Source organism: Bos javanicus, chromosome 9 (assembly GCF_032452875.1).
Source record: "Bos javanicus breed banteng chromosome 9, ARS-OSU_banteng_1.0, whole genome shotgun sequence".
Lineage (NCBI taxonomy): Eukaryota > Metazoa > Chordata > Mammalia > Artiodactyla > Bovidae > Bos > Bos javanicus.
This window is the reverse complement of record NC_083876.1, coordinates 102,849,508-102,921,185: the sequence shown is the minus strand read 5'-3', so window position 1 is coordinate 102,921,185 and position 71,678 is coordinate 102,849,508. Positions and strand designations below refer to the sequence as shown.

Sequence of the window (71,678 nt, the reverse complement as noted above, 5' to 3'; positions counted from 1 at the left end):
TCAATTCTTCGGCGCTCAGCCTTCTTCACAGTCCAACTCTCACATCCATACATGACCACAGGAAAAACCATAGCCTTGACTTGACGAACCTTTGTTGGCAAGTTTCATGGATATCTAATTAATTCTGACAAATTGTATTTAATTTAGTTGACGTTTGGACCATGTCAGTAACAGTGTCTCAAACAATCTATTTCAATTGTTATTTTCTCCAGGGTGGATAATATAAAACACTTTGCGGAGGTTCATCTGATCATCCAGTCTTGTAAACATCTCAGGATCAGTGTGCCTTGTCCCCTGCAGAAGAAGTGAAGATTTTGCAACCAAGTGGGAGGTGGGTTGGAAAGGAAAGCCCAGACTTTGTTAGTCGTGCCCCACGAGGGCAACTGAAGAGCTACTCAGGATTTGTGAAGCTGTGGTTTATAAAGCCAGCTACTTGATGGCACGCACCCGCTTCAGGAAAATCGCCTGTAACGCTGACCCCCCTCCCCGCTACTGCTTTGGAAGAGCTCCTCAGAGTTAGCTGAAATGCTGTCCTCCAGGCTATACTCCTCATTTTGCCCCAAATAAAACTTAAGTCTCAACTCTCACATTGTGCATTGATTTTAGCTGACGATAATATGGCTTCCCCTGGTGGCTCAGATGATAAAGAATTGCCCGCAATTCAGGAGACCCAGGGTCAATCCCTGGGTCAGGAAGATCCCCTGGAGAAGGAATGGGACCAGACTCAAGTATTGCTGCCTGGAGAATCCTGTGTACAGAGGAGTCTGATGGGCTGCAGTCCGTGGGGTCCCAAAGAGCTGGACAAGTTGAGTGACTAACACACACGGAAAGAAATGAGTGTGTATTCGGTCTTCATTCCTGTTCCTGGCGCAGAATTTTTAAACCCTTGGAATTTCCTCTATTAAGAGTTATAAAAGTGTCTTTTGTTATGTTAATAAAGCAACTTTTGGAAAGCCCCTGGGGTGGGGCTTGTTGCCAGCAGAGAGGGCTGGAACTTGCAGCCCCACCTCCCAGGCCCCACCCAACCTCTAGGGAAGGCAGAGGGGCTAGAGGTTGCGCTGGATCGCCAACAGCTAATCTTGATTAACTGTGCCTGCCTGATAAAGCCTCCATAGAAACCCAAAAGGACAGGGTTGGAGAGCTTCCAGGCTGGTGAAACCGGGGAGACTTGCAGAGTGGCCCCCGAGAGTGCACGGACGCTCCACACTCTTTGCTTTCCCACACTTTGTCCTTCGCTCTCTCGGCTGCTCCTGGGTCTCACCCTTTCATAACAGACCAGTCATCTAGTAACCAGCACGTTGGTCTGAGTTCTAGGAGCTGCTCTGGCAAATTAATCCAACCCCCGGAAGACACTGTGTGTGCCCCCTCACCTCTCTGGAACATTTCCTGGGAGCATCTGAGAGGCGGTCTCCTGGGCCACCGTCCTCAGCAAAGTCCCCGAATAAACATGACATAATAGTACTATGACATGTTTCCTTTTTATTCTTATCTCAGTATTACTGAGGGAGCTTTATACACTAAAATGTACCCATTTTAAGTACAAAGTTTGGTGTATTCTGACAAATGTATGTAAACATCATTACAATGAAGATAGAGACATTTTTCATCAACCTCAGAAATCCCTCTCTAGCCAATCGGCACTGCACGCTATTTGCTCCAAGAAACCACGGGCGTCACTTCTACAGGCAGAGGTTAGAACTGGCCTCCCAGGAGCCTCGTGTGAGTGGAATCGTGGTGTGCACTCTTTCCTGTCCCTTCTGTCATCCTTGTGACGTAGAAACGTGTCTGTGTTGCTCCTGTTTCAGTGGGAATCTTTCTGAGTGACAGGGCCCCGTCTGGACGCAGCACACCTGCTCATCCATTTGCCTGTCCACAGGGCTTGCGCTGCTTCCAGATTTAGCTCTTACGAATAATGCTTCTATGGGCCTTTGTATACAGATCTTTGTAGGATGCTGTTTCTTTTTCTCCTGGATAAGTAACTGGGAAGGTAGTTGCTGGATCGCATTTTAAGTGTATTTTTAGGCTGATTTGTAAAGAGGCGTCACTCACTGACATTTCCACCGGGAACAGATGAGAGCCTTCAATACTCAGCATCGTCAGTCTTTTTAATACGAGCCGTTACAGTTGATAACTGATATGAGGTGTTACCCCCTTGTGCTTTTATATTTGCATTTCCCTGGAAACAGTGATGCCCAGTACTGCCTCACATGCTTGTATCCCATCCACGTATCTTCTCATGTAGCGTTTGCCTGAAGTTTTCCTTCTTTATGTTGGCTTGTCTGCCTTACTCTTGTGTGATTTCTTCGTCTCTTTGGATATAAGTCTTTCATACTGATGTGGGGTAAGACAGAGCCGTGACAGTTCAAAGCAAGGAGCAAGCAGTTAGAGTTTTCCTTAAAACAGGAAAAGGGCATCAATGTTATTTCAGAATAGTCGAGAGGAACAATGACATGGCATACTTCCAAGTCCCTGTAGCTTCTCTGAGACAGTGGTCTAATGGGAAAGCCAGGAAACCAAGACTCCAGCGTCTGAGCTTGGAGAACCCAATGGCAACCCACTCCAATGTTCCTGTCTGGAGAATCCCACAGACGGGGGAGCCTGGTGGGCTGCCATCTATGGGGTCGCAGAGTCCGACGTGACTGAAGCAACTTAGCAGCAGCAGCAGCAGCAGCAGCAGCAGCCTGGAAACTGAAGAGACAGCTGGGAGCTGTGGCCACGAGGGTTTGGGGGCGAGGAGTAAGAACTGGAGCTGCAGTCGCCTTGCTGGAATGGAGTCCGTGTCGCCAGTTTCTGCCCAGGCAGACAGCTCTCCTGCACCTCAGTGTCTTCCTTTATACGATTGGAAGAGTGTCTTTTTGGGTTCAGTTCAGTTCAGTCACTCAGTCGTGTCTGACTCTTTGCGACCCCATGAATCGCAGCACGCCAGGCCTCCCTGTCCATCACCAACTCCCAGAGCTTGCTCAGACTCATGTCCATCGGGTCAGTGATGCCATCCAGCCATCTCATCCTCTGTCGTCCCCTTCTCCTCCTGCCCCCAATCCCTCCCAGCATCAGAATCTTTTCCAATGAGTCAACTCTTCGCATGAGGTGGCCAAAGTACTGGAGTTTCAGCTTTAGCATCATTCCTTCCAATGAACACCTAGGACTCATCTCCTTTAGGATGGACTAGTTAGATCTCCTTGCAATCAAAGGGACTCTCAAGAGTCTTCTCCAACACCACAGTTCAAAAGCATCAATTCTTCGGTGCTCAGCCTTCTTCACAGTCCAACTCTCACATCCATACATGACCACAGGAAAAACCATAGCCTTGACTAGACGGACCTTTGTTGGCAAAGTAATGTCTCTGCTTTTCAATATGCTATCTAGGTTGGTCATAACTTTCCTTCCAAGGAGTAAGCGTCTTTTAATTTCATGGCTTTTGGGTTAGTGTAAGAAATAATTCATGCAAAACACTGAGCACTTAGTGAGTCTTTAATAAACAGCACTCTTGACTAGCCTGCTGGTGCTGTCAAACAATCTGTGGAGACTAAACAGATTTAGGATCAAGGTCCTTAGCCCTCTGAGGTTTCACCTTCTACAGCTGGGACTTACTGAGATGCGTCCCTTGTGGCTCAGTTGGTAAAGAATCTGCCTGCAATGCAGGAGACCCCTGGTTCAATTCCCGTGTCAGGAAGGTCCCCTGGAGAAGGGATAGGCTACCCACTCCAGTGTTCTTGGGCTTCCCTGGTGGCTCAGCTGGTAAGGAATCCGCCTGCAATGCAGGAGACCTGGGTTCAATCCCTGGGTTGTGAAGATCCCCTGGAGAAGGGAAAGGCTACCTACTGCAGTGTCCTGGCCTGGAGAACTCCATGGGGGGTCACAAAGAGTCGGACACAACTGAGCGACTTTCACTTTAGACTTTTTCACTAAACAGAACAGGGTAATAAGTGATGTTTAGTCCCATGAGATAAAATTTCCCTGAGGCTCAATACGAGAGAATAGCTTGAGGAAACGGAAAACATGGTTTCATTCACCATGTTCTTAAATTTCTCAGATACTTAAATAACATATTTGTACATTCACCTAGTATTTTGTCCATGCAAAAAGGAGAACAAATCAAGTTATGCTTGTCACTAAAAAATAAGTTAAAAAACAGGCCTAAAACATGTTTCATCTAAGGATGCTCATCTTGATGCCATTAAGCTTATTTTCTGTGGTACTTCTTTTGTGATTCATTTACAATCTTTGCTGTCTCTGATTTCTTACTGTTAATTTGCTGATGGTTTTGAGGCATGTTTTTGTGCTTTGCGCATGAATAACTATTAAACCAGCAAAGCAAAATGTAAACTATAGTTTTTCTTATAGGGAAATACTAAACCCTAAAACAAACCCCAAAATAGCTAGAAAGAAATCCATTTTAAGAGTTGTCCTAAATTGTTTACTAATCAAAAAATGAAGCATATTTAGGTAAGACAAAAGATTAATAATTTGATTTTAGCATTTGAATTCACACATGTCTTTGTTATTTCAATTCAATTACATCCTGAAATGTGATAGGGCAAGTTTTTGAAACGGACCCCACCTCTACCCAAAACCCTGAATGATCTTAGTCATGATTCTTAAGTAAAACAGCCATTTTGAGCTTTCATAGAGTTAACTTTAACTTTTTTCTTTTCTTCTCCCAACCTTCAGGGATGCCAGATTAACATTATTATTTTTGAGAAGATGATATTGTTTTGAAAGTCTCATCAGTTCAGTTCTGTTTAGTCGTCCAGTCATGTCTGACTCTTTGTGACCCCACGGACTGCAGCACGCCAGGCCTCCCTGTCCATCACCAACTCCCGGAGCTTACTCAAACTCATGTCCATGGAGTTGGTGATGCCATCCAGCCATCTCATCCTCTGTCATCCCCTTCTCCTCCCGCCTTCAGTCTTTCCCAGCATCAAGGTCTTTTCCAATGAGTCATTTCTCATCAGGTGGCCAAAGTATTGGAGTTTCTGCTTCAGCATCAGCCCTTTCAATGAATATTCAGGACTGATTTCTTTTACGATTGACTGGGTGGATCTTTTTGTAGTCCAAGGGACTCTCAAGAGTCTTATCCAAACCACAGTTCAAAAGCATCAATTCTTCAGTGCTCAGCTTTCTTTATAGTCCGACTTGAGAGTTGGACTATAAAGTCATCCACAAATGACTACTGGAAAAAACCATAGCCTTAACTAGATGGACCTTTGTTGGCAAAGTAATGTCTCTGCTTTTTAATATGCTAAGTTGGTCATAACTTTTCTTCCAAGGAGCAAGGGTCTTTTGATTTCATGGCTGCAGTCACCATCTGCAGTGATTCTGGAGCCCAAGAAAATAAAGTCTGTCACTGTTTCCATTGTTTCCCCATCTATTTGCCATGAAGTGATGGGACTAGACGCCCTGACCTTCATTTCTGAACGCTGAATTTTAAGCCAGGAAGCTGGAAGGCCAGAATGGAAGGCCAATCTTATCCTTTATACAATATTTAAGCTATTTTTTCAGGGTAAGATTTGTGTTTGTTTCTTTGTCCTTAAGGTATTCACACTGAAGTTAGTGCAGAAACATATGAGAGGCTGCACAGCAGTGAGACCTCCCAGTGCACATCCAGGCTCGGTGCTGATCTGGTCTGTAGGTTCTGCTCTGATCCCATCTGGTTCTCCTCTTCACGGTTCATCACTGGAGTCTATGGATTCTTCCACAAAACGTTGTCAAGGTCAAGGTAAAAAATAGCAGAATCCAGAGCACCTGAACATGTGAGTTAAATGACAGGAGATGTTTTTAGGATTTTGTTCATTTGTATCAACAAATATTACTTCAGTGTGGTCCATGCAGCTTAAACCTACTTCTAATATTTTAAAAATTGTTGCTAAAATACTTGGAGGAAAAATTACTTTGTGATTGCCTATCATACATTCTCTGAATCTAGCTCCTTTTATCTCATTAAACTATGCTTTTGATGAATTAAGCCTTGTTAGAAATCCAGCCATCCCTGTAGAGCAGAACAGATCATTTGCCTTTTCCTCAGGATACCACACGTTTATTCTTATTGATTGAAATAAAACTCTGAACTTTCTCCGATTATCAAAATCCCATCGCAGGAGAGACGCCGGTTCTTCCGGGAAGGCTTCTGTAATCCAGCCTCGCCCTTCTCTGTGGCCATCTCTGGGGTCATCTGCCCTTCTCGTCTAACCATTTGCTCACTCTTCTCAAAGCCGTCGTGAGCTCCAGTGTTTGAGCATTCTTAGTGCTGTCATCGTGCGTTAGGGTCCCATTTACTAGTCCACTAACTGGTTACAGCAGATGAACCACATGTGTTCATTGCGTACATCAACTGTTGCAGAGAAGTAAAAGAACGATGTATTATCTCTGATACCAAGAGGTCTGCAATCTAACCGAGAGTTAAGATTCAGCTTCCAGGACACACTGTTAAAACGTCAAGCCATGAGTGCCACGCGTGGAATAAAGGCAGTGTGACCGGGGTGTCAGAGGGAGAGAGGTCCTCAGGGTCGGAGAGAGGCAGGGCCAGCCCCAGCCGGGTGTCCATCTGCAGGGGCCCCTCCCGTCTGTGTTTGCCTTCACCCTCATCGAAAGCCTGAGCAGGCTGTCATGATAAAATCCCCCTCTTTAAGAGGTATCTGTGTGTGCATACAGGAGGGCTGGGCCAAGTGAGAGACAGGAGGAATCACTAGGAATCTGTTAGAACAGCCTCATCTTGAGGGGTCGATTGATTGACATAGGTGGCTCAGATTGTAAAGAATCTGCCTGCTATGTGCGAGACCCGGGTTCGATCTCTGGGTTGGGAAGATCCTCTGGAGAAGGGAAGGGCAACCTACTCCAGTGTTCTTGCCTGGAGAATTCCATGGACAGAGGAGCCTGGCAGGCCGTAGTCCATGGGGTCACAAAGAGTCGGACAGGACTGAACAACTTTTACTTTCACTTCTTGGGTGATTTGTAAAAAACAAATTTAAACATGCCAATCTGTTGTTTTGTTGCTCAGTCGTGTCCAACTCCTTGCGACCCCACGGGCTGCAGCACGCCAGGCTGCAGTCCATGTGGGCTGCAGGTCTATACCTGCATCATAAAGGCATTAGTAAACGCTGCGCATTGAAAGCATTTTAGAAATCAATGGATTTTAGTTAGCACCAAATCCAAAAATGAGCTCATCAACTGTATGTTTATTGTTTTAAAGTTGAGGAATATTTTATAGAGAGCAGCCGGAGTTTAGTACAAAGATGTACACACAGGTTCTTAGAACCTATCTCTACCCACCTGTCAATTTATCTACCATCTTCCTATCATCTTCCGATTATCTGTCTACCTATCTATGTATCTGCCCTGATGGCTCAGTGGGTAAAGAATCTCCCTGCAATTCAGGAGACCCAGGCTTGATCCCTGGGTCAGGAAGACCCCTTGCAGGAGGAAATGACGACCGACTCCAGTACTTTTGCCTGGGAAATCCCACGGGCAGAGGAGCCTGGTGGGTTACAGTCCATGGGGTCACAAAACATTGAACACAGCTGAGAGAGTGAACACACACACTACCTGTGTATCTATCCATCTGTCTGTCATGCCTGCATTTGTATCTTCGGAACACCATCAATCATACACATCGTAAACTCCCTAAAAGAAGTTCCTCCATTTGAGAAAGACCCTCAACCTCTGAACACCAGCTCAAGTGCGCTCATGCTAAGCCACCTGCCATCACCTTTTCCAGAAGGCGAGTGAGAAGTCGGGTGTCAGAGCCCAAAGCGCCAGCTGGCACTGATCAGGTGGTTGCCTTGGAGAAGCTCGTTGGTTTGCTGCTCACTTCACCTGCTCAAGGCCACAGCATCAGGGCCAATCAAAGGATTTCTGGGATGTGCTACAAGATAATCCAGGGGTGGGTGGGGCGGTGGGCGGGATGTTGGAATAACCAGCCTCCCGTGAGCATTCTTCGTAGCCACCTGCTGGGTCTGCGGGGGTTACTGGGGTGCCGTGTTCCCCGGTCCCCGTGTTTGGAAGTTTGGATGATGGGGTGAGGGAGGGGGAGAAAGGGCGAGGGGGTGAACTGCCAGACGCTGCCCCGCGGCGGTGACTCACGCCTTCAGGGAGGGTCAGAGCCACGGAGACAAGCTCCATCCCTCAAGCCACAGTGGACTGGCTGTGTGCTGTCCCTGGCTCCTGGAAAGGACTCCAGCGGCTCATGGCCCCACACGTTGCCCTGGGGAGGCCCTTCTTCCCCACAGGCCGCATTTCAGGGCCGTCACCTCGCGGCCGGAGATTTCTGGCGGCAGCTGCCCCGTTGCCTGCCCGCAGGTCTCCCCTCTGTGTTCCCGGTGCGACGCCTTCAGGGCCTGTTCTTTCTGCAGCCGGGTGTGTGTTTCCCCCTTTACCAAGAGTGAAAGCAAATACTCCATGGATGTCAGTCTGGTGCTTGCGATTCATCCCTTTGGCCGTTCCACACTGTTTCTCCAGCCCAGAACGGTGAAAATTAATATCCACGTTCAACATTGTTAGCCTCACACGCATGTGTCAACTTACACAGTTTTATTCAAGAGACCACCCCCCTAAAAGAGGAATGCCTTCCAGACAGTGGTCAGGTGATGCTGTTGATGTCAGAAGCATCTGCCCACGGAGGTCGCCGTTCCAGAAATGTAACCCGGGTGTCATGACAGACACCTCACACCATGGGCTTCACCAGCACACGTTTCTCACTCAGAGTCGGAGGCTGGACGGCCACGATCTGGGGGTCAGCAGGTCAGCTCCCCGAGACCTCTCTCCTGGGCGTGCACATGGCCATCTCCCCGCCTTGTCCTCATGCGGGCATCCGTGTGTGTGTCCTGAGATCCTCCACCTATGAGGACACCGGTCCTGCTGGAACAAGGCCCTCTCTGATGGCGCTGTTTTAACCTAATCACCACCCTAAAGACCCAGTCTCTAACCTGGCCAGATTCTGGGGTGTGGCAGGGACATCACCCAGCCCACGACGGTCACTAAGACATTTGTAGAAAAGGCGCAGAGGAGGACGTGGGGGGCCCCTCAGAGCCCCACCCTCAGGGACATAGACTCACTGCTTTCTAATTATGGATATTAAACAGCTTTTCTGAGTAAAATCATAACAAGTGCTCTTCATAGGAAACCAAACAGAAATGAAGAAGAAAACAAGGATTGCTTGTCAGTTCCACGACTCTGCTAGGATGGCTGTGAACATCTGGTGAGGTTCAACATTGTAAGTGAAGTGATACTGCTGTTCTCTATCTAAACTTTCACTTGCTAATATATTCACAAGGATGTTTCTACAATGTTAGAGTTTCTTTGTACACATCAGCTTTAATATTTACACTCTTCTATAATATGGCTATAGTAAAGTTTATATAATAGTCTTCCAATTTAGGCATTCATATTCTTTCAAAATTAGCTCTATGAGAAATTATGTTGTAACATACATCTGAGTGAATCAACATATTTTTCTTCATTTATTGGTATTTCATTTCGATAGCTTCCTAGAAGCCATTAGATCAAAGCACATGGCTTTTTTAATGAAAATGGACACATATTGCAAAATTATTTTCCAGAAAGAGTATGTTAATAAGTTTTCTGCTGAAAAAATGAAGTACCTGTCTCACCACACACATCCATACACACACACACACACACACATGTACTCACACTAGCCAGGAGGAATATAATTTTCAATTATTTGCTAACTTCATAAGTATACACAGTATTAGGTTACATTTTTCTGCACATTTTGCTATGAATTTTGGGTTTTTTTTAGCCATTTTAACTTCAGTTTTTGTGAATATTTTATGATGATTATTCTCCCACTTTTGTGTCCAGTTCTTTAAAGGTTTTTGGTCTTGGGCTGGGATTTATCTTGAAGAATGGCATTAAAAACAGATTTTATTTTTGCATAAATAGCCATATTTTCTCAGTACAATTTCTCGAGTGATTCCTTCCTGTTCTTCCAAGTGAAATATAATAATTCCTTCATATATGAAAAGCATGTCTGTATATATGAAGAGCTGTCCACTTTTTTGGTTTGTGCTCTGAAGGTATTACCATAAATGTCACTGTCTTGGGATCCTGAGTGCGTCGAGCCACGTTTAGACGAGTCAGTAGCCTCGTCACTAACACTTTGTCGTTCCTCGATTATCAGTGTGCTGAGCGACTGTGTTGAGGCCAAGGTGACGCTGCGGGTTCTCCTTCATTGATGGGTGTTGCCTTCACGGGTGGAACAGCCACAGAGCAGGCGTTTTCTCCTGCACCCTCTTCCAGACTTCACAGAAACGTGGACCGAGTCACTGCCTCGGGGCCAAGACAAGCGGCAGGCCTTCCCACACGGCTCAGCCGCCGGTGTTTGTCAGGCGCCCGTTTCACAAAGGCTGTGTCGTGGACCCGGGGGACCCAGGACACAAAGCAGCCCCAGAGACCCGCCCCACGGACCTATGAGCTCAGAGAGACGTGTCAGGGCGATGGGCAGCTGCGGCTGGTGTCCCCGCACAGGGCGGCAGACCAGCGAGGTTCTCCCCACGCGGGCATTGGTGACGGCGCAGCAAAGGGTGGAACAAGCATGCCTTCCAGGGACAGCGTTTGTGGAAGGAAATGCCAGTGCCACAAGCCAAGGGTGTTTGTTTAGTGTTTGGACAGGGAGAGCGGAATTAGCAGCACAGCGCTGGTGATCAGGACAGAAGAGACACTGAGGCCAAGAAGGGCGGCAGGGCCCTGGGGCAGGGCTGGCATCTCAGGGTGAGCACGAGGCCCGGGAGGCCGCATGCGGGTGAGCAGCAGGAGCGGGCACCCACGAGGAGTGTGCAGATGGTCGTGCAGCTGTCCTTGGGGAGACGACCTGGGGCCGGAAGGCCGCTTGCAAAGGCCCCGGCAGGCGTGTCTGGTGTGCACATGGTGACAGCACAGCTGGGAGAAGGTCAGAGAGGAGGAGGAGCTGGGGTCCCCACGTCCTTGGGCGTCTGCCTGCACGAATGTGGGAGCCAAGGGAGCTCACACGGTCATCAGCACCCAAGCAGCCCCGAGATCCCGAGTGGGCCCCTCTGCTTGGTTCCACCTTGTGGAACCGGAGCTGGTCTGAGCCGCCAGAGCAGTGGCGTGTGCATTGTGAGAGAGCTTAGTAACAGGGAATCTTGTATAAACCGAGTCATCATTTTTTTGAGTGTGTGATTTTGAATAAACTGACACACTCATGCCATAAGCATGGAGACGTTGTCCAAACCCAGAGCCCCTCCATCATCACACACATACATGCAGGCACACACACACACACGCCCCTCCCCGCAGGTCTCCCTGGCAGCGCCCTGCCATCCCTGGGAAGATCCCTGGTTGTGTCTGCAGGGCTCTCTCTGTCCAACCTCCACTTCCCCCGGGAAGTCTCAGCTGACAGCGCCCGGCCATGAGGAAGCCTGGGGACCGTGGGAAGCGCTGCCTCCCATCACCCCCGTTACTGGAGACCCTGAAACTCCTGACAAGTGGGGTGAGGCCCTCTCCCCAGGGTTCCACTCCCTGCCATCCTCACCGTGGCTGAACCCACTTCCGACACCAACGTCCCCATCAGGCAGGACCACAGGGCGTGGGCGCTGCTTCCTCTCAGCTGCAGTGCTCTCCACAGCCCCCAAGGGCTGGTCCAGCAGGACCAGGGCACCTCAGAGCAGGAGGGGGACGAGGGAAAGGAGACTCCGAGGAGGAAAATGGAGTTAGAGCATCACTGATGTGCCTGAGGCCTCGAGGAGAGGGTGTTGAAGAATCTGTTGCAACACTGGAAGGACCGGTCATGAGAAAAGCAGAGAAATGGAGACATGAAGAAACCACACTCGCTTCACGTGTTGTGTTGTGTGGACAAGTCTGTGGCCTCATCAGATCCATCTTCACTCGTGTGCTTTGCAAAATGTACACGTCTGAAAGTGACACATCTGAATACTTTGTTGAATTAGACATGCTGGCGGTGCTCAGTCGCTCAGTCACGTCCAACTTTTTGTGATCCCATTGACTGTAGCCTGCCAGGCTCCTCAGTCCATGGGATTTCCCCGGCAAGAATACTGGAGTGGGTTGCCATCTGCTACTCAAGGGGATATTCCTGATCCAGGGATTGAACCCACGTCTCTTGCATCTCTTGCATTGGCAGGGGGATTCTTTACCAGCGGGCCACCTGGGAAGCCCCTAAATTACACATAACACAGTTTACATGTGAATTACCATTGCCATAATTAATCTCGTCTTCCCCTGTACTTTTTGACGACTGCTCTGTAGTCCTACGGGGAAGGCAATGGCAGCCCACTCCAGGGTTCTTGCCTGGAAAATCCCATGGACGGAGGAGCCTGCTGGGCTGCAGTCCATGGGGTCTCGAAGAGTCAGACACGACTGAGCGACTTCACTTTCCCTTTTCACTTTCAAGCATTGGAGAAGGAAATGGCAACCCACTCCAGTGTTCTTGCCTGGAGAATCCCAGGGACGGGGGAGCCTGGTGGGCTGCCGTCTGTGGGGTCGCACAGAGTCGGACACGACTGAAGTGACTTAGCAGCAGCCGCAGCTATAGCCCTAGTTACTTTCTAATTGACTTCTCTCTAAATCCAGTGTGCATTTTCATATTGTCTGCCAACACCATTTCTAGATGCTGGAGATGCTGTTTATGAGCATAAACCTTTCATGCTAGAAAGAGCACGTATATCTGTCTGCTGTGCCTGTTCTCTGTGGTGGTGGCCAGTCATGTGAGATCAGGGGATGTTTCCCCAGCAATGTGAATGCAGGGGGGTGAGGGGTTTCCCTGGAAGAGGCCTGTGGGGGCACGGAGTGGCAGAGGCATGCTAGACTTTGGTTTGGAACTGCAGACCATTCTGGGAGGAGCTGCCCATCAGCAGCGAGAGCCTCTTGCACCGGTTGCTGATGTTCAGTTGCTAAGTTGTGTCTGACTGTTTGTGACCCCAGGGACTGCAGCACGCCAGGCTCCCCTGTCCTCCACTATCTCCAGGAGTTTGCTCAAATGCACATCCATCGAGTCACTGACACCATCCCACCATCTCATCCTCTGTCACCCCCTTCTCCTCCTGCCCTCAATCTTTCCCAGCGTCCGGGTCTTTTCCAATGATTTGGCTCTTCGCATCAGATGACCAAAGTATTGGAGCTTCAGCTTTAGCATCAGTCCTTCCAGTGAATGTTCAGAGTTGATATCCTTGAGGACTGACTGGCTTGATCTCCAAGGGACTCTTACAAAGGGGTTGGAATTAATTTCAGGAAAACTTGCTTTGGAGGCATGTGAGTCATGACATCCTAGAATCGGAGTAGAAAGTCTGTCTTTGAAGACGTCCTTCTCCCTTTCTGCTTTCTTCTCCGAGGTGCCTTTCCTCCGCGGGCCCTCGCCTTGCCGTGTGATGAGGCTGCCCTGTTACTGACTCATGTCCAGGGAGGTCAAGGTGAGCAGGCTTGTCTGACCGCTGAGCTCCTGGTTCTTTGCAGTGGCTGGCTCAGAACAACATTGCCTCAGAGGTTTACTCTCACAACTAAGCATGTATCGGGGGCAACATATCCGAATCTATGTTTCTTGAAAGTTCTGATCCATTTTGTAAATAGAAATGTACTTATGAGTTCCAATCTTGAAGTAGAGTAGAAAAGTAGAGCTTGAATTGTAGGGAAAAAACAGAACCCTAAGACTTGTCATGCAGTGACATCAGAAAAAAAAACTGGCTTTCCTTGGTCACAACCATATCATAAACCAAAAGACGATACAAGCCTTGTTTTGGAAAGCCTAGTACTAAGAGCAGACATGAGTCGTCCTGTGAGTCTGGACATGACTGTGACACCCTCCTGCTTTCCCTGCCCCCTTGAAGACACAGCATCAGACCCTGTCCGCATCGTACACTCCATCTGTGGAATTAGGCTGCTGACTTTGCTCAGCACAACAGAAGGTTTGAAGCTGAAATCCGGGTGTACAACTCACACACTCGGCTTCCCTTGTTTTATATTATTTATATTATTAATAGAAAGTAAATGTTGTCAGTCTCAACTTGTACATAATTTCACAACTTGCTGACTTCTGGATGTTGATAAAGAATAAATATTGATTTTCGTTTTTAAAAATGCAGGACAAAAAAAATAACTAGCTTTCTATTTTGATACACACACGCATCAAAGTCGCTGGGAGTTGGTATTCTTCATAAAATACACTTCACCGTTTTTTCCCTTCTCCAAGGAGAATTGGTGTATAAACTGGAAACCTATCTTAAAATCTATCTACAAATAAAGCTGAAGTGGAAAATTGAGTCATTTGGCCGATTATATGTTCCAAAGCAACTGCTGTATCAGGGAAGGCTAAGCACAGTAGGGGTTTGCGTGATTATCTCAATTTGTCGCGGAACAAGGGGACTCCCACCTTTCTGCACTTGCCCCTGGGCTGAACGGGGTCAGTTCTTCTCTGTGAGGCCTGGCTTCACCCAGCGGGTCGTGCCGACCCCAGGGGAGCAGAGCTGACGAGCTGCTTGTGGCCTCCCCGGAGTTGCTGCTGTCCCAGGGCCTGGCTCCCTGGGTTTCCTGCCTCGCTGTTGGTCTCAGAGGCTCTGCTCACACGAGAGTCGTAAATGAGGCTCTTTGTCCTCGCAGCGTGCGTGTAACTGTTACTCACATCTATCCCAGACGTGCATCTGTGAACCCAGGTGTGGGGCCCCCTGGTAAATCCATCTCGATGCATCCTCTTCTGCACCCCACCTCCTCTCAGCCCCCCAACACACGTTCCTTTCTTGAAGCAAGCCTAACAAGGAAATGTGCCAAGTCCTGACATTTGAATGTCAAATCTGTATCCTGAAAGCAAGGCTCAAAAGATAAAGAAGAGTCAGAACAGTTGTGTCTGCGCCTAGACTTGCTAAGGTTTCCTGCGAAAGGGACGGAAAGAAGGGAAACCCAGAACTGCGTGCTGACGCATGTCCCTAAGCGGGGCTCTGGGACCCTGGCCCGGCCTCTCCGAGTGCCAGTGTTCTGATGAAGGAACTGGAGTCCTGAGCGGACTGAAGAGTCTGGAGACGGAACCGGAGCAGGCTTGCTGGGCCCAAGGCTGAGCAGGAGCGAGGCCATCTTTGCGGACATGGCATGCCCACGGTGACACCCCGGCCAGGTGGGCACGGCCCCCTCCTGACACCTCGTGAGCAGGCCCGTCCTGTGGAGATCACAGGTGAACTCCCTGAACTCAGATCTCATTTCACCCATCCTGAAACCAGGGTTCAAAATTAAGTTATGAAGATTAACGAGACGAGGTGTCTTTTGTAACAAATCTGTGGCCTGAGCATCCTAGCCACTAGGCTGTTCCTGCAATGAGGGTCATGCCCTCACGAGCTGACCCCAAACTTCCCTAAACACCCTCCTCCCGGACACCGGTGAGGGCCGCCAACTGCCACCAAGTCCCCGTTTGTGGGAGAACCCGGTTTTGTGAGAACGTTGTGTATGGATCTGTCTGAATCACCACATGCTGATTAAACTGAAGATACTGCAGGTTTGCAGATCCGGTGCCTGCCCCTCCCCCCAGACCCAGAAGGCCAGCAGCAGCTGGGATTGACCCTTGTGCCAGTGGTGGGGTTGACCCTTGGGCAAGCGGTTCTACAAAAGGGAGGCCCAGGGGAGCCAAGTCAGATCGCTGATTCTGCCAGCCGGCCGTGGGCCTGGCCCTGGAAGCAGGAGGAGGCCAGACCAGCCAGCCTGGCGCCCGTGAGAGGTGACACAGCAGAGGGATCTATCAGTTTTGGCCACCAGGTTAGGAGGAAAAATGAGTCGTCCCTCTCAGATAGCAAGGTGTCTTAACCCACATGCACTCTGCACAGGGCTTCCCTGGTGGCTCAGCTGGTAAAGAATCTGCCTGCAGTGCGGGAGACCTGGGTTCAATCCCTGGGTTGGGAAGATCCCCTGGAGAAGGGAAAGGCTACCCCCAACAGTATCCTGGCCTGGAGAATTCCATGGATGAGTCCATGGGTTTGCAAAGAGTCGGACACGACTGAGTGACTTTCAGCACCCTACAGGAAGAGTCTGAAATGGCAGAGCTCACTCCACGGACAACACAGAGCTGAATCAGGGTGATGCTCTTCCTTAGGGCCGTGTCCACGCTCTGGGGATGGTGCCACGCAATGGACCAGCCCACCCGTGCCCACCTCTCTGGCCGCCTATGCAGCAGAGCAGGGTGAGGGTGCTGGCCCTTGGCACAGCCTGGCTTCCAGACGCTGGCCCTGCATTCGGCAGTCAGTATATATTTTTTTAGGAAGAGTTCCAGCCTCTCATTATTGACATACTTAAGACTGTTTGATTCTTAAACCACAGCCCAAATATTTTCTTTTAAAATCTCTGTAAGTATCAAGACCCAGTCCACAAAAAGCACAGTGTGTTCTGCCCGAAAACAGTTGCATTGAAAAATGCTGGCCTTGTTTTTGAGAAAAACATTTAAATCATTTCTTGAGGTCCAGCCATCAGTGCATTTAGATAGAAAATGCTTTCTGAAGAAGCAGTCCTTGTTAAACGGTTTTAAAAACAAAAAAGCATGGTGCCTCTGCTAGGCATTTAGAAATTCCTCCTGCAGTGAAGGTATAGGAGCCCTTCCAGAAACCATCTCGGGCGAGAATGATTAATTATCCCTAATAGACTCTTTCGGGGCCATGTTTATCCTGCCATGTGCAACACAGTAGGAGCCCAGACGCTGCTTCCAAATCCCCGCGGCTTCTTCCAAGAAAACGGACACGGCCGGCACCCCGGTCCGCGCTCCACCAGTCTCCCCCGGCCGCCGTTTGCTCCAGGAGCCCGGAGAATCCGCGGGGCCGCCGTCCACGCGACGCCGCGCCCCTGCTGCTGCACTCGTGCCTGAGACAGAAGTCGGATCCCGACGGAACCTCAGGGCTCTCGGGGCCGTCGGCGGCTGCCCTGCCAGGGTGCCTGGGGTCAGAGAAGGGCGGCGCCCAGCCCCACCGCAGGTGTGCTGCCAACGGAGACACAGAGCGGCTCTGTCTGCTGACCGCTGCCCGGCCGGCCGCAGGGCTCTGCACAGACTTTGGCTTGGCAGCTCGGTCTCCAGCCCCTAAATCCTTCGATTCAGCCGCGGCTCTCGCTCTGTGCTCTCGGCTGGGGTGAGATTCTTTCCTTCAGGTAATTTAAGACCCTGGAGGTTCGCGTGGTGTTACTTCTCTCGCCCTGTCACCACATCCAATTTTCTGGGAAAGGCTCATAAACTGAGCTGACGACTAATCCACACAGAGGCTTTAATTCTTCAGTGTTGCTTTCTGGAGATGCTCTCATTTATTTCACTTTATTTTAAAACCGCAAGCCTGTGTAAGATAGAACTTGGGCTGGAAGACCCTCTCAGACAGACAAGGCTTTCCAGGCAAAACCTAACCATTAAAGGCAGAAATCTCTAGAAATCTCTCATTGCGTCAATAATCAGTAAGAACGAGGAAAGCAGAAACTTTTCTTGGTACCATATTTTAGTTTTAAGAAGGAGAAATAGAAGTGTTGAGGAAAACCAAAAAATGAAAAGAATTCTTACTGCATGAGAAACAAAGTCCTAGCTGCTGCTGATTTAGTACCAAAAACTCTACCAAATTTTCATGTGTACCGTTTTAGCGATTTTCCAGGTTAACGGATGGAGAGTTCAGTGTTGATCATAACAAAGTGGGTGTCTGTTGGAAAATGAGGGTTTTGTCGGATGATACTGAGCTGTGAACCTGAGGCCTCTTGGTGCAGGAAGACGTTGGAGCTCTCACCAGACCTATCTCGCGGGATGTCTGTGATCCTGCTCGGTGGGAAATCTTAACCCTCCCTGCCTGGGTTGTCAACCAACTCCATTCCTCCTCAGTTCAATTCAGTCACTCAGTCTTGTCCGACTCTTTGCAACCCCATGAACCACAGCACGCCAGGCCTCCCTGTCCATCACCAACTCCCAGAGTTCACTCAGACTCATGTCCGTTGAGTCAGTGATGCCATCCAGCCATCTCATCCTCTGTCGTCCCCTTCTCCTCCCACCGTCAATCTTTCCCAGCATCAGGGTCTTTTCCAGTGAGTCCGCTCTTCCCATCAGGTGGCCCAAGCGCTGCAGTTTCAGCTTCAGCTCCTGCTGTGGTCCAAAAATAGAATTTCCTCTCAATCCCAAGTTTGTAGAAGAGCAACGCAAAGTGGACTCTGAAATGACGTTCAGAATAAGAATCACCTAAAGCAGGATGGCTGGTTCAGGCTCTCCAGGGTCCCCCGTGTGACTCTAAAGTCTGCCTCCTGCTTAGACCTGCGCGTCTCGACGGAAGGGCTCCGAAGTTGCCGGGAGGAACCGGAACACGTACACGCACGCGTGTTTCTCACGTACACGCACGCGTGCTTCTCACGTACATGCACGCGTGCTTCTCACGTTGTCACTTGTCATGCGGCTCCTGACAAGTCACGAAACCGTCTGACAACGGAAGTAAGTCGAGAGGAAAGAATGAGCTGTCCTGCCCTGGTCCCCTGTGTCTGCAGGAACGCACAGGTATGGAAGGACTCCAGCCGCGTGTGACAAACACCAGCCTTTGGGGGGTGGTTGCGGCCAGCCCCCAGCTCTGAACTGCCTCGGGGCTGCCCCGTCGTCACTCCCAACACTGGCCTCCTGGCTGAAGCCTCTCCTGTAATCCAGGCTCCTCTGAATCATAATTCTGACTAAACGTCCACCCTTTCACAAGATCTAACTTTGTAAGACGGTGAGTTTGCGAGTCTTCTGCCCGTTCATTCACTTGTGCATTTAGTATTTACTGAACCTGTACAGTAGCCAGACACTGATGGCACAGTAACAAATCAGATGAAAACAGACAAGAGTGAGTCAAGGCATGCGTAAGGAAAACAACAGCATGTTGATAAAAGCCAGCTGAAGCGTTAAGAAAGGATGTGAGAAGGGCCTGCCTTGGAGAAGCAGAGAGGTGAAGTCTTGGGGAGCAGGGGGAGGACCTCCTGGAAGCTGAGGCCTGGAAACCACTCCAAAGCACAGCAGCCTGAAGCTCCATTTATGCTCTTACAGCTTCCGTGGGTGTGGACACTTCATGTGGGTTTCTCAGTTTAGTTCAGTCGCTCAGTCATGTCTGACTCTTTGCGACCTCATGAGCTGCAGCACGCCAGGCCTCCCTGTCCATCACCAATTCCCGGAGTCCACCCAAACTGATGTCCATTGAGTCGGTGATGCCATCCAACCATCTCATCCTCTGTCATCCCCTTCTCCTCCTGCCCTCAATCTTTCCCAGCATCAGAGTCTTTTCGAATGAGTTAGCTCTTCACGTCAGGTGGCCAAAGTATTGGTTTCAGCTTCAACATCAGTCCTTCCAATGAACACCCAGGCCTGATCTCCTTTAGGATGGACTGGTTGGATCTCCTTGCAGTCCAAGGGACTCTTACGAGTCTTCTGCAACACCACAGTTCAAAAGCATTAATTATTCAGTACTCAGCTTTCTTTATGTTCCAACTCTCACATCCATACATGACTACTGGAAAAACCACAGCTTTGACTAGATGGACCTTTGTCAGCAAAGTAATGTCTCTGCTTTTCAATATGTTGTCTGGGTTGGTCATAGATTTCTTCCAAGGAGCAAGCGTCTTTAAATTTCATGGTTGTAGTCACCAGCTGCAGTGATTTTGGAGCCCAGGAAAATAAAGTCTGCCACTGTTTCCATTGTTTCACCATCTATTTGCCATGAAGTGATGGGACCGGATGCCATGATTTTCACTCAGTGAACTAACCCTAGAACACACAGAAGACTTACACCACAGGACACTGGACAAAATACAGTGAACTAACCCTAAAACCGGAGAGGGCAATGGCACCCCACTCCAGTACTTTTGCCTGGAGAGTCCCATGGACGGAGGAGCCTGGTGGGCTGCAGTCCATGGGGTCGCTAGAGTCGGATACGACTGAGCGACTTCACTTTCACTTTTCACTTTCATGCATTAGAGAAAGAAATGGCAACCCACCCCAGTGTTCTTGCCTGGAGAGTCCCAGGGACCGGGGAGCCTTGTGGGCCGCCGTCTATGGGGTTGCACAGACTCCGACATGACTGAAGCGACGCAGCAGCAGCAGCAGCAACCCTAAAACACACAAAACAAAGAAATAACAAAGATCAGGGTGGAAATAAACGAAATAGAGAATAGAAAACAATAGAGAAAAATCAATAAAACCAAAAGTTTGAGGTTAAAAAAATTTAACAAAATCAACAAACCTATAGCTACACTAAGAAAAAAAGAAAGATATCTTAAATTACTAAAATCATGAATGAATGAGGTAACATTTCTAGCAATCGTACAGAAATAAAAGGAATAACAAGGGGAGGCTGTGAACATGTGATACATAAAAATCAGATAACTTACATGAAATGGACAAATGTCTATAGAGACAAAAAATTGAGAAAACTTATTCAAGAGGAAATAGAAAATCTGAATAATCTTATAACAAAGAGATTAAATTAATAGTAATAAAAACTAACCAGAAAAAAAAAGCCCAGGCTCAGAGGCCTCACCGCTGGCTTGTACTGAACATTTAAAGAAGAATTGATATAAACTCCTCCAAAATATAGAGGAGAGAGCAGTGGTCTGCTTTTACCTAAGGCCAATATTACCCTGAAATCAAAAGCAGACAAAGACATCACACAAAAGAAAGCTGCTGGTCAATATTCCTTATGAATATGGGTGTAAGAATACACACAAAAAGTACTAGGAAGGTGAATTCAGCAATATATAAGAACCATATACCATGACCAAGTAGGGTCCACTCCAGGAATACAAGGTTAGTTCAACCTCTGAAAGTTAATTAACGTAATACATCATATCAATAGAATAAGAAAAACAACACCCCAAATGGTCATGGCAATAGGCGCAGAAAAAGCCTTAGACAAAAATCCAACACTCTTTCATGACTGAAAAAACAAACCCTCAAAAAACGGAATTGTGTGAAAAAAACCTCAGCTTCATAAGGGCGGCCGTGCAAGCCTCACAGCCAACAGTTTACCTGCTGTGGAAGTCCAGGTGCTTCTCCTGAAGACCAGGACCAGGAGAGGTGTGTCTGCTGCACGGCTGTTTCGTGCTAGAGGGTCTAGCCGGGCAATCACACAAAGGTTTAGTGGTTGTTTTGGCCTGCAGAAAGGGGGAGCAGAGAGGGGGACCGCAGCTACAGAATATGGGGCTTCTTCTGGTAATGATGATGATGGTCTAAAATTGACTAAAACGGTCACACAACTCTTTGCATGTAATGAAGAGCCTTGAATTGTATACTATAATTGGACGATTGTGATGACGTGTGAGTCACACCTGGATAAACTGTATGAAAGTGAGAACGAGTCCTCTGAATAGCTTGGCTAAAGTGAATGAGCTAATGCGATTCCCATGAGGGCTGCGGATCAGAGCCTGGGAGTGAACGGTGGGAGACACAGCCTTGCTCCTTAACCTCGCCTGCGGCCTGGGTCTCTCTCTCCACCTCACTGCCCCTGCTTCTGCATCCGCACTCCCAGGGCCTCATCCCACATACATCAGTGTCCCCGGGGACAGTCCTGGCACAGCACATGGTAGATGTTCAATAAGCACAGGGACTCCAGTGGACAGCGCCTCGGAACCAGACACTTGGCCTCAATCGAGCGTTGCACGTGTGACGGTCCATGCGTGTTTTGTCCCTGTTCTTCTCCTCTGGCCAGCTGTCTCTGATGTCAGCCTGTGCTTCTGATTCCCTCTGGGTCTGTCCCTGAATGGTTTCTGCTCATTGTCTTCCGTACGTCTCTTCTGTGCTGCATTCTCTCACTCAAAAGTCCTGAAAGGAAGGATGAGGGAATCTTCCCTCTGTGCAGACTGAGCACCGCTGTGGGCAGGGCTCTGTCATCAGGTCGCTTAATGGGCCACTGGGAAAGCTGGCCCCCAGGCAAAACAGCTGTGGTCAGCTGTGGCACCAAGCAAGAGGCATGCTGATGGATCGGCTGGGACCGCCTGGAGAAGCGTTTTAGTCCCAGTGGCTGCTCTGAGGCAGAAACCTTGCCTGAAGTTGGCAGGAATCCTGATACACCAGGAAGGGAACAGAATGGATGCAGGGTAGATGACAGACTGCTGGGCGACGCCGCGGCCCCAGCGAGCCTCTCGCACTCCATCCACCAACACAGGGGCGTCTACCGGTCTGCTCGAAGCTGGCTTTTAAGCTTCTAAATGCCTCCGTGAGCCTTCCCGCCCTCCTGGACCCATCAGCGAGTGAACCAGAAGCAGGAGAAGAACATCACGAGACCAGTCCCCTGCCACTCACTTCTTAGCTAGAAACAGAAACTGCTAGAACTCTTATAAAACATCCCAGATTTCCAATTTGCTGCATTTTCGGAGGAGACTTGGATAACGGCCGTATTTGGAATGCTTATATGGGCCAAAGATTTTTTTTTAATGTTCATCCCAAATTTGACATGAAAAGAAAGTATAAGCATCATACCTGAGTTCAAATATCAGTGCTTTAAAAACATTGCCAGATATTCATAAAGCCGTGACTTTAGTGTATAATTTAGATTTGATTTATAATGATATAGCACCTAATCTATATATAATTAATCCTATTAATTTAAGAACTATTTTGACATGTCAGATTGCATTTCTTTCACACTATTCTAACGAGGCCTGAATTTTAAAGTAAATGGCCAACCATGGTGACTTGAGCTTACAGAAATGAAACTTTAATAACTAGATTAGAAGAAAACACGGCACGGACCTCTTCTCGGCTGTTTCTCTAAATGTGAATGCTGAAGATCAGTTTGCCTTCCCCTCTGGGCGTAGGATCCAAACACCTCTCAGAACGAAACGCCCCACTGGGTATCCTGTCTCCCAGTCTTCACAGGATATCGACAGCAGCATCGTGTGTGAAGACGACTCGTGCTTTTAACTTCAGCAAGAGATAAGTTTGAAACCCAGATTCCCATGAAGTAGTCCAGAGCTTGTTTGGATTGCAGGCCCCATACTCACTGTTGACCAGACAATGGAACATTCCAGATCACCGAGTTGTTAGGAAAACTCAAAGTCTTTCCCATAAAGACTGGTTCTCAGAATGATAGTCTACAAGCCAGAGATCAGCTCCTGGCAGGGAGGGAAGGAAAGCACCGAGTTAGTGGGCCTATAGCACGAAGAAGCACCTAGCCAGCAAGAGTGAACGGAGATCAGGTGCTGCTAAGACGGAAAGCCGAGGGCAGGCGTTCTGCTCATGGCAGGGTCAGATCTCCCGCTGGCATCGCCTCCGTCAGCCTCAAAACCAACGACGACGCTACCGTGCTTTTCAACGCTGTGGAGGTAAGTCCTTTTGCTGTCCTATGTGAGACTGGCTGGCTTTAAAGAACTCTTACAGTCCTACAGAGTCACGTTTATCTGATTAAGCCTGGCCGTGCACATCGAAACACGTATGACAGGTTCTCAGAACCCGTGCTAACCACTTGTCTACAAGGTGATGCTGCTAAGGTGGAATTTCTGGAGACACTAGGGCCGTGCTCAAATCCCTTTTGAAACAGGTGAAAGGATACGCATATTCATGAAGTCGAGGTAACTAGCTTTCACCATAAAGTGCTTTTTCTCTGCCTACATTTTAAAGATTTCATCGGTTTCAAAAACTCAAAGGGAACCAGTCATTTAGGGTAGAATCTGTCCATTTTTGATTAAGGGGTTATCTCTCTCTGTAATTTACATCAAAGAGTCTACTGGAGGAGAGCATGGCAACCCACTCCAGCAGTCTTGCCTAGAGAATCCCATGGACTGAGGAGCCTAGTGGGCTACAGTCCACGGGATCTCAAAGAGTCAGACGTGACGAAGCGACTAATACTTTTTTCTTATTCTCTTACAAGTCAGGTCCTAAATTTGCTCAAGCTTTCCTTATATGTAATCACTTTGCATTGTTCCAACAACTGACCCTTTCCCAGGGAAGTCAGGTAAGTGCTTGCAGAGAGAGGCCTTAGTGTTATACCTCAGCTCAGCAAATCTGGGCCAGTCACATATCATTAAGTCTCCCAGCCCTTCAGACGTTTTCTGCTCAGGCCCTGGCCGAGTGTTTCCCCCTGATGAGGGAGCCCCTGTGTATTGTACAGAAAATGCAATCCATGTGTTTCCCACGCATTTACACTTGGCTCATCAAATTGTTTTATTAGGGCTCTTCAACATCTAAGAAGTCATTTCAGCCTTTTCTCTCAGCCCCCACCCCCAACAACAGCAGTAACAAAAGACTGAGTCTGATTTTCATCTTAGAAACCACATGGTCTTAAGTAGATTCAAATCCAAAAGAAAAACAAAAATTTCCCATTAATATTGAAAATTCTTGTATCCAGTTTTAAGAAAGGGTGTGGAAACCATGTGTGAAAAATGTTGTATATTAAAGTATTTTGTTTGATCAAGTACTCACATGCGGTAGTTTATTCAAACTAAATATTAAACAGTATTAAGTAATTTTAAAGTGTAAACACACAAAATATCAAAAGTTTTCAGAAATGAAATGACCATGAGTGGTGTCTTGGTGGATATTAAGAGAGATGAAATCGTGAAAACATGCACAAAAGAAAGCGTCGGCTCCGAGTCATGTAACCAGAGCGAGTCTTGCTGTGTCCTCTCCTCCGGGCCAGCCCTGACTTTTGCGTCCACCCGCGCGTGTTAGGTGTGAAGCGCTTTCCAAACCTACAAAGAAAACACCGACGTTCATCCAAGGCCAAGCGCGTGACGAATTCTGCCGAGTTCAACCTCACTTCTGTGCCCAGAGTTTGTTTAATCGTCATGCTCAGGATGTCTTGGTTGTTTCCAGCATCCTTCTGGACGTGGAGCACAGAACTGGGTGATGGAGAAGGTCTCTGAGCCCTGCGAAAGGCATCCTAGCCGTTCCCCAGGCCCTGCCGTGGGCGTCGGGGGGCGTGGCCCTGCCGTGGGCGTCGGGGGGCGTGGCCCTGCTGTGGGCGTCAGGGAGGGTGTGGCCCTGCCGTGGGCGTTGGGGGGCGTGGCCCTGTCGGGGCGTCAGAGGGCGAGGCCCTGCACCCTCCTCCCTGGAGCACTCCAGACACAGCTCACGGACAGAGGGATGCTTCCCATTGCACTTCCCCACGCGGCCTCAGTACCACGCGGGCCTAGCGTGGCCTCCCCGGGCCAGAGGACTCATTCTGACTGCTGCCACCCGGCTGGGCTTTCAGCTTTAACCGGGGGAAAGGGCGTGGCAGCTTATCAAAACCGCACTTCACTCTTTCCCTGAAAGACAGTCTTCTCTCATGAAGGGATTTAAGTTTAACCCATCGCAAGAGATATGTGGCGGCAAGAAAAGAAGACTATTTTCTTCTTTCAATGCTAATTTTTCCCCTAAAATGGGTCTCTATAGCTGCTACATTTCCTCTGAATTTTGATAATCGAGAGAAATGACCTTCATCTTGAAAAACTGTTTTCTCATTAGTGAATCACACCACGTCCTGCAAAATCCTGTGAAACACTTCGAAAAGAAGTCTGGAGTAAAAATTCTGACATCCCCGTGTTCTGGCGACTGGGAGCTTTTCAAAAGTGAGGCTAGCTGCATTCAGTTGGAACTCTGCATTTATTTAAAGCATCAGACTCTGCACTTCTTGTTAAAAGGTTTTATAATTTTTCCCAGACGTGTCATCTGTGTAAATTGTGCTTCTGGTGAGGTCAGAGTCCTTAAGATCAGGATGATGGCCTGTGAGACGCAAGTGGGTCTCCTGCAAGTGGACTTTCCCCAGAAGCCTTCCTCCCCCCAGAGGTCTCCAGCCTGTCCAGCCACTGGCCTGTCACCCCGGCGTCTTGTGTCACCTGTCCCAGACTGCTGGCCGTTGGGTCCCACGGTCCCTGCACTTGCACCAAGGCCCCCAGCATTTCCACGGGGCAGAGGCAGCCGGCAAGCGTGGTCCCAAGACCAGCCCGTGGCCCCCGCTCAGGTGGCGTGCATGTGCTGGACTCTTCCCCTGGGAGCGTTCGTAGCTCAACAGAGGAATCATCGTTTGTTTTTTCTGAGCATGAAATAGATACATAGTGATCCTATGAATTAGTCCATCAAGAAAAGTATGAGGAGACCATTTAAATTACCTTTCATCTCAGCTCCCTGCAGCTCCGGCTGTTGGTATGTGTGTGTGCGTGTATGTTACATATGCGCTTACACAAACACTGCAGCACTTACGTGTCACACGCCTTCTTTCTGCAGCTCACAGGTACTAGAGCTGAAGGGGCTCCTAGCCAGGGCCCTGTGTGCTCAGCTGGTCTTGCCGTCATCCCTTCTGCTGTCACCTTGACATCCAAGCTGGAATCAGGAAGGGAGGCCCAGGACTTTCCTTCCCACACCAAGCTCAGCGGGTGCCCAGGATGAGGGAGTCAGAGAGAAGGACCCCGCCCCCACAACCCACCCCCAGAGGCTGCGGGACAGGGAAGTGGCAGGCTGCCCTCCAGGCTGCAGAGAATCACCGTTATCCTCGAGGAGCTGTGCTGGGGGAGGCCTGGGTTTGTCCATTTGTCTTCTCTTGGGATTTTACCGAGGAGGGAAATCGTTGGTCATATGGTGAATCTATGCTTAATTTCTGAGCAACTGTCCAACTGTTTTAGAAAGTGACTGTATCATTTTACATTCCCATCAGCAATGTATGACTTTTGATTTTTCCACATCCTTGCCAACACTTGTTACTTTCTTTCTTTAATTATAGGCATCCTAGGACGGGGGAGCCTAGTGGGCTGCCATCTATGGGGTCGCACAGAGTCGGACACGACTGAAGCGACTCAGCAGCAGCAGCAGCAGCAGTGGTATATTATCTCATAGTTGTGATGTGCATTTAGTGATTAAAGATGGTGAGTCTCTTTTCATGTGGTCATTGGCCATTTGTGTATCTTTTTTGAAGAAATATCTTTACAAACACTTTGCCCTATTTTCACTGCGTCTCTTTATTTTCATTGTTGAATTGAAGGTTTTTCTCATGTATTCTGGACACTAGCCCCTTATCAGATAAGTGAGCAATATTTTCTCCCACCGTGTGGGGTGTCTTCTATTTTCTCGCTATTGTCCTTTGACAATAAGGTCTTGATATTGTCCCTGCTTGTTTAGTATATTCAGACTTCCTATTTCTTCTGGAGTAACTCATGGTAGTTTGTTACGCTAATCTTTATTATTTCCTTCTTGAAGCTTGCTTTCAGTTTTCTAGCTTCTTAATGTAGAAAGTGAACGTGAAAGTCATTCAGTCGTGTCTGACTCTTTGCGACCCCTTGGACTGTACAGTCCATGAAATTCTCCAGGCCAGAATACTAGAGTGGGTAGCCTTTCCTTTCTCCAGGGGGTCTTCCCCACCCAGGAATCAAACCCAGGTCTCCCACATTACAGGTGGATTCTTTACCATCTGAGCCACCAGGGAAACCCAAGAATACTGGTGTGGGTAGCCTTTCCTTTCTCCAGCACATCTTCCCGACCCAGGAATCAAACCAGGGTCTCCTGCCTTGCAGGCAGATTCTTTACCAACTGAGCTGTTAGGGAAGCCCTCTTAATGTAGGTGTTGGGTTATTTGGAATCTTTCTTCTAATAAAGTCTGTTTAGCCTCTTCAATGTGTTAATACTTTTAATCAAATTAATTAAGTTTACTTTATCAAATTAATGTTCTCATCAAATGTGGGAGATTTTCAGCCACCGTTTTTTCAGATATTGTTTCTGATGAGAAATTTGTTGTCATCCTTACATTCACTCCTCTGTACATATTCCTGGTCGGCTGTTAAGACTTTCTCCTTTTAACTGGTCTTGAGAAATTTGATTGTCATTGTGGTTTTGATTATCAGTGTGATTTTCTGCATGTATCGTTGTGCTTGGGGTTTGTTGAGCTTCTTGGATCTGTGGGTGTATAGTTGTCACTAAATTTGGAAATTTTTTGACATTATTTACTTAAAAATGTTTCTACCCCCATCCTCTTTTTTGATGACTCCAATTACATGTATGTTAGTGTGCTTCTGTTCAGAGTTCACTTATGTTCTTTACATTTGATTTTCATTCTTTTATTCTGTCTGTGTGTGTGTGCACGCTTTTTTGAGGGGGGGAGGAATAGTTTCTGTTTTTAAGTCTTCAAGTTCTTTATCTTTTTACTGTCGGTGTATAATCTGCCATTATTCCGACTTAGTACATTTTTCACTTCAGACATTGTATTTAGCAATTCTTAAAAATTTGAATTTTGTCTGTTTTATATTTTATGTTTCCTATTAGATTCCTGGATATTTGAATTTTATTACAGTAACTGTTTCAGCGTCCTTCTCTAATAATTCTACCATCTGTGTCCATTGTGGGCTGGTTTTAATGGATTAATAGTGTCGTTCCTCATACATCAGGCCTTTCTGCTTCTCTGCAGGCTTGGTAATTTTTGATTGAATACCAGACAAGGTGTAGTGCATCTTATGGAGAGTTATATATTTTTTAATTCCTGTAAATATTCTTGAGCTTTATCCAGGGTTGCAGTTAATTTTCTTGCAAGCAGTTTGAGCCTTTCTTCTCTTGCTTTTATGATTCATTAAGTGAGTCTAGAGCAGTGTTTATTCTAAGAATAATTATTTCCCACTATTGATGCAAGACATTCCTGACTACCGTAACTAACGCCCCATGAATAACGAGTTTTCCAGTGTGGCTGGTGGGAGGTGTGAGTTCCAGCCACTGTTTTCCTGTAATCTCTTAGAGTGGGTCACTCCCTAGCCTAGTACACACGCACTCACTAGTCCTGTCGAGAGGGACCCCTGCGGATCTCCGGATTCTCTCTGACGTTGTCTTTCTCATCTCCAGCACTGAGTCCTGTGCACTCTGGTTGCCTTAGTCTCACCAAACTGTCAACCCAGTCTCCTCAACTCCAGCGGTCTTGCAGGTTTTGGCTGGTGTTTTGATCCTGTGACACAACTTAGAAACACATCCAAGGCAGAGACCCAAAGCAACCACAGACCTCAGCTCAGTTGCTTTCCATGTCTCCCGTCCAAACACTAACCAGGCGGATCCCGCCTAGCTTCTGAGACCAGTCACCTGCTGCTCATCAATCACCAGCCTTCGCTGTCTGGTCCTAGTGTTTTGAAAATCATTTTTGCATAGTTGGTGTGAATTTTTTATGGCTGGCTCAGGCAAAAGGGTAAATCCAGAATCTGTTACTCAAATTTGGCTGAAATCAGTCTAGTGATACCAATCTTTAAAAAAAAGAAATCAGGAAATAGAGTAGGAGAAAATACTTCTTAACTTGTTTTATGGGGTTAAAATTACTCTGATATCAAAACTTTTGATACTGATGCTTTTGAACAGTGGTGTTGGAGAAGACTCTTAAGAGACTGAAGCTGAAGCGCCAATACTTTGGCCACCTGATGCAAAGAACTGACTCATTAGAAAAGACCCTGATGCTGGGAAAGATTGAAGGCAGGAGGAGAAGGGGATGACAGAGGATGAGATGGTTGGATGGCATCACCAACTCAATGGACAGGCGTTTGAGTAAGTTCTGGGACTTGTTGATGGACAGGGAAGCCTGGCGTGCTGCAGTCCGTGGGGTCACAAAGAGTCTTACATGACAGAGCTACTGAACCGAACTGAACTGCTATCAGAACTAACTGAAGATGATATATATACAGAGAGAGGAAAATACAGACCAATTGTATTCAGGAACATAAGTGCGAAAAATTTTAACAAAATAATAGATTATTAAATCCCATCAGTTCAGTGGAGAGTTCTGACAAAACATGGTCCACTGGAGAAGGGAATGGCAAACCACTTCAGTGTTCTTGCCTTGAGAACTCCATGAACAGTATGAAAGGCTAAAAGATATGACACTGGAAGATGGACTCTCCAGGTCAGTAGGTGCCCAATACGCTACTGGAGATCAGTGGAGAAGTAATTCCAGAAAGAATGACGAGACGGAGCCCAAATGAAAACAACACCCAGTTGTGGATGTGACTGGTGATGGAAGTAAAATCCAATGCTGTAAAGAACAATATTGCATAGGAACCTGGAATGTTAGGCCCACGAATCAAGGTAAATTGGAAATGGTCAAACAGGAGATGGCAAGAGTGAACACTGACATTTTAGGAATCAGCAAACTAAAATGGTCTGGAATGGGCGAATTTAACTCAGATGACCATTATATCTATACTGTGGTCACGAATCCCTTAGAAGAAATGGAGTAGCCCTTATAGTCAACAAAAGAGTCCAAAATGCAGTACTTGGGTGCAATCTCAAAATGATCTCTGTTTGTTTCCAAGGTAAACCATTCAATATCACAGTAATCCAAGACTATGTCCCAGCCACTAATGCCAAAGAAGCTGGAGTTGAATGGTTCTATGAAGACCTACAAGACCTTCTAGAACTAACACCAAAAAAAGATGTCCTTTTCATCATAGGCAACTGGAATGCGAAAGTAGAAAGTCAAGAGATACCTGGGGTAACAGGCTAATTTGGCCTTGGGAGTACAAAACGAAGCAGGGCAAAGGCTAAAAGAGTTTTGCCAAGAGAACGCACTGCTCAGAGCAAACACCCTCTTCCAACAACTCAAGATACAACTCGACACATGGACGTCACCAGATGGTCAACACTGAAGTCAGATTGATTATGTTCTTTGCAGCCAAAGATGGAGAAGCTCTATACAGTCAGCAAAAACAAGACCTGGAGCTGACTGTGGCTCAGATCATGAACTCCTTATTGCAAAATTCAGACTTAAATTGAAGAAAGTAAGGAAATCACTAGACCATTCAGATATGACCTAAATCAAATCCCTTATGATTATACAGTGGAAATGAGAAATAGATTCTAGGGATTAGATCTGATAGAGTGCCTGAAGAACTATGGACAGAGGTTCATGACATTGTACAGGAGGAAGTGATCAAGACCATCCCCAAGAAAAAGAAATGCAAAAAGGCAAAATGGCTGTCTGGGAAGGCCTTACAAATAGCTGTGAAAAGAAGAGAAGTGAAAGGCAAAGGAGAAAAGGAAAGATATGTCCATCTGAATGCATAGTTCCAAAGAATAGCAAGGAGAGATAAGAAAGCCTTCCTCAGTGATCAGTGCAAAGAAATAGAGGAAAACAATAGAATGGCAAAGACTAGAGATCTCTTCAAGAAAATTAAAGATACCAAGGGAACATTTCATGCAAAGATGGGCTCGATAAAGGACAGAAATGGTATGAACCTAACAGAAGCGGAAGATATTAAGAAGAGGTGGCAAGAATACACAGAAGAACTGTACAAAAGAGATCTTCATGACCCAGGTAACCACGACGGTGAGTGCGAAGTCAAGTGGGCCTTAGGAAGCATCACTACAAACAAAGCTAGTGGAGGCGATGGAATTCCAGCTGAGCTATTTCAAGTCCTAAAAGGTGATGCTGGGAAAGTGCTCCACTCAATATGCCAGCAAATTTGGAAAATTCAGCAATGGCCACAGGACTGGAAAATGTTGGTCTTCATTCCAATCCCAAGGAAAGGCAATGCCAAAGAATGCTCAGACTACGGCTCAATTGCACTCATCTCACACACTAGCAAAGTAATGCTCAAAATTAAATCCCCTAATATCTAAAGTAGATGACACTGCATGACCAAGGGTTTCTTCCCAGCGAAATGGACACACATGGACACACGAGAGTGATCGTCCCTGAGATCAGTAGACACGATAATTCTGCTAAACCGCCCAGTTTCCCTGTGCCCATTTCCAGTCAGGTCCACCTCCAATGGAAGCAAATGTCATGACTTCTGTGCCACAGATGAGCTAAGTCTGATATTGAGTTTTGTGTAAGCTCAGTAGATACCCTTTTATGTCTGCTGCTGCGTCGCTTCAGTCGTGTCCGACTCTGTGCGACCCCATAGATGGCAGCCCACCAGGCTTCCCCGTCCCTGGGATTCTAGGTTCTTTTAAATAATTATATGATTGTCTCAATAGATTCAAATAAAGCATTTGACAAAATTCAATCCTTTCGTGATAAAAATCCCTCAACAAAATAAAACCAACTACGAGAAACCTACCATCTAACATCTTTATTATCATTATTGTTAAAAAATAACTTTTATTTAACAGCAAGATTGTGTGTATTGGAACTGACTCATTGGAAAAGACTCTGATTCTGGGAACGATTGAGGGCAGGAGAAGAAGGGGACGACAGAGGATGAGATGGTTGGATGGCATCACCGACTCAATGGAGATGAGTTTGAGTAGACTCTGGGAGTTGGTGATGGACAGGGAGGCCTGGAATGCTGTGGTCCATGGGGTCGCAAAGAGTCGGACACGACTGAGCAACTGAAATGAACTGAACTGAACATTTAGTGAAATACATGCAAATCATTTATACTGAGAATTTTTAAACAACACTGAAAGAAATTAGAAGAGAACTAAATAACAGGACAAACATACAATGTTCATGGATTTTCAGACTCAATATCGTTAAGATTTCGATTGTCTACAAATTGATCTACAGGTTTAACACAATCCCAGGCAAATCCTCATGGACTCAGAAACTGATGAGTTGATTCTCAAACTTATTTAGAAATTTAAAGGACTTAAAATAGCCAAAGCAACTTCAAAAAGAACAAAATTGGAAGACTCACACTAAGTGATCTCAGAACTTACCACAAAGCTCCTGAATTTGAGACAATGAACCTTAAAGACACTGAAAAGAGCAGGGGACTCAGTCAGCAGATTGTATTTCACCATCTGGATGAACATGGAGAAAATTAACCACAGCCCCATCCTTAGACCCCTACAGCAGGAATTCAAGATGAGTCATAAAAGCTAAAACCGTAAAACTTCCAGAAGAAAACAGAAATATATTTTTATCCTTCACACTGGAGAAGGTTTCTTAGAATGGATTCAAAAAGCAGTACATGCAAAAGTCAACAAATTGGACTTCACCCAAACAAACAGCTCCTGACCTGGATGGCATGATTAAGAAAATGAAAAAGCAAGTCGGAGACTGGGAGAAAACGTTTGCAAGGCATGTATCTGACAAAGGTCTCATGTTCAGGACATGCGGTGAGTTTCCACAAACAGATAATAAAAAGGACCCTAATAAAATAAGCAAAAGACTTGGACACTTCTCAAAGGAAGCTGTAGAATTTGCCAATAAACCCGTGAAAGGGGGTTCAGCATTGCTCATCCTCAGAAATATCAATTAAAATCACCACAAGACACCATTCCGCTAACCTCAGTATGGCTAAAATTTAGAATTTGGAGAGACCAAATGCTGGCAAGGTTGTAATTAACAGGAATTCCTATGGACTGCTGATGGAAGTCTAAAACGGTTGCACCACACTTTGGAAAGCTTGCAAAAATTTCACTCGTTATCTTTTTATTTCCCTTAAAAAATATCAGTCCATAAAATATCTTAGACAAAATGTGATTCATAATAACTCCAAACTATAAACAACCCAACATCCATCACATAGATAAGCTTGTGGTATGTTACACAATGGAACATGACTCAGCAGTAAAAAGTATTAACTGGTTCTCGTAACTTTTTGTTTGAGTCTCTAGAACGTTAAACTGAGTGGGAGGAGGCAGAAACAGAGGAGTTTATATCGGATGCTTCCATTTGTGTGAAGTTCAAAAGCAGGGAAACCTACCCTAAGAGGATGGCAGTCAGGACTGTGGGTGATTGTGGAGGATGGGGAGAGCTTCAATTTAAGCATCTGCTGGGGTGATTGACAGGTTCTGTATTGATTGGAATGTCGATTACAAGTCAAGGCATCACTTCCCTGTATGCGAGTTTTATCTCAATAGTTGAAGAATAATACTAATATTGACAGAGCGCTTCTACTTAAATTGGACAAACACTTCCTTTATGATCGGAAGTAAGAAACATTATGGAAAGACACTGGGCAAAGAGACACGACCGAGTACAAAAGGAAGAAAAAAGTTCAAGGTTTTCCACAACAATTTGGGAAACTTATTTTATAGGAAAAAATCACACTGCAGGGACTCCTGACTTCACTTTCAGCACTGCCACATTGAACACCACAGAAAGAGTAACATTTTAACAGAAACGAAATGCTCATCATATACAGCTGACCCCACAGAGTGACCACGAAGCCTTGGGCAGTTTGACCTGTGATGCTTTGCTGCTGCTGCTGCTGCTAAGTCACTTCAGTTGTGTCCGACTCTGTGTGACCCCATAGACCGCAGCTCACCAGGCTCCCCCATCCCTGGGATTCTCCAGGCAAGAACACTGGAGTGAGTTGCCATTTCCTTCTCCAATGCAGGAAAGTGAAAAGTGAAAGTGAAGTCGCTCAGTGGTGTCCGATTCTTCGCGACCCCATGGACTGCAGCTCACCAGGCTCCTCCATCCATGGGATTTTCCAGGCAAGAGTACTGGAGTGGGGTGCCATTGACCTGAAATGCCCACCATGATTTATGGACAAACCCATAGGGCTTGAGGTTTTCCAGCTCCTCTGTCCTGCAATTTAACTGTCCTGTTCAATGGTATCAACCTCTTCCCACACTCTTAAGAGGATTTATGGTGTCTGTCTGCTGATATTTAAGTCCTACTAGTTCCGGAGTCTGTTTTATCTGAACTGAGAGGCATGCTAGCTGCTGCCCCACCTAGTAAATGGGAGAATTTCATCTCGTATGTGCCCACACTGCACAGCATTTTCTTACCGTTCATTTCCATTCAGCTTCAGTTGGCTCAGTCCCCGTGGAGTCTGGAACCTAATGAAGCCTTCGCCCAGTTGTCTGCTGTCTGCTCAGGTAGGCCGCTGAGCTCTGCCTCTTCTACCCCCAGTGACTGACTCCATCCTCAGTGACTAGGTCTCGTCCTCAGCCCCGGCGCCCGGCCTGAGCTGGGGCCCGAACCCCGACTCGGGCATCGTTGGCACCGCGTCCTGCTGCGTCCCCACCTTGCCTCCAGAGTACTGGAGTGGGGTGCCATCGCCTTCTCCGCTTTAAGGGGCTATGCTGGTTAATTGAGACTTTGTTTATTTGGTTTTTTTTTTAAAGATCTCATTTTGTGGTCATCATTCTGTTGTCAATGGCATGGTATTTGTTTTCCTGATAAAAGGAGATTTATTAAGACATCTATTCCTGGGCAACTTAAAAAGTATGTCTGGTAATAAAGAAGCTTTTCAAAATCAGAAGTCAAGAAAAATTCTATGTAATTGAATGTACTTTTGGCTAACAGATTTATTTTAACTAGTGACTTTGTGAACATGTGATAGTACAGACTCATCTTTTCATTTTCTGTTGCATTATTGACTAATATAGGGCTTCCCAGGTGGCTCAGCAATAAACAATCCGCCTGCCAAAGGAGGAAACACAAGAGATGTGGGTCAGGAATGATCCCCTGCAGAAGGAAATGGCAGCCCACCCCAGTATTCTTGCCTGGGAAATCCCATGGACAGAGGAGCCTGGTGGGCTACAGTCCACGGGGCCGCAGAGAGTCAGACACACGTCAGTGACTGAGCACATGGACTGATATACGATGAAGACGCATCGTATAATCATGCCAGTCAACATGCTGCGGTGGCAGAGTTGTGCAGTTCACTGTGAGTGGTGCGTTACTGCAGCCGTCTCGCGGTATTATGCAGGATTTACCTGAGTTTCTAGTGAGGACAAGGCCCCAGATGCATCATTATTGTTACGGAGCAGAATAGTTGTCCATCTTCCAGTTTTTGAGTGCTACTGGAGTAGCAGCACCTTCTTCCAAACAGTACATGTTGGTAATTAAATAATACGAATGCATGCTTTTCTCACACATGTATATATCACTGTCCCCAGAGTCTCAGCTCCCAAGTCCTCTTCAGAGCGTTTCAGGTGGTCCCTGCCGCCTCACTGGAACAGGAAGGCCATTGGCAAGGTCACCAACAAGGTCATCCAGGGCTTGGTCTTCATTTGTCACCCTGCTCAGCTTCTCCTGGCCAAGCGCCTGGGCTGAACGTCCGTGCCTCCACCCTGCTGCGCCCCTAACCTTCCAGTCTTCACCGTTTCTCCCGCTTAACGCTGAGCAGGGCGGGCTCCCTCCTTGGCCCTCGGTGCCGCCTGCACCCCCTCCAGCAGGGACCGAGGCAGCGTGCGTGTGAACAGCGCTGGAGGCCGCTGCCTTCCGAATCACCCCCAGCCTCCCCCATCCCGGTACATCTACCCCACGAGCGATGCCTACGCAACGCTCCACCCACCCCCCGCCCCAGCCCTAGTCTCCACAGCAGCCGGTGGGACCACACATCTTAGTCTTGTGTCCTCAGCCAGGCTGGATCCTTGGACGCCCCTCCTCCTCAGAACCTCCACCTCATGATCAATTCAGTCGTACGTTGTATTGGCCCAGCCTCCAACACGGGGAGCAAACGCCGCCACGGCTCCCCGCTGCCTCCGTCCTGGGTGGCCACATGTCTGAGCAGCTTCCTGACGCCCGCGGGTCCCGTTCCCCTACAGTCAGCTCCTGCCAGTGGCCAAGCGGTCCCTACAAAGCATAAACTAAGCACATCTTTTCTTATTTAGGAAGTCCCAGTGGCTCCTTCCCGTAGTCGAAATCCATCTCAGACCCTCCGCTCCTTCTGCGGCTGTTCGCTGGCCTGCCTTTCCCAGGTGGGCACCTTTGGCCCACGGTTCTCCTCTCACTCTCCTGGCGCAGGTCCTGGCAAAAGCTGGTGCCCCGCTCTCAGCCGGTTCTCAGGGGTTCCTCTGCAGGGAGCCTGCTTCCCCAGGTGTGTGTACACGCACGGACAGTCCTGAGTCCCCTGGCTGTGAAGGGTCCTCCAAGCTCCTCGTCACTCAGTGCCGGGCACCTGACTGGTGCTGTTTCATCACGCGCGTCAGATGGAGACAAAGTCCTTCCTTACGCGGGTGCGGCCTGACCACAGCGGTTCCGGCTGGTCTCGGAAACTTCCGGTGCTCCCTACAGGAGCCCGCACCCTGGTGTGGGGGAGGCTTGCATTAACCCCACATGGAGATCCTTCCTGTCCTTTGTAGCAACAGCCACGGAAGCATTCCCAGGCTGTCCCAAGCGTCCTGTGGGTGCTAAAGGCAGCGTCTCTGGGTTTTCTGGCAACTGAACATGAGCAGCAGCTGATGGCAGACTGGGCCGACGGGAATCTCCTGGGACGCGGGTGCAGGACCGAGGCGACTCCAGCGTCACCAACGCCCGCCGGGAGGAGTGGAAGCTGATCCGAGAGGCTGGCGTGACGTGAGGGTGGATATTGGCGGGTTTTAACCCTCAGTGGCAGGTGTGTACGGCTTTCGCTTGTTTTCATCTTGCTGTCACCAGGGAAAGTAAGAGCTGGGGTGTGGGGGCGGTGGTGTTTAACCGTTGACAAAAGAGAAAACCTTTCAAAAATCCAAGTGCAGGATTTTTTTTTGAAAAATGCAACTTACAAATGGAACCAACAGAGTATTTCATTTAGAGAAATGTCTGGGATCGTGGTTACAAAAACAAATGAGGTGATTAGTGCTCATCTACAGACATCCAGACGTAACTTCATAAACATGAAAAATCGAGTGCCACATGGAGAGTTTTTTTAATTACATAGAATCCGTCTTTCCACTATTTCTATGTTGACTGAATTATTAAGATTAATAAATCTTACATGAAGCTGAAATTCTCAGATAGTAGGCAGTCCAAGACAACAAATATTTGTTAAATTATAGATTCCAATTTTGACTTATAAGGAGGCAATGAATGAGTTTTATATATTTGATTTAGAAAATAAAACGTGGTTTGAATATTCAAACTGTAGAATTTTTTAAGCTGCTTAATAATCTTCGGTAACAATCTTTATCGTTATCTTTTTTATCTCAAGATAATGAGATTTGAACTTGAATTTAAAATAACTGTTATGAACTATCAAATGAGATGTGTATGTTAAACTCTGAGAGATGAAAGGAAAGAGTTACGTTCATCTAGGAGTAAGGATTCAGCATATAACGGTGTTTGAGACGATTCTTTGAGAGGGGGACTGAGGTGAGAGTTGCAGCGCAGAACTCTGCGGGGTGAAGCGCACGCACAGCAGTCAAAGGACGCTTTGAGTGAGGGTGTGCATGCCTGGGCGAAGGAGTGCTGGGTGGATAAGCAAGTGCAGTCTGGCGGTCGTGAGGGATATAGCTTTATGCTGGAAAACTTCGGGTTCCAAGTGTAGAAGTTTAAAGTTCATATGGTAGGTCAGCATCTCAAGAGGCAAGTAAGCCAGCTCCAGACTCTCTTACCTGCCTACTGGCCTCATGCAAAGAACTCAGAAGCTGTGGGGCTAGAGAACAACACAGTGGAAAAAGTCAGGATTCCAAGCACCACATTAAGAAAAGATCCCAACAGGGTAAGAAGGAACACTGAACTTCCAATTCACTATTACCAACTTTTTGTGACAATGAAATTGTATTACTGCAGCTGCTATTACCCAAACCAACACAGCACACTGTTGGCTCACGCTCACCCGCTGGCTGCCTCAGCTCCAGGCTCCTGCACATGGTACCCACAGGGAGACGGAGGACGGGACAAAACGCTGAGACGGACCTGCCCCCTGAGTCTCTCCTGCTTAAACAGATCTCTTCCGGGGAGCAGAGCAGTCATCACTGAGGAAGCTGATTACATGGGCACCACTCACTGCAAGAAATGCTTTAACCTGACACATTATCTCCCCAGATTCGAGGTTTGGTTGGATATAGACTAGAAAACTGACCATGTTTAGCATAGAAGCTAACATATTTAGCACTGTCTTCCCATCACCCCCTCGAGATCCATGGAGGAAATAATGTGAGGAAATCGCAAAGGAGCGTTGAAGTCATTGGCTGAGGTGTAATGAAGACAGGCAGCCAGAGGATGTGTCTTGCCCAGCACAAATTTGGGGAATTGTTGTTTCCCTAATTAGATTAAACGCAACAGAAAGTCGGGGGCTCCGCTTGGCTGTGCTCCTAGCTTTTTCCTACCTCCCAACAGCTAGTAAGTCCGTGACAAATAAAGAGTGAATGTGTAATGAGCAAATAGCTGGTGAAAGGAGAGGAAATACAGACGCAAAAGGCACTGTGAATCACAGCCGTGTGAACGGACTGGGGAACAAGAGGAACAAACGCCCAGCCTGCGTAACGTTCAGGTACTGGAGACGAGGAGCCCAGCCGAGAAGCAGGCCCCCTGCACACAGCACCCCAATGTCACCAGCCCTTCCGCTGCAGTTCTGTCTCGGGTCTGTCTTGTTCTCCGCAGCTCGGCTAAGCAGCCTCTGAGCCCAGCCTAGTCCCAGAGGTGTCTACACCATCGCACTCGGCACTGGGTCAGCACCCAGGCGGGTCTCCAGACTTCCTGCTGGATCAGCCCAGCAGGCAACTGAGGTTCAGACAGGAGGAGTCTAGAGAGGAGACTGAGGTCTTCAGCTGACATCTTTTGCCTCCGCCTGACTGTAGCAATGAGAAGGATGCGAGATTACCGAGGGAAGGATGCGAGATTACCGAGGAAAGAAAGGAATGCAGTTGCAGTCTTGGCCACACGCAGGGCTGTGGATAAGAACCTAGCCCTCTGCCTCAGTGTCCGTTACAGGGGCCATAGTCACCTGTGTATCACAGTTATCTGAAGCCAAAATGAACACAAGTTAAAATCCAGCTTCTCGGCTGCACCGGACGCATCTCAGGCGCTCAGTCTGTCAGCACAGGCGTGAAGCATCTCCACCGTCCCGAAGACCTGCTGTACCGTCCTGGCTTCACAGACACCAGAGGCCAAGCCGTTTCCTGCACGCATGGATAATGTCCGAGGCAAGAAGGATGCGCTCAGGAATGGGCTCTGGGATTTCGGGGGTGTTTTCTAGTTCCTCCAACAGGAGATACATTGAGAATCCCTTTTCTGACCCTATACCCTAAATAAGCACTTGTTGAATGGCCCTTGCAGGGGCATTCAAATATAGGCAGTGCAGAATTCTCATGAGCAACAGATGTGGCCAAGGCAGTATTCCCGTGGGCTACAACCTCAAGCTTGTTTTTTAAAAAGGAATTTTGCTTTCTTTTAAATTTGGGTTTGATTTTCAGTGGAGTCACAGTGTATCTGCGGCAGGAGATCTAACCTACTCACTTTAAAAACTACAGAGTCTCTGAGCCCTGAGGCATTGCCAGTTTGAACTCGGCTGATTCAGAGCTGCGCTCCTGTTTCTCCTCCCAGGGTGTGAGCTGTATGTTCCAAAAGGGACTGTGGATCTTCTATGTGTCTTCAGGGGAAGACATGTCTGGTTTGCTCCACTCCTGGACGCCACAGAGAGCAGTTCACCCTGTCTGGTCTTTGGCCATCAGCCTCCACTTCGGCCAAAGCTGCAAACCGTCCCTGGCCACCGTGCCCCTGGCGACAAGCAGTGGCTCTGCTGCCCCCTTCTCTGTCTCTCTGAGGGCCCGAGCGGGTCTGGGTCGCTGCAGCAGGACTGTCTCAGCTCCTCTGCCTTGACCCCTTCTGTGTTGTGGGCCCCGCACCCAGGTGGACAGAGGAGCCTCTCCTGAGCCCTGCTTCCCGCTGTCCTGTCCTGGGTGCCTTCTGTCCCCCACGCTCATGACCAGGGCTCTGCCGCTTAGAGAGCAGCAGGGGTGGGATGCAGGACAGCGGGGCCGGGCCGCTGCTCAGACACTCAGCCTGGTCCGAGCGCTTTCCCTGCCCTGGAGGCCTCCGCTTCCTCCTGCTCCTCTGCTCTGGAAGACTTGTGTCCAGGCGGGGACAGCAGGGTAGTCGGCCTTTGCAACCCCCAAGACCCACACACCACGCTGAGCTTTGTTCCTAGAGTCACCATGAGTTTCTTGGGATTCCAGTCATCCCCTGCCGTGGTTTTCAGAAGCTGGTGTTGGAGCCCAAGAGTAAGAATCTGGCTCTCAGTTTTAGACGCAGTCCTCCTGTGTCCTGCCTCAGTGAACGCTTCCCGAGACCTCGGTGGCAGCCACAGACCACCCAGGGAAAAGGCGATGGAGGGAGCGGAGGGGCCTGGGGGCGGCTGGCACTGGGACGTGGACTCTGGCAGATTCGTGCCGCACCCTCGCCGCGGCAGACGCCAGGCTACTGGTGAGCTCTTTGCAAGCAGATTTGTGCAACAGCACTTTGCCTTATAGCCTCTGGAACAACCGGCCTATTTTGTAATTCTCTTAGATTATGGTGGTCTCTGATGCTCTTTGTTCTGACCTGGAAATTCTCCTAACGGTTGAGTGACCTGCTCTTCTTTTCTCTGGGTTCAGTTCAGTTCAGTTCAGTCGCTCAGTCGTGTCCAACCCTTTGCAACCCCTTTAACCGCAGCACGCCAGGCCTCCCTGTCCATCACCAACTCCCGGAGTTCACCCAAACTCATGTCCATTGAGTCAGTGATGCCATCCAGCCATCTCATCCTCTGTTGTCCCCTTTTCCTCCTGCCCTCAATCTTTCCCAGCATCAGGGTCTTTTCCAATGAGTCAGCTTTTCGCATCAGGTGGCCAAAGTATTGGAGTTTCAGCTTCAGCATCAGTCCTTCCAATGAACACCCAGGGCTGATCTCCTTCAGAATGGACTGGTTGGATCTCCTTGCAGTCCAAGGGACTCTCAAGAGTCTTCTCCAACACCACAGTTCAAAAGCATCAATTCTTCGGTGCTCAGCTTTCTTCACAGTCCAACTCTCACATCCATACATGACCACTGGAAAAGCCATAGCCTTGACTAGATGGACCTTTGTTGACAAAGTAATGTCTCTGCTTTTTAATATGCTGTCTAGTTTGGTCATAACTTTCCTTCCAAGGAGCAAGTGTCTTTTACTTTCATGGCTGCAGTCACCATCTGCAGTGATTTTGGAGCCCAGAAAAATAAAGTCTGACACTGTTTCCTCTGTTTCCCCATCTATTTCCCATGAAGTGATGGGACTGGATGCCATGATCTTCGTTTTCTGAATGTTGAGCTTTAAGCCAACTTTTTCACTCTCCTCTTTCACTTTCATCAAGAGGCTTTTTAGTTCCTCTTCACTTTCTGCCATAAGGGTGGTGTCATCTGCATATCTGAGGTTATTGATATTTCTCCAGGCATTCTTGATTCTAGCTTGTGCTTCCTCCAGCCCGGCGTTTCTCCTGATGTACTCTGCATATAAGTTAAATAAACAGGGTGACAATATACAGCCTTGACGTCCTCCTTTTCCTATTTGGAACCAGTCTGTTGTTCCATGCCCGGTTCTAACTGTTGCTTCCTGACCTGCATACAGATTTCTCAGAGGCAGGTCAGGTGACCTGGTACTCCCACCTCTTTCAGAATTGTCCACAGTTGATTGTGACCCACACAGTTTCTCTGGGGAGGTCTTCAGTTTGGGCCAGAAAAAGGATGTCGGGGCCTTCCTAGGTGGGCCAGTGCTGAAGACTCTGCCTTCCAATGCAGAGGGACAGATTCGACCCCTGGTTGGGGACCTACGATCCCACGTGCCTAGTGGCAAAAAAAAAGAAAAGCATAAAACAGAAGTAATATTGCAACAAATTCACTAAAGACTTTAAAAATGTTTCACATTAAAAAAAAGTTAAGAGGAATTTCAGATGAGATTCAAGATATAAGGAATTATGGGTTGAAGAGATTCAACAATGTAAATTGTGTTAAGACCCTAATATGGGTTCAATTTCATAAATAATAGCATCATTTTGATCTCTACATGTTCTCCACCATTTCACCCACATTTTCTCTATTGAGAGTGTAGTTTAGCAGCTTCAAAAATGCTGACAGGTCAGTACTGAGAGTGAGAATTGAGTGCATAGAAAACCATATGTATCCATACCCACAAAGACAGAACTGTTCAGATTTCTCTCATAACAAACTGCTAACAAAATCGTAATCAATGCCTAGTAAATGTCAGGCTTGCTATGTTGCTATATATCTTCCCAACCTGGCTTGAGTCAAGATAAACAAGAACTATTGCTCAGATGACTTCCCAGAATCTTCAGACTTGGTAGAAACGACAAACATGAGTAAAGTACTAGGAACGTATTTGCACAGAGTGAGAGACTCTCTGAATCAAGAGCATCACCTGTTCCTCACGTCACAGTCGGCTGGTTCTCAGCAGCAGCTAGAGAGGTGGGTTATCGCACACATTTCAGCTCTGGGCTGTGGGGAAAGGAAGCAAAGTGAGCTTTCTTTAATAACTGGCATGCATTTCACAGTTTCCCAAAGCAAAATAACTGATGCATAAACATTTTCAAAATAGGGTTTTTGTGTTTTTTTTCCAGCAGCGTAATGCAAATCACTGGGCAAACCACACCATCTTCTCCTCCACGGCCACATGAAGTCAAGACGCCTTTAGGGCTGACTCACAGGTCATTCTTGCTTTCCTCAAAATAAACATGGAGTTCTTAGTTTTATTTTCTCTCAGTGGTGATCTCAAAGTCCTTGTCCTGATGTTCTTCTTTATAAGAATTAAAAAGGAAAAATTTGATAAAAGTATATAAAGACTCTTGAGTATACCCATTTGCTGTTTTTATTATTAAAATATCACTAAAAACAGCAAAAGTGGATATAAAATAACCAAATGCTCTTACCATCTCCATAGCTGTGAACAAATGCTTTTTTCAAGTTGATGTGATGAGGACATAAATTAACTGCATTTTGATGACAAAGATAGTTGGCTTTCTCTTCTCAGAGTGTGTTTAGTGGGTCATAAATTACCTGTTCTTTCTTCTTCAGATGAGAGTAAACTATTGTTAGAACTTTCTTCGTTTCTTTTGGGTTTATATGTTAGAGGTCAAACCATGACCTTATAAAACATGACCTGAGGTGTAAGGGGGCCTGTGGAGAAGATTTTAAATGGAATCCAGTATAAACGAAGACACAATTAAACTCCGTCTTACCATGTGTCCACAGTTAAAAGCTCTCATCTGCATTCTCTTTAAATTTCTATGTATATTTCACCTTTATAATGCTTTTCTCTTTTGTGTAAGGTTTTTGAAACTGGAGTTTCAGAAAGACGTAAAGAATGTGTGCTAATAAAATGCCCTCAGTCAATAAGGGGAACCTCGTTTCATGTGGTTAATAGCTCTGTTCTACACGCATAGTAGACTTGTTCTAATTTCAGACACATAATAACCATGCTCACAAAGCTCGTGGAACTTTCCCGTCACTAGCTGTGATCCACGAGAAATAAATCCTCTAGGACAGGCAGGAGCACTTGTACAGTGGCGGCAGATGGCGTTTGGGGCCACACAAGTCCTCAGTATGATATTATAGACACATTTTGCAAGCTAGCTCAATATTAGGCCTTCATTTCATCCCAAGACATTAATAAGTTGAAACTGAGAAACGCCACGATTATCACAGAAGTTCGAGAATGAAGCAATTGGCTTCATGATCATCTGTAAATGAGCTCCCAAGGCCCCTGACTTTCACGAGTGTAACAGGCAATTTCTTCAGCCGTCTGATTATATTCCGTCACCCACCTCAGTGTTTTCATTCGTTGGTCATCGCCACGGACGATGAGCCAGAGGGGATAAAAAAGAAGTGACTGAGCCATTTACTTGCCTCAAAATCAAACCAAATATTTGTTTGAGGTTCCAAATATTTAGATAATGTACCCACTAATTTTTATTTGACTTCATGTTTTGCACATCCTTTTCCAGAGCCAAAATGCCCTTTCCTCCAGTTTATTGATTGATTTAAATGTCTTATGTAAAAGTAAACAGGAACAGATGAATTTTTTTTTTTTTAAAGAAAACACTTTGGTTCTTATGTGCCCAGTGAAAAACTTTATTTTTCTCACCTTTCAAATATTTTTCTGCATATTTAGTTTCCAGCATCCCAAGTAGGTTGCACGGTTTCTTTGAGTTTATTCTGTTTGTGGCTCACTGAATTTTTGAATATATAAATTTTTGTCTTGAACAATGTTTGGGAAGGTTTTAGCCATTATTCTTTCAAATAATTTTTCTCCAAACATCACTGTTTCTCCCCCACTCTGGCTTTCCAGTGCTGTGAGTGTGAGAATTTTGAGATTATTCCACAGCTTCCTTAGACTCTGTTCATTTTCTTCAATTGTTTTTTCCTCTGTCATTCAGATGAAATGATTTCTATTCATTGAAATTTAAATTCATTGACTTTTCACTCTACTTCCTACATTCTACAAGCAAACCCATCCATGGGATTATTCAATTTTATCTATTGCATTTCTTAGTTCTAAAATTTCCATTTCATAGCCTCTCATTTCCTCCTGAGAACTTCACTTTCATTCATTTCAAGAGTGTTTACCTCGATCTCAAGGAGTATAGTTATAGCAGTTGCCTTAGTCTTTCTTTGGTAATTCGAACATCTGGGTCACATTGAAATTGGCATCTGTTGATAATCTTTCCTTCTGAGTGTTGATCTTAATTTTCTGGTTCATTGTACTTCAAATACTTTGGGATTGGATCCTGAACATTTTTAATACTACACTATGAAATTTTGAATCCTGTTAAAATCTTCTGGAAACTATTGAATTTTGTTGCTGTTGTTTTAACAGGAAATCCACTCAGTTATCCTTCCCAGCTCCGGGGCCCCACTGGGCTTTCCTTTAGGGTCAGAGTTGCTTGTGAAGGTCTATTCATTCAGTACAGCTGAGACAAGAGAAGGAAAAATAAATAATAAGGATTTTTCATACTCTTCAAATACTGGGTCCTTTTTTTTTTTTATCAAGTTTAAGTCCTTTGGCCAGAAAGATAAGTTTTCTCTTAGATTTTTAGATTTTCAGTAGTCATTACTGTCAGAGCGCTAGGAACTGAACTACCAAACAAGAAGGCCAGGAGGAAAAAGATAAGCAAAGGAAGAACAACCGAAGGGGTCTTTTCCCACACTCAGTGCAGAGAATCCTCCTCCTGGTCCTTGGACAGATAGACGGTGTTTGTCTCAAAAATGCACTGTTTGTGTCCACTGGACAGTCCCCAACCCGGGCAGCCTTCAGGGCAAAGCCAGGAGCTAAAAGAGGAAACTCAGCCAGCAGGGCTTCTTAAACCCTGACTCTTCTCCTTAAAGGCACGGCCACTGTGAACATCCAGAGCCCTGGGGCCATTGCTTCTGTTTTAACTGGTGTTTGTATGGTAATTAGGGCTTCTCAGATGGCTCCTGGTGAAGAATCTACAGGGCAGGTCAAGGGCTGCAGTGCAGGAGACCAATGTTTGAAGCCTGGACTGGGAAGATCCCCTGGAGAAAAGTGAAAGTGAAGTTGCTCAGTCCAGTCGGACTCTTTGCGACCCCGTGGACTGTAGCCCACTACGCTCCTCTGTCCGTGGGATTTTCCAGGCAAGAGTGCTGGAGTGGGTTGCCATTTCCTTCTCCAGGGGATCTTCCCAACCCAGGGACCGAACCCAGGGCTCCTGCATTGTAAGCAAGACGCTTCTCCCCTGGAAAAGGAAATGACAACCCACTGCAGTATTCTGGCCTGGAGAATCCCCTGGACAGAGAATCGTGGCGGGCTACAGTCGACGGGTCGCACAGAGTCAGACACGAGTGCTCAAGTGAACAGCAGAGCTGGTTGGTATGGGAAGCAGGCTTCGGGGTGCTGGCTCCCGGGAAGCCGCAGAGGTTAGCTTTTCTCATATTTTGAACTGCTCATGTAAGGATTATGTCTTGATAATGAATTAAAGTCAGGATTAAATAATTTATTTATTATTATAGTGATTATCATTCTGTGAATCTGCTTAAGATTGACCTGTTTTAATTAAATAACATCCATTCCATTTAATTCAAATTCAAAGCAGTGATTCTACCTCATTTAAAGAGTATCTAAGAAACTTGAATTTAATTACCAGATGTAGATAGCAGCACCTATTTGTTAATGAAGCAATCACTCAAAAATCTGAGGAAAAAAGCAGATTATTTGATTCAGAGTCGGATAAAAAGCCAGATAAAAGGATAAAAGTCTTCAAAACTATGGGAATATGATAAAATTATGCTTCTTTTCAGATCATATAAAATGAAAAGTGCCTTTTAGAAAACGTTGCAAATATTTTTTGTAGCAAAACAATAACAATAATTTTTCTTTTTTTTTCAAACTGTAAAATGATTGCACTTTATAATAGAAGAGAAAGCCATTCCCTTCTCTAGGGAATCTTTCCAACCTAGGAATTGAACCCAGGTCTCTTGCATTGCACGCAGATTCTTTGCCCTCTGAGCTACCAGGGAAGAAGCCTCCTTATAATAGAAGGGAAAGAACAAACAGATCAGCACTTAAAACTATGAAGTTTTAACTTGATTCCTAATACAGGGGAACCTCTATTGTCCTGTGTCACAGCTGGTTTAGGTACCAACAGGTGTGGAGAAGGCAATGGCACCCCACTCCAGTACTCTTGCCTGGAAAACCCCATGGACGGAGGAGCCTGGTGGGCTGCAGTCCGTGGGGTCGCACAGAGTCGGACACGACTGAGCGACTTCACTTTCACTTTTCACTTTCATGCATTGGAGGAGGAAATGGCAACCCACTCCAGTGTTCTTGCCTGGAGAATCCCAGGGACTGGGGAGCCTGGTGGGCTGCTGTCCATGGGGTCCCACAGAGTCGGACACGACTGAGCGACTTCACTTTCATGGATTGGAGAAGGAAATGGCAACCCACTCCAGTGTTCTTGCCTGGAGAATCCCAGGGACCGGGAGCCTGGTGGGCTGCCGTCTATGGGGTCGCACAGAGTTGGACACGACTGAAGCGACTTAGCAGCAGCAGGTGTTACAAAATCGTGTAGGGAACTGTATTTGTCATAAAAGTTGTGGGCTCCGTGGCACACATGCCCCCCGATAGACAAGGGTGAAGATGAAGGGGAATTACATCTTCTGAAGACCTGCCAAGAGCTGATTACGTAGACGTACATTTCTTCAGTTAATTTTCAAGTGAAACCTGTGAGGCAAAATGAAACCGAGAGCTACCCGTGTTACAGACATAGCATGGAGCACAGTCACACGCCCCGGCTCACGGAGCACAGCCACACGCCCGGGCTCACGGAGCACAGCCACACGCCCGGGCTCACGGAGCACAGCCACACGCCCCGGCTCACGGCGAGCCAGAGGCCAGGGCCCACAGTCAGCATTCCAGATCCAAATCCACTGACTTGAAAAATGCATGATATTTTAATTGGCCTGTGACAAAATGAAGCCAAGAAATGCTCAATCTCAGTTCAGTTCAGTCACTCGGTCGTGTCCGACTCTGTGCGACCCCATGAACCGCAGCACGCCAGGCCTCCCTGTCCATCACCAACTCCTGGAGTTCACCCAGACTCACGTCCATCGAGTCAGTGATGCCATCCAGCCATCTCATCCTCTGTTGTCCCCTTCTCCTCCTGCCCCCAATCCCTCCCAGCATCAGAGTCTTTTCCAATGAGTCAACTCTTCGCATGAGGTGGCCAAAGTACTGGAGTTTCAGCCTCAGCATCATTCCTTCCAAAAAAATCCCAGGGCTGATCGCCTTCAGAATGGACTAATTACCATTCATGCTTAAAATCTATTCTTTCTGCTTTTAGATTTTTTTCCCCCAAATGAAACAAGATGATAGTACATTGGAGCAAACCTCTTTAAAAAGTTTCCTTGGCAAACACATAAAAATGTGTAATTGGCAACTGTGTGTTTCCAATTTCATTAGAAAATCCTGAGTTCATGAAAATTCTAACCATATAACCTATTTCAAATGAAGATTTATCTCAGTTGACAGCATGTCTTTTTAGTTATCAAAATGCAAATGCCATAATCATTATTTCCACCGTATTCTGTAAGTAGAAACTCAACTGCACGCACATTCTTCTGTACTACGAGTCGGACATTTAAAACTGCAGCCCATTCCTGCACTCCCGGGATGACCTTCAAACTTGCCAGAGGAAGAGCTCAAAACCACTGCACTGGCTTTGAATCACGATCACGTTTTCCAGAGAAATATTTTTAGCTTCTTCCAAAAGATAATGACAACTTTCTTAGTAGAACCACCATCTTCTCCACTTACAAGAATGCCACGTAACCACTGAAATTCCTAATCAGAAGATCAAAACGTTAAGTCCATGTATCCGTTTCTGAAGAAAATGTGGATTCATTAAAAAATCCTTATAATGACCTAGATTTCTTTCTCAAAGGCAGTTCTGATAAGTCCTTGAATCAGCATGTCGTTAGACTTATAACCCTGGCTTTCCCCCCATTGCCTTAAAGTATGAAAACACTGTGGGGCTCTTCTCCACAGTGACAGAACCCGGTGTCACCGGGTCCCCAGCAGAGGACGGACTCCCGGCCTGGCCTGTGGCGGGCTGTGCGTGGCCCTAAGCTCACTGGTGAGGTACCGCGATCCCCCGGTTCCACCAAGCCCTTGCATTCATTGTGCTGCTACTTTTTAAATCAGTTGCAAAACTAATAAAGACACGGAGCACATTTTCGGACTCTAAAGGAAAATTTTAGAATCGCTTAGTGTATTTACGGCTTCCCAGATGGTGCTGGTAGTCAAGAACCTGCCTGCCAATGCAGGACATAAGAGATGCGGGTTTGATCCCTGGGTGGGGAAGATGCCCTGGAGGAGGAAATGGCAACCCACTCCAGTATTTTTGCCTGGAGAATCCTGTGGACAGAGGAGCCTGGTAGGCTACAGTCCACAGGGTCACAAAGAGTCAGACATGATTAAAGCAACTTAGCATACAAGCCTGGTGGGCTGCCGTCTATGGGGTCGCACAGAGTCGGACACGACTGAAGCGACTTAGCAGCAGCAGCAGCATACGCATGCACCCAGGCACGGTGTATTTTAACTTCAGAATGAACTCGTCTGTTAATCCTGATGGCAAGCCTGTACCTTGTGAGAACTGAACAGCTGAGAATCTGTCTGCTGGCGGGGGCTGGAGGTTCCGGGGGCCCCGCGGGTGTCGATTCTGGGAGCAGGGCCGCTGGGCTTCGGGCTTTGTAACTCGTCAGACAGTGGGTCTCCCACCTATTCAGAGGCCTTTGCGTTTTCAAAGGATGTACTCAGAGAACTTTCTGGTATAAAAATGGAGAAATGAATTTAATTTTTTTTTCCCGAAGCTTGCTCATCTTCATTCAGCCACATCCATTTTGCTTTTGGGCTTCCATGGAATGTAGGTTGAACTGGAAAATATTTGTGGTTAGGACAAATATGATTTTATTGGCATAATAAACAAGACATCCATCAGGAATGCTTTGGAACCGTTAGTGTTTAAACTGCTCTTCACTAGGCTTTTACCTACTTGAATTTTATCTTCCTTCTCAGCCCCTCCTGACTCACATTATGCTCGAAACCCCGGACTCCTTTCCATCAGTGAGGTTTCTCCTTTCCTTCTAATAGGTGTTTGCTCGTTTAGATTGCAGGTGGCACGGTGGGAAAGAATCTGCCTGGTAAGACGGGAAACACAGGAGACACAGGTTTGATCCCTGGGTTAGTAAGATCCCCTGGAGAAGGGAATGGCAGCCCCTCCAGCACTCTTGCCTGGAGAATCCTGTGGACAGAGGAGCCTGGTGGGCTGCAGTCCACGGGGTTGCAAAGAGGCGGACACGCCGAGACCCTGAGCACACGAGCACGCACGTTTGTGTGAGACAGCTGATAGCAAGTCAGATCCGAGTATATCACCTTAGAGAACACACCAGCTGAGCGGCTCTCCTGCGTGGGTCTCTGTCCCCGGCACGGTCACGTGTGCAGAGTCCTTCATCTTCTCTCAGGCATGGCAGTGCCACCCCAGCGTCCCCCCATTGACCAGAGCTGGGCTCCAGGGTACGCAGGCCTGGGTGCCGCTCTGGTGGAGAAGGTGGGTCTGTAAGGAGGTCTGGGGGTCCGTGGTCGCCCTGCGTGGGAGGAAGGCCAGAACACCTTGCGTTGGGGCTTGCGGGGAGAGGGAGCATGAAGCCAGGGAAAGGAGGGATTCGCGTAGCTCTCCGCAAAGCTTCTTCCTGCCCCTGCCTGAAGCTCCATGGCAGTATAGGCAACCAGCACGAGGTTTGACAGGAAGGGTTATTAGCTGGTGCGAAGCAGGAGGACAGTGAGCTTCGCACTGGCTGTGATTGATGGGGACAGGCCTGGAGGGCCCCCAGCCATAGCAGCCTGTGACTCGGGAGGTTGGAGTCGAATCCCCTCCGGTTCTGAGGGGCCGGAAGGATGTGGTGAAGCTGTGGTCGGTGATGGACAGGGCGAGATTGGCTGCAGGCTCCCGCGAGGCTGGGTGCTCCCGCCCAAGTGGACCTCGCTCAGAGGCTGCTGCCCTTCCTGCGTTTGTGCTGCTCGGCGGCCTGTCCCTCCGGGGAGCCCCCGGGCCCTCTGGTCCAGGAGGCACCTTGCTTCTCTCCTTAATCTGAGTCCCTGGCTGGTGGTGGGGTAGCTGAGAGGGTCAATGAGCTAACGCAGCAAGAGCGCCAGACGTGCTGTGAATTGAACTGTGTTCCCCAAACCTGTGCTCGGTTCAGTCCCCAGGCCCTGGGGCTGTGGAAGCAGGGTCTTTGCAGATGGCAGATGAGGTGGCTGGGGTGGGCAGGTCTCTGGTGTCCTCGTGGGAAGAGGAGATCAGGACATAGGCGCGGAGGGACGACTCTGGGTGAAGAGCAGGCAGGCTGGAGTGATGGGCCGCCAGCGGAGGGCCGCGCAGGGCTGCCGGTGGCTGGAAGGGCAGGGGGAGGAGGGAATGGACACCTCGGGTCCAGCCCGCTCACGTCCTGGGCTGCGAGGGGCAAACCTCTGTCATCCTGAAGCACTCGGTTGTGGCATTTGTTACGGCAGCCCCAGGAAACCAATACAGGGCTCGAGCACCGGTTAGCAGTTCGAGGGATGGGGCGGAGCGCCCTGCGTCCTCCTCTTCACTCGCCCACATGCTTCCGCGCTCCTTGCCGAGGCACTGCATCCATCTGGAGCAATTTTCAGATGCTGAAGCCGCTGGTAGTTGGTTATATTTCGTTGTTGTTGTTCAGTCGCTAAGTCATTCCTGTTCTGCGACCCCATGGACTGCAGGGCACCAGGCTTCTGAGTCCTTCACTGTCTCCTGGAGCTTACTCAAACTCATGTGCATTGCGTCCACGATGCCATCCAGCCATCTCACCCTCTGTCGTCCCCTTCTCCTCCTGCCTTCAGTCTTTCCCAGCATCAGGGTCTTTTCCAATGAGTCAGCCCTTCACATCAGGTGGCCAACGTATTGGAGCTTCAGCTTCAGCATCAGTCCTTCCAGTGAATATTCAGGGTTGATTTCCTATAGAATTAAGTCATTTTTTGTTCTAAACATGCATTAAAAAGTATGTGGACTTTTTCTCACTTGGTTGAATAAAGTGTGTGTCTAAGTGTGTTCCAGATGGCTGAAATTCTTCTAGTAACAGCACCGTTTGTGAGTGTCATGTAATATCCAACCAAGGGTCTTTTAAAATAAATAGCTGGAGATGTTTATTGAACCAGTAGAGTTGGGTTCTTTTCTTTCTCATGTGAAGTACCTTTTTGATAGGATTGGCAATTTAAACCTCCCTCCACCCTGACCCCAGTTGAGTCAACGAGACTGCAGATTTCTTGACTGAAGCCTCTGGACTCCAGAGTGCACTGAGGTAGGTGATTAAGAAACTGTTTCCCCCTTAGTGTTAAGCCTGGGGCTTCCCTGGTGGCTTAGACAGTCAAGAATGGTTTGATCCCTGGGTCAGGAAGATGTCCTGGTGAAGGGAATGGCAGCCCACTCCAGTACTCTTGCCTGGGAAATCCCATGGACAGATGGGCCTGGCGGGCTATAATCCATGGAGTCGCAAAGCATCGGACACTGAGCAACTAACCCACTCAGTTAAGACTAAAGTCTACACAAGAGTTTCTCATTGACTGTCACTTATTTTGAGTTACAAAAGGCAGACATCTTTTGAGCCCATGCATTTCAATGGAGGTTTCTAGAATGCTGTGTTTTGTGGGAGCTCAGAGAGGGCTGAGCTAGGGTGTTGTCTGGTCTAGTTCTGAAGGCAATCAGCAGGAAATGCTAACTTCTCTGCCTCTTCTTTAAATCAGGAAAACAGCAACCATGACATTTCTCCTCTTTCTCATCTCAATAAATCCCTGTTAAATACAGCAAGTTCCCACCTCCACGAAACTCCGAAAACCCTCGGGAGTGATGGGTAAGTTGGGTCCCTACCAGAGACAGAGAACTGAGTTGTCCACCAAGATCAGAAAAGGCTGGACCCAGCGCCTTCTGGGCCAGGTGGCGGGACCCAGATGTGTGTGGCACTCGGGGAGGAGCGGTCCCCAAGGGAAGCGCTGAGAGCAGGGCCTCCCCTGGGAAGCGGGGTGTGGCCGAGAGGCCCCTCCCACACTGCAGCCTTGGTCACTGGTCACCGGTCAGAGCCTCCGACCCAGCCTGGAGGCCTCACCCAGCCTCCCAGGGGCAGCTCCTCGGGCCTCAGACCCAGGTGCTCGTCTCCAGAGCGGCCTGTGCTGTGGCTCCTGTCTGACAAGCAGTGTCTCTGGGTCCCTGCCTCCTCATACAGGTTCTGACCTCTGTCTCGTTCTGACCAAGGTGGTGGGTGCGATGGCCTTGCGGGTCTTTGCAGAAGAGGAATTCTGCTTAATGTGTCTTCTATGTTTATAACCTTTTAAGATGATTGTAAAATTGTCTTGTCAGATCTAACCAATTCCAGAAGTGATTTCAAAATATCCTACAGTATTTTGTTTCGAGTTTATCTCAGATCGGCTGATGACGAAAGCAGCCACGGCCGTCCGAACGTCCCAGGAAGCGGCTCATTTCCTGCTGAGCTTCTGGTCATCTAGCTTGCTTTCCCGTGACTGTCTTAACCACCCTCTCTTCTCCCTGCCTTTTCAGCACATCTTTCTGATGATCGTCGGCTTTGTCACAAGGAGAGACAACATCACAGAAGCTGCGCTCATCAAGGACGGCCCAGGCAGAGATTCTCAAGGACGACATGCCTAAACGTACGTGAAGTGTGCTTTTGAACACCTGGAGAGGTGAGGCTGGAGGAAACAACTCTGTGTTTCTCACTGGCCTCCGGGTCCCGCCCCACAGGATGCCCCACAGACTCGGAGCGGACTGCACAGTGACCACAGGTGACCGCAAACTCTCAGTGTTTGCAATTACAGCTCTCAGGAGTGGATGGGCACTGGGGGCTCAGAGCCTGGTGATCCTCCCTGAAAGCAAGGGGTGATTCAGCTGCTCCTCCCGCCCACCCCACACAACAGCAAGGCACGCAGCATCCCACACACACTCCCGGGGAGGAGGAGGACAAGCAAGCCCTATGTTGCTGGAGACAGAGACAGAGGAGGAGAGAGAACGCGCGAATCAACCCCAGGAGCTAGACTTAGCGTGGCTTTTGTAAACTGACAGGCAGCTTGTGCGGCTCAGGAGCCCCTTCTGGCCAAGCCCCACTGCCTGCTGTTCTGAAGACCTGCCCTGCACACCCCCGACTCGCCCCAGCTGGATAGGAGTGAGGACGTGCTGACCGGTGTCCCCGCCTCAGTCCCTTCCAGGTGGAGCCAGGCTCGTCCTGGCTCAGCAGGTGAGTCCCCCTGCCGCTCCTCAGGGGCGGCCCTGACCGCCCACCACCCCTCCCCACAGCTGTCTGCAGACCCCCTCCGCACCCCTTCTATTTAGTCCAAGCCCCAGGCCCGGGTTGGCCTCTGGGAGCCTCTGAGTGCACGCAGGACAGGCTAACCCCTGGGCCCCATCTCCAGGGCCCTGCAGGACTGCACGGGAAACGACAAAACTCGCCCTCTCCGCACAGCCTGAAACTCTTCTCCAAGTGATTCTGCCGTAGAGACCACTCCGACCCCAGGCCTTCACCCCTCCCAGCGCCGAGGGGGGACGTCCGTCAGGAACAAGCCTCGTGCCCTTCACAAGGTCACCCAGACCACTGAGGCGGGGTCTGCCTCCATGAACCAGGAGGGGCCGTCAGCTCAAGGTGAGACCAGGCACCGGCATCTCTGACTCCCATTTTCTAACAAGCTCAACGAGTCTACTTGCAGGGACGGTTCTGTTGAGATGACAAACACTTGCAGGGGTGTTTAAAGAAGAAGAGATAGAAACTCGGCCCCCGCGGAGCGTCGTGCGGTTCCCCCACTTCTCGCTTCGGAGCTGCTTCCTCGGGCCGGGCCCTCCCCTCCCAGGGCCCCAGGTGAGCCGGACCCCACTGCCCAGTCTTCACCCACAGTTGGCCTTGATTGACTATACACAGAAGAAGAAATATTAAAGGAGTGGGGGGAAAAGGCCGGCCGAAATGGATGTGTTTGCTTTTTTCCACTTAAATCATATTGGGTTGAGGAGGAGCAATTATGGAAAACAGCGGGGAAGCGAGCTTTTCTTGTAACCGTTCCCATGGCTCTCCGAATCCCCCCCAGAGGAACTGGCGGTCCCCACAGAGGCACAGAAGCTGCTAAAATCCCGGGTGGTCTGGGTCCAGCTTCGTGGCCCCCAGCGTTCTGAGAGTGACTGCATGTGTGGCTGTTACCAGCACAATTTGGGGTTTGTGTAGTGTGGTTTAATTCACAAAAGAAAATTCCTTTAATCAGGCAACAGGAATGCTGTCCTGCTCGGAGCGCACCGGGGCCCTCTCTGATGAGCCTGGTCGTGTCTGGGGGTGTGTTAGGACCCCTTTCCAGGCCTGCCGTAGACTGGAGACGCTGCTGTGGCCACGATCCCCTCGTGCCTTCATGGCAGACCAGTCACCTGGGGACTCGCTTCCAGCATCTGCGCCTGTGCGGGGCCCCCACCTGTGCCTGTGGGGGACCCCACAGGACCCCCGACGAGGGTCTCCTTCACGTGGGATCTCAGGTGGCGCCTCGGGAGGGGGGTCTGCCTGGGGTCAGCGAGGTGTGGGGTGCTCGACCTGCCCCTCCAGGGTGCCCGTGGGTGCAGGCCCCTGGCCACAGGGCAGCGGTCACTGTCAGCTGCCCCTGGGGGACTGTACCAGGCTGCTGGTGCCTGTCAGAAATACGCTCGATGGACGAAGATGGCCCTGGCGCCTGGGCCGTGATGGCGGCTCACCAGCAGCCTGACTGCCTCTGAAAGGGGATGCCTGCTCTGTGCTTGCTACAGGCGTGCTGCCCCCGCCGGGGCTCTCAGAGGATGACCTGTGCCCTCTGGAGGGAAGGCTGCCCGGACGGTCCTGCAAAGTAAACGCACCATTCCAGGCAATTCTCTGTCGTTTCCACACAGAAAACGATTTCTCCAAAACCTTTGATTGGTAGGACAAAGGCGATGACCTCCTTTTCTGGTAGGAAAAGGATAGTGATGATAATACAGTAAATAGAAGAAAGGAGGAAAAGTGTCTTCAGGGCTGGAGTTCACGGGGTATTTGAAAGCAGCGATGGACGCCAGTGGGAAGCGGGTGGGAGGATCCTTCTGGAAACGTCCGCTCTCCCCAGTCCCATTTGTCTGAGGGCTCGAAGGCGTGAGGACAGCTGACTGCCGCCCCACTGGTCCAGGAGGAGTTGCCTGGTTGTCAAGACTACATCCATGTTAATTAATCTCTCAAAGACGGGTTTAGGAGAAGAGATTAGAAGTCTGCACTATTTTGTTTAAGAAGCGGAATTTTTAATAGACAAAAGCCCAGCATTTTAGACCCGCTCTTATTTTGGATCTACCTTAGGAACCAAGCTTAGCGGCAGGAGGCAGGGCAGGGTGCGGGGAGACGCACTCGGGCCGGGCTCTGGGACCCCAGCCCCGGACACGCACCTGCCCTCCAGGGGTTGCTGCCACAATGCTCTCAACGGACGCACCCGTTGGAACATTTTGGCCCCAAACGAGTGTCCAGTGCAGGAGGACGTGGTCCTTTGGTTCCCTCCCCGTGTCCCCAGGCTTTGTCCATCTCTGCGGAGCGTCCACTCCCAAGAGCCTGACCCTGTGGGACGTCTCTGCTGTCAACGCCCTCTGTCTACCCAAGAAGGGGGCTGGGGATTGGGAGGTGTTTCAGCTTCTCCATCAGTCGGGGACCCTAGGAAGCAATTATGCGCCCAGCAGGTTCAGGGAAGGGGAGCTGTGAAAAGTGTGCTGGTGGCCGGCAAGGCTGGCGTGGGCCCCCGGGGAGCGGGCGCCACCTCAAGTTGCAGAAGGACCCCGATGGGCAGCAGTGGGTGATGCCTGTGGACCCTATCCTGGGCCTGACCAACTCTCTGACCAACTCTGAAAGGGGACACAGCCCGGGAGTCCCCGCTGCACGCTGTGTGTGCCAGGGCAGGTTCCTCCCCTGAGCCTCGGCGTGTGCACTCCAGCGGGACACACCCCGGGGACCCTCCCATGCCCGTTCCCCCGTGTGACCCCGAGGGCCTGCGCCCGTTCCCCCGTGTGACCCCGGGGACACTCCTGTGCCCTTTCCCCGCTGTGACCCCAAGGGCCGGCCTCGAGCTTCCTTGCATCAAAGAGGCCTGAGGACTACGCTCAAAACATGATCCAAGGTATTTCCCCTGAAGCCTCTGAGTGACGCCTGTATCCAGAGGAGGACAGGCCTCCCAGCACACCTGCCACCCAAGAGCCCCACAGGAAGGGGTGCCACGCCAGCAGCTGGAAGAAAGGTCTGGGTCCACAGCATTGTGCTAAGAGCCGGGAGAAGATGCCCACTCCCCCCAGGGACTGGGGTCCCGGAAGTGACAGGGCTTGCAGCCCAAGCGTCTGGGGTGGGAACCAGGGACCATGAACCAGGCCATGTGTTCTCCCTGGAGGTCAGAGGCTGGGGGCCCGGCCAGTCGCTTCTTCCCCCACCTCCTGCAGTTCCGGGCAGTGTCAGTGACTCTGGGGCCCCCGTGGACGCCTGAGCCCGTCTCCGCCTCCATCTTCACGTGGCTTCTCCGTCCCTGCATCCACACCTCTGTTTACAAGGACAGAGGTCGCCGGGGCGTGTGCTTAACTGCTTAGTCGTGCCCGCTCGTTTCCACCCCATGGACCACAGTCCACCAGGTTCCTCGTCCGTGGGCTTCTCCAGGAAGAATACTGGAGTGGCTTGGCATTTCCTGCTCTAGGCGGTCTTCCCAACCCAGGGGTCGAACCCGCATCTTCTGCATTGGCAGCAGCTTCTTTACCACGGAGCCACCTGGGAAGCCCCGTTTTGGGTTATGGCCGCCCTGACAACCTCACCCTAACTTGACTCCCTCTGCAAAGGCCCCATTTCCAAATAAGGCCGTGTTTCTGGGCTCTGAGGTTCCCACCGCACATGCCTTTCTGGGAGACCTAGCTGGATCGCAACACGTGTGCAATGGCCCTGCCCTCCAGCCACAGTCTCAGCAAGCCTCCCGAGTCCTGCACACGCCTCTCCCGTAGCGGTCTGAACTTCCATTAAAAACAAGGAAAAATATCACAGCAGGAAGCACGTTTGTTTTGTAATGTTTCACCTCTCATAGAGGACAAAATTATGCAAAGGAGCTGAAATGTTCACCTTATCAGCAATTTGTGTGAGATAGCGAGTTCAAACTTTTGGGCAAGAATGTCTGACTTGTGGCCTTTGACCCCATAACACTTTCAGGATTTGAGAAAATGACCACCCGTTTTGGGGAGTTGCACACAGAGCTTGCCACAGCATTCCCTGTCGTATTAAAAGATGGAAACTTTCAAGTTCAACAGAGGAGCAGGCCTCCCTATTACAGGGTGATCACAGATGGGGCTGCACTGCTCATACGCAGCACTGAGTGAAAAGCGAACAGTCTTAACGTGAATAACCTCCCGTGTATAAACACACACACGTAAAACCTGAAAGAGAACGACCGAGATGCTAACCCAAGTACTCTCTGGGTGGCACAAACATAAGTCATTTAAATTTCTTCCATACACCCTCCTGTATTTTCTTAATTCTCTACAGTAAATAGAAATTATATTTATATAGAACAAAAAGGCAGGAAGCATTATTTCAAAATAAATACAGGTTATTTTCTGACAGCCACAAAAGATGGGGAACCAATCAGAACAGCTTTGCCTTTGATGGCTCTTCAGGACACGCACATTCTAGGACCGCCTGGGAACGAAAGGGCCCGGATCCCACGCGGTGGAAGCCAAGTTGGGAAAAATCAGCGGAAAAGGGGCTCTGGAGCCATCTTGAAGCGCTTTTCTGTTGCGTTTAAGTGTCGCCTGAGGGCCGTGCGCCTTGGGGCTGAGTGGCAGCGCTGGTCACGGAGCCCTCCCGGACCTTCAGGACCCTCGTCTCAGAGCTGGCCTGCAGGTGTCCCAGGCCCTGCGTGCATGGAAGGCAGAGCGCACGGGGACGCCTGGAGCAGCCAGGGCTCCCGGAGGGGCGCACTCAGCAGTGGGGCTGGCGTCCACTCTCCGTCCAGCCAGCCCTCCCCTCCCTCAGCACTGCCCCGGCTCCAGGACGGCGCTCCAGCTTCAGCGAGCAGCTGGAACGTCCCCATGGGCTTGGAGCCCGAGTCTGTCTCGGGGCGTCTGGGGCGCCTCAGTCCACAGGGACCCGCTGACCTCTCCAGTGTCGATGTCCAAGGGGTTTTGTCATTTCCCTCTGAAGGGCTTCCATCCTCTCAACGCAGAATGCTGAGACTGGAGCTGGCTGGGAGTGCCGGAGGGAAGGCCAGAGGGCTGGCTTTGGTCAGTGGGTCAGTGTCTGCAAAATGGTGAGACCCTCGCTGCCCCCACCCCCATCACTCCATAAAAAGAAAATGCTCAGACTCTGATCCCTGTCATGCGGCCACTCATCACTGAAAAAGGATTTTAGGTACAAGTAGACAACTGAACTATCTTGAAAATGTGGGCAAATAAATCTTGGTTGTTTTGAATTCCAGGCTGGTTCTTCAACTTCCTGGAGAAAGGTGGTTTTCTGAGATTCAAGGGTTGAGAGCTGTGTATCTAGGGGCCAAGAGAACATTGTCTCTGGTCCTCTTCTACCAAAATGCATTTTCATTCACACTTTTTTTTAATTGTCCCATTATAATTTAGAAGTATTCTCAAACACCCCTAAATCAATACAGTTTAAAAAAATCAAAACTTCAAAGTGAAAACCAGGGTTCTCAGTTTTAAAAATAGAATTTTATGTGCCTCCTTCATGTTTCACATCTGATTTAAAATAACTATGTCACACAAGGGAGTTACAGGCTCTGAAACCTCGGCTCCCCAGGTTCGGCTCTCGGGCACAGCTCTCTGTGAGTCTGTGGCGGCTGGCATGGGGCACACCGTCCAATGCTCCTCCGGGGGGCCCGCCACGCACAGTGTGGGAAAGAGAATAAACTTGTCTGAAGCTCTCTCCTTGTCATCTCCATCATCAACGTCGTTAACAAGCGCAAACCACTTACCGCCTGAGCCTCACACTTTCTGCGTAAACGCAGAAGCTTAGAAAGGTGAATTAGGGCGGTGACATTCTGCAGTCACCAAGACCTGGCCTGTCCCTCCGTCCCTAGAACTGAACCACACCACCACGGCCATCCTGCAGAACGTCACCCACACGTGGCCAGGAAGCCTCACTTTCCTTCCTGCCCAGTGGTGTGTGGTGAGCACAGGACCAAGCCGAGGCTCACCGCTGCTTGCAGAGGTGATTTTGTGTAGTCAGGCGCTCAATGGGCACGGTCCTAGCACGGCTTGAACTGTAAGCGATGGTTGAAAACTGCTCCTCCAAATCCTGGGGCCTCCCTGGGGCCTCTGCGGGCCGGGGGTGCTCGGGGTGGGGGGCAGAGAGCATGTGGGGGCGTCCAGCCCCACCCCCTCTCAACAGTGCCTCCCGGGGCTTTCCCCCTGGATTTAGCTTGGAGAGAGGATATCGTGGCTAAGATGTTTGAGAAACACTGGGACTGATGGTTTTCAGAGTTGTTTTTTATTCTGGGATTTGCTCTTCATGTAGTTGGCTTCTAAGATGTCCAGCGGCATGAGTTTAACATTCTGCCAACCACAAATATCTGCTCTGTCCTTTACTCTGCTACGTGGCCGTGAAGGGTCGGCAGTGGATGTCGCTCTGATCTAGGTGACACGGCAGGAGGGCTCGGGGGCGGAATGGACACGCTTGGCAGCCGAACTCACAGGGTCCGCAGAGGACGGTGACTGAGGTCTCAGTTGTCTGGAGTAGCCTCGAGGGAAGAAGAGAATGTTTCCCTCTAGGAAACTGTGCAGACAGAAAATGCAAAGCCTGGGATGGTCTTGGAAATGAAAAGCTGTAGTTCATGATGCAATGAGCAAAGCAGGGAGAGACTAGAAGCCGGAAGGAAACCGCGCCTCCGGCCACGAGGCTCTTCTGCTCGCCAGGGATGACGGGCCTCGGCGGGACGGCTTTCCTCCGGCCTCTGCAGCCCGGCCGGCACCCGGAGACTCTCCTCTTCCTGCTTCAGAGGCAGGCTGGTCCCTGAGGAGCCCTTGGCCCCGTCTCTTTCAGCCACCTCTCTCCTCCTCCTGGCGGCGTGGTACGGCTCCCAGCTGCATGGGCAGCTCCTCCCCCAGGGACACGACGCTGCCTCAGGACGCACGGTCTGTGTTCCCCCCGAACCACGCAGGGTGGTCACGAGCCGGGCTGAGTGTAAAGGGAGGAGGAGGCCTGTCCTCTCCAGAAGACGCATCACAGGAAAGTCTTCAGGCCGTCAAGGCCCCGGCAGGTCCCAGGGCGTCTGTGACAGCCGGCTCGAGGACTCTATCCCGAGGGCACACCTGTGTCTGTCCTGGCACTTTGCTCTCAAGTTGCTGCCTGAAAGACACGTGAGGGGCATAGGCCCAGGCGTCGCGGGGCCAGATCGGAGTCAGGCCCGTCCCTAGCCGCAGCCAGGCCGCCTCGCCCCTGGGACTCACTGTCCCCTGGCGTGTGCTTCCCCAGCCCCAGATCTCCAGTAGCGCAGCTGCCCATGCTGGGAAGAAGCTGCTAGAAAGCAACGCACGTTACCCGCTCTGTCCTTGTGGTCCAAGTCCCTCCCCATACCCCGGCGACATCCCACAGCTCCACGAAGCCGCATCTGTTTGCAGAGATTGGAAGGGCGTTTGGAACATAGATCTTTACCTGTTCTGAAATTTCAGAACGTATTTATCCCCAAACCTGGTGTCTTCAAGGTCTCCTTTCCATGAGAACTAAAAGCATGGAGCTTGGCTCCCCTTGCACCCCTCCTCCCCCGGGGGAGGGAGGGTGTCCTGGGCGGCCTCGGGGACCAAGCAGACGGGATGTCTGTGGACCCCTGACGTATGTCCTGGGGAACGGTTTCCTCCACTCAGAAAACCACGACCATCTGGGTGCTGAAGCCTGGATCTTCTCCAAGTGTCACTTTCTCAAGAGATCGCAAGGGAGGGCGGCTGTGCTGGGCTCCCTCCTGGGCCAGGCCCGCTCATGAGCCCTGCAGGCAGAGCCGCCCTGGCCAGCCTGTCCTGCAGAGACCACGAGGGCCCCTCACCCCCGCAAGGCTCCTCCTGCGGGTCTTGGGACTCTGTCTGCCTGCCACATCCCATCAGTCACACTGGGCTCTGGTGGAGCCAGGCTTGTCCTGCCCCGGGGCCTTTGCACAGGTCATCCCTCTGCCTGGAGCAGGTCTCCGCCAGGAGTTGCAGGAATGTGGCACTGCCATCTGGGGCAGGCGTGGGGGTGTGCGGGGAGCGGGGTGCAGCCCTGGTACCTGTGTAAGATGGCACCCTGCCCCCACATCCCTGCCTTCGCGGGTGGTTCTCACCAGCACCGATGTATCTTGTCCGTGACGTTTGTCCTTTATTACTAGCGTGTAAGCTCCCGAGGGGAGGAGAGCTTCGCCCCCCTCCCCCACTGCCCAGGGCCGGAGTGGAACGTGCCGGCCAGAAATCCGCTGACTCAGCAAAACTCTCACCGCCCGCCCCCCACCACCCCACTCCCCACCACCCCCCACACTGTGGCTTCCAGCGCACCAGAAACTTATCTTCCTGCGGCATAGTGACTCACAGAGGAGACGCAGAGGGAGAGGTCCTAGAATTCAGGGGCTATAGATATCTTCATCATCAATAACGAGTAAACACTTTTCATTACACAAGGAAATGTTTAAAACTGCAGGAGTCTGCGCTGCAGACACAGGCACACCAGCCGCAGAGCTCCGGGCGGTGGGAGCTGGGACCCCGGCGTCCGAGCCTTGCTGTCTTTGAGGAAAGGGCTGACTTATTTCTTTAACTTCAGATGATCTCATGGATCTTGGTCAAAGCTGTGATTCAACATCTGACCTTCAGGGTGTCTGGGATATTCAGAAGGACACTGTTTTTTTGTACCAGCCCTCTTTTCCAAGTTTATTTTTATTTCAAAATTTTAAATTATTAAAAGCAATCTAATTGCTGGATGTCATGTCTTGTCTCATGGGGTTTGCTGATTCAAGACTAACTTTTCCAGCCTCCCCAGCCGTTCAGCTTAGAGTGCATTTGGCGCCTCTGGAGAGACAAGAATTTTTCCTAGACAAGGTTTTTATGGTTTCATTTTGTAGCATTTAACTACATGCTTGATGAAGAAACCACAAAACCTCATGAACCTACACGCAATAATGTCAGATGAAATCGCTGATTTTGTTCTGGGCTTCAATATTGCCAGATGACTTCAGTCAAAACCATGCAAATTAACACAAAAGCTAACCCGGGCACCAAATACAGGGTTTGGAGACCCCACCGACTGGTGTGTGGGGTTCCTCCTGCCGCCGCCCGGGACCCGGTGACACAGCCGCACTGGCACCCCCTTCCCAGAGAGGAGCCGGTCCCCATGTGGCCCGGTGGAGTCGCAGGCTGTGCTGTGAGATTAAAGGAGATCTTGGTTTTGTAAATACTCGGAGAAGATGAAAACCCAGCATGCAGCCCTCCCAGGCCCAGCCAGAGTCTCCCACCCAACACCCCCGCAAGGCTGGCCCAGGTTTCCTGGGGGTGAGGCCACACCGGAGGAGCCGCCCTGACATTGCTCTCAGATATGTGGTGGATGCCTTCCAAAGCCACAGCTTCAGTGGAAAGGTCACCTTTGAGGGTGAAAGCTTAGCTTGCCGTTCCTGTGAGGGAATGGAACCTGGAGGGCATTCTGCCCTCCAAACACTTCAGCAGCAGACGGGTTTCTGAGCAAAGGCTCCAGCCCCAGGAGCAGAGGCAGTCAGTAGAACAGTGACCCTGGAGGGACTCGGGGCCCAGGGCAAGAAGTGGGGTGCAGACATGCGTCAGCGGTGACCGGGCGTGGACGGTCCACCTGAGATGCTCCCGTTGCTGCAGGAGGCGGGCCCTGAGGGGAGGAGCCCTCCTGCCCCCGTGTTGGGGGCTCTGGCCTGGATCCCCCATCTCACCCCTCCCTTGGCTCCCCCACCTCCATACCCCTTAAGCCCCCGGGAGAGTTCCTGAAACCTCACTTCCCCACGAGGCTCAGACTCAAGCTCTTCCCATGAGAGTCGCCCGTCAGCTTTGCTCTCGTACCCTGAGCTCAACAGCCAGCTCCTGGGAGCCTGACCTCCCAGAGCCCCTTCCCGCCAGCTGCCTGGCCTTCCCGTCTGTGCTCCTGGGGACCTTCCTCATCACCAAGGAGGGACAGAGGGGACTGGAGGGCAATTGAGGACAACAGATCTGAGACTGACTGGACACATGGGCCGTGGGGTGTCCTCCCTTGACACGAGATGGTCAGCTGTCTGCTCTCTGCTTTGGGGGGTTGAAAGGGAAAGGGAAAGTGGCTCAGTAGTGTCCGGCTCTTTGTGATCCCAGGGACTATACAGTCCATGGAACTCTTCAGGCCAGGATATTGGAGTGAGTAGCCCTTCCCTTCTCCAGCAGATCTTCCCAGCCCAGGGATCAAACCCAGGTCTCCCACATTGGAGGCAGATTCTTTACCATCTGAGCTACCAGGGAGGACCAAGAATCCTGGAGTGGGTAGCCTAGCCCTTCTCCAGCGGATCTTCCCAACCCAGGAATTGAGCTGGGGTCTCCTACATTGCAGTCAGACTCTTTACCAGCTGAGCCACAGACCCCCTAACCCGCAGACGGTGCTGGGACCCGGGACTTCAAAACACAGACAGTCGGGAGGCAACTGTGAGACCAAAGGCAGATTTAACCCCAGCTGAGCCCAGCTGGGACAGAAGGCAGGTACTGGCGAGTTCAATCTGGGGGAAAGGGAAGCTGGACCTGGGGGACCCCAGAAGGCCCCCAGGAAGAAAGCCCTCCTGCAGCTTGGACCAGATCATGGTGGAAGAGGCTGGCAGGGCAGAGGCTGGAGGGTGGGATGGTTCATCCTCGCAGTGAATCAATCTGACCATTGACAGGCGGCGGGGGCCTGAGTGCTGATGAGAAGGTAGGGTCTCCAAGACCCCTCCTGAGGACCCTTCTCCTAAGGTCATCAGGGTTTGCTTCCAAGCCACCCATCATGTCTTCTCTGTCCCACCCCGGAGCATCCAGGCTGCGTACAGCTGTCCTGACAGGTCCTCTTGGAGCAATGGCAGCTGTGTGCAGACCCAGGGAGGCCCTTCCACTGTCCTTCCAGAGGCAGTGGGATCTGGGTTCACTGATGGGAAAGCTCCTGGTGTCAGAAATACACATGCACACACGAAACTACACATACACACATGCACGAGCACACACATATACATACACACGTCTACACTACACACACATGCACACACCACACACACACAGAACTATAAACACACACATAACGAGTGCACACGCATGCACACATGCATGTACACAACACGAACATACGAACACACACGTGTGCACACACGAGACCACACGTGCACACACGTGTGTATACACACCACACATGCGTGTACACACACGAGCACACATGCCTGCATGGACACATACATGAACACACAGAGAACTATAAACACACACATACACGAGTGCACACGCATGCACATGTGTATGCATATACTACGAACACACATATGCACACATACACGAGACCACACATGCAGATACGTGTGTACACACCACACACACCACACACACGTACACACACACACACACACGTGCACACATCCACATGCACTCACGTGCAAGTGCACACATGCACGCACACACATGAACACACGAGCACACACACCTGCATGGACACACACACACACACTGCTCAGCGGAGCTGCCCTGAATGTCGCCCGCTCTGGTGTCGCCCCCGTGCTGTGCAGGTCCATCTCAAGCCTCTCCACTGCTTGGTTTTCCAGGAAAACACTCTGTCCCAAGAGCACTGGCCGCTCTCTCGCCAGCCCTGCACTTCCACCTCCTGTCTTAGTCAGTGCCCTGAGAGGAGGCCACACACAGGGGGCTTGCCAACAGAGGACATGGACTTCTCACAGTCCTGCAGGCTGGACGTCCAAGATCACTGTGTGGGGAGACGCAAGCGGGAACCCCCTCCTGGTTCACAGACCCATGCCCCCTGGTGGAGGAAGGGGCTGGGGAGCTGTGCACGGTCCCCTTGAAAGGGCCCTGATGTCACCCATGGGGGCTTCACCCTCTCAGCCTCGCCACCTCGCTCATTGACTGTCACCTGGGGGTAGGGTTTCCGCACACAGGCCACCCCCCACCACCGCCTCTGCGTGTTTCCCGAAGCCCACAGCCCGGACTCCCTCCTTGCGCCGGCTCACTCCTCCCACTGCCCCAGCCTTTCCCTCCAGGCTTCACGTCACTGCAACATGCCACCTGTGCTGTGTGGAACCGCTGTTAACTTTCTGATTTTGAACTGATTGTGCTTTGTTTTTGTGAAATAGCAACGATATGTACTTATGACACAAAATAATAAGCCTAAAATAATGCACAGAAAAAGCACGAAATAATGATGTCAAACACATGTCCACTGTCCTAATAAATGTCAAAAAAGAAAATGCAAAGAACAAGATGTGCAGTAATTTCATCTCATAATTGCACAAGTGCTGCCAAGGTTCTGGCCCAAAAATTATGCAACAGTCTGCCTCGCTGAGCTTGTTCATCGTAAATGCCTACTTTTCAACAGTCTGCCTCGCTGACCTTGTTCATCATAAATGCCTGCTTTAGAGTTCTTCTGACAGCCCGCCATTGACCAGCGCGGCTTCTTTCCTGTAACAAAAATGTTAAATCATAAATATAATTCCAGAGAGGCATGTAATAGATAAACAAAGAGGCCATAGTAAATGAAATTAGACTATGATTTAAGTAGCTGATATTACGATGAATTTAAATGACGGGTATAGTTTAGGAAGGTATACCTAGAAATGTATACCTAGAAATATGCTAATACTCTAGACATTGAAAATTTTAAAAATTAAAAAGCATTTAACGTATACTCTAACTTTTTCAATTACTTTATTATTTTGTATATTGAAGTATAGTTGATGTACAATATTATGTGAGTCACAGGCATACAACAAAGTGACTCACAAATTCTTAAGGACGCTCCGTTGACACTTACTGTAATACATTGGCTTATTCTCCGTGCTGTACCCTGTATCCTTGTAGCTTATTTTACACGTAGCAACTGGTACCTCTAATCCCCAACGCCTGTCTTGCCCCTCCTCCTCCCCGCTCTCCACAGTGACACCAGATTGTCCTCTGCGTCTGTGTGTCTGTTCCTTTTCTGCTGTATTCACTCGCTGCCCTTTGTAGAATCCACATGTAGACGATTCCATACAGTATCTGTCTTTCTGACTTTTCACTTAGCGTAATAGCCTCCAAGCCCATCCATGTTGCTACCAATGGCATTGTTTCATTCTTTACTGTGGCTGAGGACTATCCCACTGTGCGTGTGTATATATACACATCTTCTTTATCCATTCATCCGCTGATGAGCTCTTACACTGCTTTCGTATCGTGGTTACTGTAAATAATGCTACTATGAGTACTTGGACGCATATGTCTTTTTAGGAGTGTTTTTGTTTCTTTTGGATATATGTAACCAGGAGCGGAACTGCTAGATCTTGTTAGTTCTACCTGTAGATTTTTCAGAAGCCTCAGTGCTGTTTTCCTCAGTGGCCGCGCTAGCTTACATTCCCACCAGCAGTGAACAGAGGCTCCCTTTCATCCACATCCTCCCCAGCGTTTGTTACTTATGGTCTCTTTGATGATCATTATTCTCACAGGTGTGAGAGGATGTCTCATCGTGCTTTGATCTGCATTTCCCTGGTGATTAGCAATGTCGAGCATATTCTCACGTGCCTGTCAGCCCATCTGTATGTCTTCTTTGGAAAAAATGTCCATTCAAATTTTCTGCCCATTAAAAAAATGTTTTTGATGCTGAGTTGTATGAGCTGTTTAATCCACTTTGGATATTAACCCCTTCTTGGTCATATGATTCACAAATATTTTTTATGTATAATCTAATTTTTAAAAGTCAATATTTTAAACCCCAGCCATAATAGATAAATTGCATGTCTCCAATCTCTACTTTTTCTCAGGATCACCCAGGACCATTTCAGCATTTAGTTACTGAGTCTCAGCATTAACAAAAAAGGAAATTTCCAGAAAAGCGCATAGCATAAGATGTGTTTGTTTTACTTACCTCCTTAATTTTGCTGAAATTCTGATGCCATTTTACTCTTTTTACTACAGAAAAGCTCCCTCCTCCAAACTCCTCACGGGGAGAGAAGCCATACACATACCTTATTTACAACCCGCAAGCTTCATCATGAAAGGAAACTTGTCCTGGAAACAAACAGGGTCTTTGAGATGAGCCTCATGCACTTTGGTTACTTCTGATCTCCTCCCCATTGCATTTTGCAAAGACGTGAGGGTAAGCTTGGAAGAAACAGATTCCCTGCAACGAAGCGCGGTGTCTCAGTGTCTTCAGGCACCTGCTCCGCTGCTGTTGTTCAGTCACCCAGTCTTGTCCGACTCTTTGCGACCCCACGAGCTGCAGCACGCTAGGCCTCCCTGTCCTTCACCGTCTCCCAGAGTTTGCCCAAGTTCATGCTCATGGCATCAGTGGTGATGCTGTCCAGCCATCTCACCCTCTGATGCCCTCTTCCTTTTGCCCCCAATCTTTCCCAGCATCAGGGATTTACCTGCTTTACTTCTTATTAAGCCATCTTCCAGGTACCAAGACGGGGTCCCATCCAGATGGATGTCAAGGCAATAGCCGCCTGCAGCCACGTGTGCTCAGACACACAGGTCAGCAGTGAAATCTTACTTCTATCCCAGAGGATAAGCTGATTTTTATTTATAGAATGGTTGCCCTGAAGGGTACAAAAGGGTTAAAATCCTCATCTACTAGGAATTCAAGGTGGAGGAGGTTTTACTTCATTTGGGTAAAGACTTCCCAGGTGGCTCAGCAGTAAAGAACTCACCTGAGAAGCAGGAGACGCAGGTTTGATCCCCGGGAAGGGAAGATACACTGGAGGAGGAAATGGCAGCCCACTCCCGTATTCTTGCCTGGAGAATCCCATGGACAGAGAAGCCTGGTGGGCTACAGTCCATGGGGTCGCAAAAGTCAGACACGACTCAGTGACTAAACCACAAAGACAAAAGAGAAGTCTCTAAACACAATCTTGCAAGTTCATGACCTAGGAAACGCCTGCATTCCACATGCAGAATCTCGTGCGTCCTCCACTCACCTGTTTGAAGATGCTGGATAAATTTGCAAATCATTGAAACCACAGTTCACATCACAAGTAAGGATCAGAAAACTCCTCCAGTGGAAGCTTTAACAAAACTCCTCATGATGGTACACACATATATAAAAACTATGCTATCTACTCAAATCTACTGCTTCAGATCTTTTTTTAAAATGGCAAATAAGGAATTCTCTTTATATTTATAAAGTTCTGTGTGCAAATGCAACTAGAGAAAATTTGCAAGTTAGTAAGACACAATAAAAGCCCTTAATGAAATCACCACTTCATGTCTCAAAAGTAAAATAGCCACTTTTAATATAAACTCTGTTCATAAGAATATATCAGAAAATTATTGCCCACAGCAAGCAGCAGAACACAGGAATGTGAGTTCAAACAGACTCACAAATCACTTTCGACATACTTTCACTGTGTCTGCGAAGAGTTATTCAAGACTCGGGTTGAAGGTCCCAGGACTCAAGGACAGACTTGGCAGAAGGCCCTCGTGATAGAGTATACAGCAACACCCAGAACCACCCAAGCTGTTCCCCTCAAGGGCGGTCGGGGACCTGACTTCCAGGGAACGGAGGTGGCTGGACACAGCCCCGGGGCCCCCATCCTGGCCTGGAGACATGACTCCAGACTCAGTATCTGTGGCAAGCCAGCTCTGTGCTGTGATCTCATGACGTACCTCCTTGGACCTGCTGCTGCTCACAAAGGAGCCCTCTTTGTCCCCAGTAAGTGCAGATGGTGAGTTTTCAGAACTGTCCCCCTGGGCGTCTTCATTCTCCACACACTGGTCGTGATGAAAGGAGGTCATTTAATGGGCTTGGGGGCATATTTAGGAAAGAACAAGACCGAGAGTTTGATACATTTCTCACCGCGGACACCCTGCTGGGTCATCTGGGCTGAGAGCTCAACACTGACCTTGACCTTTGTATACAGAGCAACGGGAAACTCGCAAAGCAAGACGGTGCTTTAGCTCTTAATCACCAGAATCGGCCTTTGCTGAGGTTTCAGGTTTGATTAGATGAGTAAATGTTCTCCGCAGAGGCGGAGAGGGTTTTATGAAGCCCTAAATACCCCATGGCACCCCACTCCAGTACTCTCACCTGGAAAATCCCAGGGACGGAGGAGCCTGGTGGGCTTCAGTCCATGGGGTCGCGAAGAGTCAGACACAACTGAGCGACTTCACTTTCACTTTTCACTTTCATGCATTGGAGAAGGAAATGGCAACCCACTCCAGTGTTTTTCTTGGAGAATCCCAGGGACAGTGGAGCCTGGTGGGCTGCAGTCTATGGGGTCGCACAGAGTCAGACACGACTGAAGCGACTTAGCAGCAAATACCCAAGAGCTGCTGCTTGTGCGTCAAGCAGGAAAGTCCCCCCAGAGCAATCTCCTGAGAATGCAAACTGCGGTTCCCGTCCTCTAGCTCCTGGGCTACAGGCTCCCTGCCCATGTGTCCGCTTGCCTTCCTGATGACTCTGGGAAGAACTGAGGTTCACACTCTATGCATCCGGAAACCCACGTCTAGCAATGCTGAAGAACCATCCTGGGGCCGTGTTGATGATCTATGATGACCATAGCCAAAGTTCGGTCCCAAGTTGCCCTTCCAGGGGTTCTTGGCAACAACATAGAGCTGCCTGTGACCATTTGTGATGCTATTTTTGTTTGCTTGTTAATCTTTTAAAAACAAACCATGGTCAGAATAAGCCGGTCCTTTTCTTAGTAGCATTATGAAGCAGTGTTTGTATCACTTACTATGTGCTATGCTTAGTCGTGTCTGACTCTTTGCGACCCCACGGACTGAAGTCCACCAGGCTCGTCTTATCCATGCGGATTCTCCAGGCAAGGACACTGAAGTGGGTTGTCATGCCCTCCTCCAAGGGTCACTTACCATAATGTAGGAACAGCCTGATGCTGCTTAAAATGTCAAGTTTACAATGAGAAGGGTCTCCTTTGCCCCGGTCCTCCAGGGGCAGAGGAGGAGTGGCTTTGCGGCCTAGTCACTTGCTTTTGGTTACCAGGACTGCTTACCTGCCTTGGGCCAGGATATAATCGTGCATTTCTCATAGAGTCTTACAGTTTTCTCATCTGCAACACACAGACTCATTTTGGAGGTGCGTCCAGAATATGAGGTGCCACAGGCCTCCTCCTCCCAGTCCCCAAGCGGAGTTCCAGTCGCTGTCCCCAACTGCCCTCTAGGGTTTCTGCAGCCGGAAAGAAGCTGTCATCCCTGCTTTCTTCTCTGTTCTCACCCTGGCTGATGGGTATTTACAGAGGTTCTTAAATGTAGTTGAGCAGGGAGACGGGAGGTTAGAGTGCTGGGGTGCAGTCAGGCAGTTTGGACAAAGACATGTTAATCTGCACCAAGAAATCCCAGGGACAGTGGACCGAGCAGGGCCTGGAGTCCAGACTGTCAAGCAGCAGCTGTCTTTTCCTCCAGACACACAAGAACCAGAAAGTGTGCTTCCTCTTTCTTGCCCGCAGGGTCGCAGCCAGGTGAGGAGCAGGCTGGGTCCCCAGGCTGGCATCTA

At 49.1% G+C, this 71,678-nt stretch overlaps 1 long non-coding RNA gene across 5 annotated transcripts; it reads left to right on the top strand.

The window, feature by feature from the left end:
• The first annotated feature begins 36,737 nt into the window (after positions 1–36,737).
• LOC133254321 (uncharacterized) lies at positions 36,738–55,540 on the top strand. Of its 5 annotated transcripts, XR_009738653.1 has the most exons (4): positions 51,754–52,322; positions 52,765–52,871; positions 53,573–54,263; positions 54,439–55,540. It is a non-coding gene; the product is annotated as an uncharacterized LOC133254321 (long non-coding RNA). The 5 variants fall into 5 exon arrangements; XR_009738651.1 differs by lacking the exons at positions 51,754–52,322; positions 52,765–52,871 and adding an exon at positions 36,738–37,107; XR_009738652.1 differs by lacking the exons at positions 51,754–52,322; positions 52,765–52,871 and adding an exon at positions 53,094–53,240.
• Positions 55,541–71,678: the final 16,138 nt, after the last annotated feature.